The 72,089-nt window shown below is 32.6% G+C and overlaps 1 protein-coding gene, 1 long non-coding RNA gene and 1 pseudogene across 2 annotated transcripts in view; 1 reads left to right on the forward strand and 2 right to left on the reverse strand.

The window, feature by feature from the left end:
* LOC139502768 (keratin-associated protein 19-2-like) overlaps nucleotides 1-2,359 on the forward strand; it is a 6,951-nt gene extending 4,592 nt beyond the window's left edge. Inside the window, exon 4 of the mRNA XM_071292349.1 lies at nucleotides 1-2,359. This exon is cut by the window's left edge and continues 25 nt beyond it. The gene's annotated coding sequence lies outside the window, so the exon portion shown is untranslated.
* Nucleotides 2,360-12,804: 10,445 nt separating this feature from the next.
* Nucleotides 12,805-15,088, reverse strand: LOC139502907 (uncharacterized). The gene is made up of 3 exons (XR_011658971.1): nucleotides 14,731-15,088; nucleotides 13,872-13,918; nucleotides 12,805-13,077 (listed from the first exon to the last, which is right to left on the reverse strand). It is a non-coding gene; the product is annotated as an uncharacterized lncRNA (long non-coding RNA).
* Nucleotides 15,089-34,359: 19,271 nt separating this feature from the next.
* On the reverse strand, nucleotides 34,360-45,995 carry LOC139502941 (uncharacterized; annotated as a pseudogene).
* Nucleotides 45,996-72,089: the final 26,094 nt, after the last annotated feature.

A 72,089-nucleotide genomic window follows, 5' to 3' on the forward strand; every position in this document is an offset into this window, starting at 1 on the left:
AGTACACAAGACGGGATATATACATAAAAAAAATTAATATGATTTCATTTTATTATTTGAATTAACTCACTGCTCACTGATTTCTTGATGTATCTTTGTTGAATCGAGTCCTCCAAGTCGACACACAGTTTTTATGTTAAGGGTGTTTAAAAGAGCAGACATTTTTACACTACATGTACATTGTAGTTCCTGTCATTTCCATTTAGCTTTTGATTTTGCTATTTGATTAGGGACTTTCCGCCTTGAGTTTCATCGGAGTTGAGTATTATTTTTTTATTTTACTTTTTCCATAAGTAGATAAGTATTGATATAGAGTGTGTGGTTTTTATTCAATAGATATAAGGGTATTACTGTAATGAATAGTTATTTCCGATGTCACAATGGAGTTTAGTCGAAAACTCCCGCGGCTGAGAAATACCGTTAAATAGGCCCAAGACCACAATTAATGACTCCACTTTTCGATATAGTTCCCTTTAATTAAAGTGTATTTCTTCTTAAATTTTTTTCTTTCCTTTTCTCAAACATTTCTTAGCTTTTATAAGGGGGAAATGAAAGAAGAGAGGTGAAATAAATTTTTAGATGTTTAATTTTAACTGATTTTGATATGGAAAGAGTGATTAGGTCAGGTGCAAAAAGGTGATATTTACAGTTTTCGGAACATCTCTTGACTTGTCCATAGGGGTATGGATGTGTATTGGCTAAATTTGTAAGTTGTATACATATTTTTGGACTTGTACTGTACATTACACACACAAAAGATCTGCCAAAAAGAATAGGTCAATTTTTTTTAATGAGACAAAACATTATAAAGAACTAATAGAGGAATTAATTGTGGTCTCGGGCCAATATCGGTGACATATTCACATATAATTACATTAGGTGTATGTTTCATTATAATACGTTATTCTGATTAGCTAACTGCACATCACGTGTTATTCCTTAAGCAGTTGTATCACACAATAAAACTTATCATTCATGATGACACGAGGTCCCATAATAAAGTGCACAGGTAAATTAAATAAAAACTTGATGTAAATCGTGTTTTCGTGATCCTAGCTAAAAAATGTAATTATAAGTATTGAATGCTTCTTTTTGTAACTACTTCTGTCAACGCTTTTACACCCCAATAAAGTTACAAAAAGAAGCATTCAATTCTTAAATAAAGTTGTAAAATTTAAAAGATACCAAGAGGAGATCGAAATCCTTAAGTTGAAGATAGTCAGATAAAAAGCAAAAAGGAAAAGAACAAAACAGACAAATAACTTCTCAGAAAACTAATAATAAAGAAAAAGGAACCACTTAAAAATCCCTATAATTTCAGTGCTCTGGAAAAGTGAGATGCTTTTGTTCCAGTACTGATTATTTAAACATGTAACTAGGCTGTTGTTTGATAATAAAACAATTTAATTAAATGTAAAGAAAAATATAACGTCTTGTTACAAAAATTCAGATATGGTACCTTCAATAGAAAAACTCTAATACAAAGATGCCTTACAGGTCTTAGTTTGTTTTCTGTCCAATCTTGGCTGAGTCACTCCTTTTTGTTCCTATATAAAAAAAAAAAATAGAAGAAGAGAAACGAAAAACACGTATGAACCACACCAACAAACGACAACCACTGAACATTAGGTTACCGACTAAGGACATGTGCAAACATTTTAAAAGTAACCAACCACTACCCTTACCTGAAACAGTAGGATAACATCACAACATAGAAAAACAGGTAATAAAATACCAATTGAAATGGTTTAAATAGCTTAAGGCCGTTAGTTTTCTCGCTTGAATTGCTTTGCATTGTCTTATCAAGGCCTTTTATAGCTGACTATGCGGTATGGGCCTTGCTCATTGTTGAAGGCCGTACGGTTACCTATAGTTGTTTTAATGTCTGTGCCATTTTGGTCTCTTGTGGACAGTTGTGTCATTGGCAATCATACCACATCTTCTTTTTTATAGCTCAATCAAAAGAATATTAATACAAACATGTGAATATACACTGCACAAATACATTTGATCTATGACACAATGTAAATACAAAATCAATGAAATAAGGGTTGCATATAAAGTAATCGAAATTGCAAGTTTTGTTTGGCTAATGCAAGGTGTGTTTTCAAATAAAAGTGAAATGAAAATATCAGTCATCAGTAGTGAGGTCTCTCATTGGAAGGAATAATGTTCATGTGATTTAGTCTTGATAACTGTTCAAACTGGAAAAAAATGTCATTTAACCATGAAGAGAGACTATTTTTCCGAACATTGTTATTTCCATTTAAATGTATCAACAGTGTACACGAACTTTAAAAACTGAGAGCTGTTGAATGGTTAATTGATATCATGTACTCAAAAATAAAGAGTTTCAAAGTCTTGTTTTGAACATTTATATTAAAATTTTTCAATCCGTGATGATTGTTTCTATTGAAAAAAAAACTTTATTGAGATTGAGACTTCGATAAAACCAGATAAAATATGCAGTCAAAATTAACTTGTATTGTATGGTCATGAAACATTTGCCATTGTACATTAGACAAACAAATACACACCAACCATGCACAAATAGCCATGTCCATGCACTGTTTACATAAGCGATATCGTAAAACAGCAAACCCTTTTATCTGTACATATATATAGTTATTTTCATTAGCAAAGAAATGTACTTGTTTTATTATTACTTTTTACCAGCACGATTTCTGTTGTTATTATGAACTCGAATAGTAAAAAAAGTTTCCTTACAGAGAACACACCAAACTTTATAGAGTTCTCTATTTCAGTGGTTTACCAGTTTTCCCAATGTCTGAAGAGTTCAAGAAATTAACTTGAAATATTGTTTTCCTCAATCAAGTTCACACATTGGTGCATAAAGAAAATTGATTCTGTACATTGCACCAGGTATCACACATACACTCGTGTAGGCAGTAAAGCATAATTGGAGCCTAAATTTTCTTATGTCTCTACTTTAGGAGAAATTCACAGTTGCGGATCTTCATGTTAGTACTTCGACAAAACTTTACAAAATATATTTATTTTTTACGACAAAATGTTTACTACAGTTAGATATTTTGATGCGCGTGTTTTAGTCACTGAGTCTCCCAAGTACTCCACGAAACCTCTTTCTTATTTATTAACATCAATTTTATCAGCAATCAAAGACGGGCTTTAAAGTTATTGTGAAACTGCCTATTCTACAGGTGGCGTGAATCAGAAGGGGATATCTAAAATTTCCAGAGATCTTTTAGAGTACATTCAATCTAACTCTCTTCCATCTTGTAATAGTATTACAACATTTGACTTTTCTACACTTTATACAAGTATTTTACATTTTAAACTAAAAGACAAATTGGAAGAGTTGGTATTGCTTTGTTTCATAAAAAAGAATGGCCAACAAAGATTCAAGTATCTTGTCTTGGGAAGGGATAAATCCAACTCTGATTCAAACAAAAAATTGACATTATCAAGATTTTTTGATTGACAACATATTTTTAACGTTCGGAGAACGTGTTTTTCAACAGGCTATCGGCATTCCAATGGGAACTAATTGTGCCCCTCTTCTTGCCGACTTGTTTCTTTATTATTATGAGGCTGACTTCATACAGGAACTTCTTAGGAAGAAAGATAAGAAGTTAGCAATATCCTTTAACTCTACTTTCCGCTATATAGATGATGTTCTTTCACTAAATATTTCAAAATTTGGTGACTATGTCGAATGCATCTATTCAATTGGACTAGAGATAAAGGACACAACAGATAGAGTTAAGTCGGCCTCATATCTTGACTTACATTTATAAATTGACATTGAGGGTCGATTGAAAACAAAACTTTATGACAAAAGAGATGATTTCAGCTTTCCATTTCTAAGTAGCAACATTCCACAGCACCTGCATACGGTATATATATCTCCCAATTGATGCGATATTCCTGTGCTTGCATTTCTATCATGATTTTCTTAATAGAGGGTTGTTGCTCACAAGGAAGCTATTAAATCAAGAGTTCCAATTGGTGAAGTTGAAATTATCTCTTCGTAAATTTAACGGACGCCATCACGAGTTGGTTGACCGTTATGGAATTACCGTTTCACAAATGATATCGGATATGTTCCTTACGTCGTAACTACAATCCCCTTCCCTTTCATGAATGTGTCCTACCGAATTAGACTATTTACCGGATTTGTAATAACATAAGGTAGCAATAAACAGTTAGGAAAAATACTAAAATTTGCCCTTATGAATATTACCATCCCCTTTTCATTGCTTTCTTGCAATATCAAGCTTACTGTTTGTGTCATATATGGGCATATGTATGTAATCAGAATCTTCCATAGATTTTATATCCCGTATATAAAATGGTAAAAAATAATTTCTTTTTGGTGTATCCATGGCAACAATCTGCATTTATTTGTTATAAAATATTGCAAAAAGGGGGGGGGGGGGGGGGAAAGATGTCACATATTTCCCCAAAATTTGGCTAAAAGTAGAATTTCAATCGCTTGAAGTAATACCTTTTCTGAAACTGTGTAAATATATCATTCAGAAAATCGGAGAAAATCCAATGAAAATCATATGTCTTTCATCTCATTTTTTTGTAAAATTGCGTCAAAAACTTCGTGTAGAAAAAGAGTGTTTGTAAACAGAACATTAATTTCTGGACCGATGGCCGGTCTAGCTATGAAAATACGGATTGTCAAACAGAAAACAGCCCATAAAACATGTAAAAAATAATCTTGATGCACTTATAAACCATCTTTGAAGGCTAAATTAGCACTCATCTGTCTAAAAATGAATTTTATTACACAATAACTTTCCTATTTGAAAAATCCACAGTGGCCAAAATGCGAAACTAAACTCCTAACTGTGTATTGCTACCTAAGCAACACGACGGGTGCCACATGTGGAGCAGGATCTGCTTACCCTTCCGGAGCACCTGAGACCACCTCTAGGCTTTGGTGGGGTTCGTGTTGTTTATTCTTTAGTTTTCTATGTTGTGTCATGTTTACTATTGTTTGTCTGTTTGTCTGTTTGTCCTTTTTCATTTTTAGCCATGGCGGTGTCAGTTTATTTTCGAATTATGAGTTTGACTGTCCCTCTGGTATCTTTCGTCCCTCTTTTATCAACTTACATTTCTGATGATTTTTAAGTTTAATCAATAGTTTAATTGAAATATTCATATAGTTCATATTAGCTATTTAATATTTAAGGTAGATTAATGGTATACCGCCATCTTGGATTGTACAATCACAGTACAAAATCGGTCTAGTTATTTGCCTTAATCTGCAAATTTGGAGACAGATATGCAATTCAATGGTTACTATTTATAGAAAACTTGTTAATTAATTGTATTATACAAAATATTTTAACAAATATCATTTTTTTTTTGGTTTTAAAATAATTTTTTTCAAATGAGCCATTTAAGGGGAGATAACTCGTTTAGTTCAAAATTAATAGTTGGCTAATAGGGAATTTTCTTATTTTTACTTGTAGGAAGAAAACAAGTTCGATGACACCATGTTTTCTTTTTATTTTCTTAAAACATATTATAAAAAACCTTTCATAGAATTTTTTTATGCACACTAATGTGTTTTTTCATGAACAAACTAACCAAATTTTGGCAATTTTCAACGAATCTTAGCTTGAAAAATAGCACGCTGACCCATACTTTTTATTAAATTTTTGAAAAGAAAATATTAAAATCTTCATTTTGGCAAATTATAAAAAAAATCTGTCTCAAAAAATATATACTTGTGGTCTACCTTAAAATGATATGATTATAAATCTCTTGTATACTTTTTTTTAAGTTGAAATAATTTTATTTAACAAGAATGTCTTTAATATTTCTAATATGTGTTATGTTTTTTTAACTTTTCCATTGCCAAACTATCTTTTTTATAATTTTCTTAAATTTTTTTAAATTCATAATAATTCTAACCCTAAAATTTACAATTTTCTTATTGAAAAATGATAACATTGCAAGTTCTCTAATTATTTTTAACAGTTTAATACATCTATTGAAATATGTTTGTTGGCATTCATGGAATAGGTAACACATAAAATGTTGGCATTCGAGGAAGACACCAACTTAGACAACTTGTTTTTCAGGTGAGGGCAAGATCTTAAGTAAACATAATAAGTATAATACGTGTTTTGTTAACAGTAAGGTTTTGTTAATCAGCAATTCGATTAAATTTTACGATTTACTTGATTTGTTCATTATTTTTTTTATCTGATATTGCTTAGACCTACATCTGAAAGTGCAACCTCAATCGTGCAAGGCTTTGTATACTTTAAACGAAATGACAACTGAAGAATTGTGAAATGCAAATCAACATGAATGAATTTAATGTATACTTGATGGTACGAGTAACAGGCGTAGTCAATTCAAATTGAACACTCTACAATATTTTCTAAGAGATAAAGGGAAAATGAAAGAATCATCGGTTACAGAAATTTTCAATTCGACGACATCAAGAATGTTTATTATTTCAATCTGTAGTTATAACAACCACCACTGTCGATACGGTGTATTGGATTATTATTAAGAGTCAAACTTCACAGAAAAGCATTATAATGCCATAAGACAAAGTTCAATTCATGTATTATATAACGTATATTTGTATGGTACTATAGATAAGGCCTTCAATCATGAACTTAAACTACCGGCTAACCAGTTAATCGGTCGAACGATTATCCGAGTAACCAGTAAAGGCAAAACTGTACGATTTGACAACACTCATATATAAATTGATTAATGGATGCGGTTGACAAAGTCATGTTTGTGATTAATTCCAAATCATCATCTGTTAGAAGTTCCAATTTTCTTTTCTTTTCTAGCTTTATCGGTTTTGTTGTGAGTATTGAGACGAAATCCATCTAACTTTTGTTTGCACAACAAAACCGACTCACTAAATTCTACGAATTTCAAAGTTACTTGTTCTAAATCACATGTTTAGTGAATACTTTCAATGACATGTCTGTAAAGCGATTAACATTCTGCAGTTGATGAACGAAGGTAATGTCATATAACGTCTCGTCCATTGTTTTTAAAAGTTCATTGGAAGGTACCAAAACCTAGTTGATAAATACTCCATATAAACGTTTCAAATAAAACATGATGCATACATTATCGGTACTGACGTCATTTGTCCTCTTAATTGTGTGTTATATTGTTGTTTTATTTGTCTTTGTTTAGTCCAGTTTTGGAAATATTCTTTTGGCGTGGCTTGGCACTTATTCAACACGCTTTTGTGTTATTGTGATTAGATCATTTTTTGTATTCTTGTCTTTCATATTTGCTTATGTGTTTTGTCTATATGACAATTTTGTTTTTTGTCTCACCTTAACGGGGTCACAAAGTGAGACATAGGTATGCTATTTCCGGCGTCGGCGTCGGCTTCAAAAATGTATTGGTTAGTGATTAGTGTAGTTTATGGTGAACCACTAGTGGTAGGTCACTGATATATAGTATGTATCGAACATCTTAGTTCCATGGATATGATTTGGCCTTGCTCCCTCAGTCTTGATATATTGACTTTAAAACTGTTGCTTGATTTACATGTATTAGTTTGTAATTAGGTCAGTTCATGGGAAGGTTATTAGGTCAGATCATGGGAAACCACTTGTGGTAGACCAATGTCAATTAGTATTCCATTTTATAAGCATCGACATATCTCATTTCTATGGAAGTTATTTGGCCCCGCCCCTCCCCTCAGTCATGATATATTGACTTTGAAACTTTACCTCAGTTACAAGAAGTAGGTCAATGTTAATTGGTATGCAGTTGTATAAGCATTCTCACATCTCTTTTTATAAAAAAAAGTATTTGGCCATGATCTTGCAGTCATGGTCTTTTGACGTTGAAACTTAGTTAGGTCGATGCCTCTGCTGGTGGATATTACAAGCCCAGTAGCCAGTACTTCGACATGAAATACTGATTGTTTGCTGTTATTCAATTTTGCTGTTACAAAATGAATTATTGTAAATTAAGGAATGCATCTCCCTCGTGAAAAGCTCTGATTTCTTCCATGGTTTTGGTTTTACTTTTTGTACCTTTTTATGTTAGAGATCTTCAGTTTTTTAGTAAGCTTTTGGTTTTCTTATATATTGCCTCGAGCATCACTGAAGAGACATTTCTTGTCGAAATGCGCATCTGGTGCAGAAAAATTGGTACTGTTTATGTTTTTACATGTATCAGTTTGTGAATAGATCAGTGAAAGATGAACCGGTCATGTTTAATCTATGATATATATTATGCCAATTTATTGTCATTTGCAAGTATCGTTGCCACGGAGATTATGTTAATGTCCTCAACCTCTCATCATGATTCATTGACTTTGAAACTTTTACATAGTTTACAAGTTAATAAAACTGAGAATGGAAATGGGGAATGTGTCAAAGAGACAACAACCCGACCATAGAGCAGACAACAGCCGAAAGCAACCAATGGATCTTCATTGCAACGAGAAACTCACGCACCCGGAGGAGTCCTTCAGCTGGACCCTAAACAAATATGTAACTAGTTAAGTGATGATGGACGTCATACTAAACTCTTAATTATACACAAGAAACTAGAATTAAAAATCATACAAGACTAACAATGGCCAGAGGCTCCTGACTTGGGACAGGCGCAAAAATGTGGCGGGGTTCAACATGTTTTTTTTTTTTTTATCTCAACCATCCTCCTATACCTCTACCCAATGTAGAAAAACAAACGCACGACGATACGCATAGTAAAACTCAGTTGAAGAGAAGTCCGAGTCCGATGTCAGAATAGGTTACAAAAGAAACTAAACAAAATGACAATATTACATAAATTAACAATGGACAATAGCAGTTACTGACATTTGTTTGTTTTAAGATTTGTTTAAATGGAACATCTTATGAAAAGTCGAACATATTTGGTAAACAATTATAATATCATTGGCACTTTTTATTCAATGGATATTGATTGGCTATGTACCTTTAGTCATGGTTCATTGACTATGACTATTTGCATAATTTACGTATTCCTATTTCAATTTCAACACTTACATTATCAAAATAATAGAAAAGCGAGAAATATCTCTGTGTTAACAGTTTATCCTTCTTGACATATTTGTTTGTTTTGTCATGTTTATAGTGATAAGGATTATAAAGCAATGTTTTTATCGTTTGTTTATGTCTCCTTGTAATGATGACTGTAAGTTTCAAAATCGCACATTTTCCCGTAAAATGCTTATGTTCTTACATACTCGTCTAATGACGTCATTTATACCAATTGGCGTGTCAGGTAGCTCATTCAGGAAAAAAATGACGTTTAAATATGATCGGAACACCACATACAAATCATGACGTTGCTGATCAGCAGACGTACAATATCTGCGTCACTGATGAGTCTTTTGTAGACGAAACGCGCGTCTGGCGTAAGTGTAAAATTTTAGTCCTGATGTCTATGATGAGTTTATTCATATGTTACCCCAGGTGTGTACTCTAAGCGTTTAAAGAACGCCATATTAGAATTATTGTCATAATCTTGAGAATCAGTTTCAATAAAGCTTGTTGACCCTCTTGCTGTCGGAAGGACACATTATGTCCGTGTTCTTATTTTTTGCAAGCTTCTCCTCAGTGCTGTATCTTTTTCAAATGAAAGATCAAACATGGTTATATGTTTCATCAATAGGTCCCAAAATGAACGGTCATTATAGCATGACGTCATATCGAATGACGTCATTGTTGGACATCTAACGTCACAGACGCCGAGCTGTCATATTTTCTGACACACGAAATGCAACCTTGAAAAACAACTAACAGCAATAAGATTAATTTATAATATAATAGTATTGACATTTCCAAAGCTAACAGAAACTTTCCATACGTTTGTCTGTAATATCATGACTGTTTATAAAGAAAAAAATGTAAATAAAAGTAATGAACACATATTTTCATTATGAAAGACATTTAGATTTCACTGATAAAGTTAAAATTTTACTCATCATCATCATCATCATCATCATAGTACATGTAGTAGTCTTCTTCTTACATGAAAATAAATCAGAATATAAAACACCCAATAATTCATTTTTTGTTTAGATCAAACTTAGTTTAACTTTGTACCCTTTAGACCATAATGCTGACCAATTTAAAATCCGGGCCAAAAATCAAAAATCTTGATACGCGGTTAAATCCATCTTAAAAAAGAAGGCGTCTTTTTAATTCAAATCAAAAAGATCCTTGAACCTCAATGTAATAACGGGACCGCAATTGATTTTTTTATATAACACGGTAAGATTAAGAATATCGAATTAACGCATAGTTATAAAAAACAAAGTTTTAAAAAACGGACCAAAAAACAAAAATCTAAATAAACGAGTAGATTATATTAAAGAACCTCAAGCATCCAAGACTTTAGATTGAATCCCATTGACAAAATCAGCAATTTATTCAAAGAATTAGAAAAGTTAACATTTTGGGCTCTCTTCTGAATTTTCAAAATGTATTGTACTATTACATTACAGACGGAAACCCAGTTGAAATAGAACAAAAGAATCGAAGCTCGTTGTTAGAGAAGGCGATAAATGCTTACTGTAAAATGTTTACTATAGTGACAAAAAAAAAGTTAATAGAAACAAATAAAATGACAATTTTCTTCTCAATTACGAAGTGTTTTATTTTAAAAACACCATTTGCATAAGTTTTCAATTTATCTAGTGCATAGTTAAGCAGAACAATTAGATATCAAGTCGACGACATGGGTATCTTTCAAGTTGGATGTAAAAAATGCATATCCGTCGATTTAATTTTTTTTACCACGGACGGGAAACATATCAATCTATTAGTTCAGTAATTTTCGTGTCTGCCCTTCGATTATGTGACTCACGAAAAAATTCCAACGGTAACAACTGTATTAAAAAGAGAAAATCGAGTGCACATTTTAATATTAGGGCGTGTTTGAGTTGAATATTTTGTCTTGATATCGCACAAAGCAAGAACATTTCATACATCGTCTCGCTTCAGATTATATAATTTATAAAGAAAAAAATGTAAATAAAAGTAATGAACACATATTTTCATTATGAAAGACATTTAGATTTCACTGATAAAGTTAAAATTTTACTCATCATCATCATCATCATCATCATAGTACATGTAGTAGTCTTCTTCTTACATGAAAATAAATCAGAATATAAAACACCCAATAATTCATTTTTTGTTTAGATCAAACTTAGTTTAACTTTGTACCCTTTAGACCATAATGCTGACCAATTTAAAATCCGGGCCAAAAATCAAAAATCTTGATACGCGGTTAAATCCATCTTAAAAAAGAAGGCGTCTTTTTAATTCAAATCAAAAAGATCCTTGAACCTCAATGTAATAACGGGACCGCAATTGATTTTTTTATATAACACGGTAAGATTAAGAATATCGAATTAACGCATAGTTATAAAAAACAAAGTTTTAAAAAACGGACCAAAAAACAAAAATCTAAATAAACGAGTAGATTATATTAAAGAACCTCAAGCATCCAAGACTTTAGATTGAATCCCATTGACAAAATCAGCAATTTATTCAAAGAATTAGAAAAGTTAACATTTTGGGCTCTCTTCTGAATTTTCAAAATGTATTGTACTATTACATTACAGACGGAAACCCAGTTGAAATAGAACAAAAGAATCGAAGCTCGTTGTTAGAGAAGGCGATAAATGCTTACTGTAAAATGTTTACTATAGTGACAAAAAAAAAGTTAATAGAAACAAATAAAATGACAATTTTCTTCTCAATTACGAAGTGTTTTATTTTAAAAACACCATTTGCATAAGTTTTCAATTTATCTAGTGCATAGTTAAGCAGAACAATTAGATATCAAGTCGACGACATGGGTATCTTTCAAGTTGGATGTAAAAAATGCATATCTTCGAAAAATTATAATTTATTGTGTATGATAACTAGGGTTACTAGTCTTCAACCACTTAAAAAATCTAGTCTGCCTTTCCACGAAATATTTAATTAGAATTTTTTTAAATGTTTATGAATTTTTGAAAATTCCACCTGACAACTGATCAGACAATAGTTTTAAGTTGAATCAATGCAGACAAGATCACTAACTGATGTTCATTAGCTAGTTGATACAACCGACATATAAGGATCGTAATGGTGCAATGTGGATAAATTTATCGGTTTCCAAGAGCAAAATTGGCAGCGCGTCATCCCTACAATGGCTTCCATTTCTACGATTGTGAAAATGAACTGGCGTAATGGGGAGATAATTTTGATGAAGTAGAATCCTGATTGATTATTTAACTAAGTTTCCTCTGTCCTGAGTGTTCTTGTGTTTATTTTGTACTGTATTCCGGTAATTTAATGTTGCCATTTTGGCTGTATTTTGTATTTTTACGACTGTATTGTCTGAAAACCAAATGTCTTTAGACGCTGATGACGCTGACGAAGACATCCCCACACCAATAAACGACCTCGAAATTTGTAGAAGTATTAAAAAACAAAATCACAACCAAAAGCCCTTGAAACACAACGTAGAAAGTAATTACGAAGAGACAAATAAAGTAACAAATAAAAGACGTGATGGGTTGATAGGTGAAGCGTCGATTTTTATGTATGCAAATCCACATTAAGTCTAAATGTCACAATCTGGAATAGAACACAATCGGTAAAATTATACATGGTGCAGTTCAGATTTTGTGTGCTGCTCCTGCTCCACACGTGGCACCAGTCGTCTTGCTGATTGCAAGTACACATTTGATGAAAAGTGGCTTCAGTGATATCGAATTGAAGGAACGGTTTTAAAAAATTTCAACTATAAATGTAAAAAATAAATTAAAATGGTATTTTATTAAGATAATTCTCGTATGCATACCTAAGTCTTTACATAAATCATTCCTGTCAGCATTAACTAGTGCTTCTTTCATGCGCTGTATCATGTAATATTCACTTTTAACCTCAAACCGTGTCTGCCATTCTATCAAACCCTTAAAAGATTTTCGATTGTCATATTTATCATCATGTTTAATTATGTGGTCGTTAATTCCAAGATTGAATAACACAAGATGGTAGTCTCTTCGAATCTTGCTTGCTAACTTCCTTAGATACGGTTTGGTTAGTACAACTGTAATATAAACTTGAGAATTAATGCATCAAAACATCATACATAAGTTCTATACACATTAGTTTTTCTCACACAATTCACATGCAATATTTTAACAAATTACGATGAAAGATTAATGCTGACTATCGCAAAATAAAATATAAATTGATTCACTCAAATTAGTTTACTTCTGAAATAAGAGACATGTAGTTCAATTATCTAGATACATTTGTAAGATAGTACTTATTAATTAATCATTTACATCAACAGTGTCTGAGTAGATAGTTGATGAACCAGGGGTATATCAAAGAACGTCTCGTCCTTTTTCTAACAGAAGTTCATCGAAAGGTACTACGACCTTGGTGATAAATAGTATGTATCAACTGCACAAATAAAACACGATCGTGTGAAGTTAAGATTATGGATACTGACGTTGTTTAACATCTTAATAGCGTGCTATTCTTTTGTTTGTCTTTATAAATATTAATTTTACTGTTTAGTCTGTAAACGGCGATATCCTTAGTAAAGATAGAAACTCAGAATTGTCGAACTATTAAAAAGATGAAAATACTCAGGAATGAGCATGTGTTCACCATACCACCACAAATCGTGGTGAGGTTAATGAGAGTAAGCAGTGTATGCACCATTAGTATCAGTAATTTTTATCGTGACAATCAAAACTGATGATTAGTCTTGATATGTTGTTTTTAAATAATAAACGAGTACTGGCGAGCGAGACTGTAGAAATATAAAAATAAGGTCGAAATACATAAATAGACAGAGGAGTTAATACAAGAAACAGTTCTTTTACTTACTATATTTTTCTGCAGGCTGTTCCCTTTTATCTGATTTGCTTGTCATTCTGAAAATTTAAATGATCAATTCTTTATTTTGATTCTTTTTTAATACACTTTTTCAAATAGGTTTTTTCGTCTGTTGACGCAATTCCACAAAGTAAGAGCTGTTCAACGATTCAATGTTGAATAAGGCTTGAATTGCCAAGTTTGTTATAATTTTTGCTTGATAATTTCAGTTTTGGCAGTGACCGACAGAAGGTAGGTGAGAATTTAACCAAAAGTAAGATTTGACTTTCATTTGATTAGATGATAAATATGTTATGCCTCGGACAGCAATTATTGTTTTAAATTACACAAGTTAAATTCTAGTGCGTAACTTGCATAGGCATTTGAAAAATAATTCCTTATACTTACCTAGCTTGTCCTATTATATAATACGTCTATGAGAAAAAACAAACAAAAATTAAAATACGAAAAGACGTTTATTAAAACCAAATAGAACACATTACACTTAAGTCAATCTAATATTTAACTTTGATAAAACTAGGTATAATAATGTGTTGTTATGTTGTATAATGTGCACCGACATAATAATAACTTGTGACAGGGCATGTGATTATCATACAGTAATAAAGTCCATTATACCACGGAGTAGAGGGTATGACATTGCTAAAAATCTAAAATACCATTGTTTTGTCACGATTATTGATAGTAAGCCTTTTTATTGATAGGTTCCAATGTATTTGTTGCATTCGTTTTTCTCTGCATATATTTTCCCCGCTAAACTACGTCATACTTACTTTCGCTTTTGAACAGTTATTGAATGTTTGATGACACATTAAGCGGTATGATCTTTCTAAGTTACAGCATAAATTACCTTATTTAGATGTTATAACTGCATCCATTGTAATCCTTTTTTATTCTTTTATTATGTTTTAATTATCCAAAGGTCTGCTTGTCAACTAGAAGGTCATTTGTTTTTCTGTCAGATTTGTGTTTACATATTCTATATTTAGAGTGTATCGATTGAATTGGCCTTGCAAACGTTTTCAGAAAATAAAGTCTGTTTCAAATTTGAGCCTTGAGTGAATAGTTTATTTTGCCATTTTAACTGTAATTAATAAAATACTTGCTTTTATCTATCTGAATAAATGTTGATTTTAGTTTTAGAAAATCTAGACTGTTTTACCCTGACATTTATAAGTGATTTTTTCATAATACATTTGTAACTGCCAACCATTCGCAGGTGGCAGTTAGGTCCGCTGCTGTATGCCCTGAGGTAATCGGTGCCCTGAGGTAATCGTGGTAATGCATCATTGATTAAATACGCACGAAAATATAGTTCTTATATAGATAGATCTTAATACCAAATTTTAATGTGACCAAATACCAAAGATGTCAACAAACTTCCCAAATGATTTTATTATTTGTTTTCACCGATCATTCATTTCGTATGTACGTGTAGGGTGGGGATGGCTGGTAAAATTATAAACTTTTTTTTTTTTTTTTTTATAAAAGTTCAATTAATGATCTGAAGTATTCATTCATGACAGGGTTACCTGAGGTAACCCCAATTATAACAACAAATACAACCATTAAACTCAAGTCAACTGAGGTAACTTTATATATACATCACATAAACACTACAAATCTATGAAGTCCTACATTCTATTATAAAATTAAGAAATTGTGTAATTAAAATATAAATGTATACACTAGCAAAGTATGTACTAAAAATTCTTTCATAACAAGGTAACCTGCGGTAACCCAAACAATAACAGCAAATACAACCTATTTAACTCAAGTTAATTCAGATCACCTTTACATATACATCACATAAACAATATAATTTCAATGAATTCCTACATAACAAAAGAAGAAAGTGGTTTATTACAGCATAAATGCATATACTAGCAAAGTATCTACTAAGTAGTTTGTTATGACAGGGTTACCTCAGGTAACCCATAAAATAGCAACAAGTATTATCCATTGATATCAAGTTAACTAAAGTCGCTTTTCCGATATATCACATAAACAATACACATCTATGAGGCGTACATGTAAAATAAAGAAATTGTTTGATTACAGCATAAATGTTTTCGCTAGCAAACCATCTAATAAGATTCTTTATAACATGGGTACCTGAGGTAACCCCAGATATAATAACAATTATAACCCACTTAACTTAACTGAAGTAAACTGAGATCACCTTTACATGTAAATCAAATAAACAATACAACTTTCATGAAGTCCTACATTTGAAATAAAGAAGTTTGTTTATTACAATAAATGTAAACACTACCAAAGTATTACGAAGTATTCATTCACGACAGGGTTACATGAGGTAACCCCAATAATTACAATAAATACAACCCATTCAACTCAAGTAAACTCAGGTTACATTTATATAGACCTCGCATACATAATACAAATCTATGAAGTCCTACATTTTAGATTAAGAAATTGTGTCATTACAGCATAAATGCATATACCAACAAATTATCTACGAAGTATTCTTTCATAACAGAGATACCTCATGTTATTTCAAAAATAACAACAAATATAATCCATTCAAATTAAGTTAACTAAAGTCGCCTTTCCTGAATATCATATAAACAATACTTATCTATGAAGTCCAAAATGATAAAGTAAATGGTTTATTAGAAGTTAAATGTATACTCTGGAAAACTATCTACGACGTATTTTTACGTGACAGGGTTACCTCAGATAACCAAAACAATCACAACAAAGATAACCCATCTAACTCAAGTTCACTCAGGTTACCTTTAAATATATACATCACATAAACAATACAAATCTATGAAGTCCTACATTTCAAATTAAAAAATTGTGGAATAACAATATGAATGTATACACTAGCAAAGTATCAACTAAGAATTCTTTCATAGCTGGGTTACCTGAGGTAACCAAAACAATAACAGCAAATACAACCTATTTAACACAAGTTAATTCAGATCACCTTTACATATACATCACATAAACAATATAACTTCAAAGAATTCCTACATTAAAAATTAAGAGGTTGGTTTATTACACCATAAATGCATATACTAGCAAAGTATCTACTAAATATTCTGTCATGCACGGTTACCTCAGGTAACTCATAAAATAGAAACAAGTATTATTCATTCATATCAAGTTAACTTAAGTCGCCTTTCCAATATATCACATAAACAATACCCATCTATGAAGTCCTTCATTTAAAATAAAGAAATTGTTTGATTACAACATAAATGTTTACACTAGCAAACTATCTAAAAAGCATTCTTTATAACATGGGTACCTGAGGTAACCCCAGACATAATTACAAGTATAACCCACATAACTGAAGTTAACTGAGGTCACCTTCACATGTGCATCACATAAACAATACAACTTTCATGAAGTCCTACATTTAAATTAAAGAAGTTTGTTTATAACAATTAATGTAAACACTAGCAAAGTGTCTACGAAGGATTCATTCATTACAGGGTTACCTCAGGTAACCATAACAATAATAGCAAAGATAACCCATCTAACTCAAGTTAACTGAGGTCACCTTTATATATATACATCACATAAACAATACAACTTTCATGAAGTCCTACATTTGTAATAAAGAAGTTTGTTTATTACAATTAATGTAAACAATAGCAAAGTATCTACAAAGAATTCATTCATTACAGGGTTACCTCAGGTAACCATAACAATAATAGCAAAGATAACCCATCTAACTCAAGTTAACTGAGGTCAACTTTATATATATACATCACATAAACAATACAACTTTCATGAAGTCCTACATTTGTAATAAAGAAGTTTGTTTATTACAATTAATGTAAAGAATAGCAAAGTATCTACAAAGAATTCATTCATTACAGGGTTACCTCAGGTAACCATAACAATAACAACAAATACAACCCATATAACTCAAGTAAACTCAGGTATCACCTTTAAATATATATGCATCACATAAACCATACAAATCTATGAAGTCCTACATTTTTGAATTAAGAAATTTTGTAATTAAAATATAAATGTATACACTAACAAAGTATATACTAAGAATTCTTTCATAGCAGGGTTACCTGAGGTAACCAATACAAAAACAACAAAAACAACCTATTTAACTCAAGTCAATTCAGATCACCTTTACATAGACATCACATAAACAATATAACTTTAATGAATTCCTACATTAAAAATGAAGAAGTTGATTTATTACACCATAAATGGATATACTAGCAAAGTATCTACTAAATATTCTGTCATGACAGGTTACCTCAGGTAACCCATGAAATAGAAACAAGTATTATCCATTCATATCAAGTTAACTTAAGTCGCCTTTCAGAAATATCACATAAACAATACACATCTATGCAGTCCTACATTTAAAATAAAGAAATTGTCCGATTACAACATAAATATTTACACTAGCAAACTATCTCAAAAGCATTCTTCATAACATGGGTACCTCAGGTAATCCCAGACATAATTACAAATATAACCCACTTAACTGAAGTAAACTGAGGTCACCTTTACATGTGCATCACATAAACAATACAACTTTCATGAAGTCCTACATTTAAAATAAAGAAGTTTGTTTATTACAATTAATGTATACACTAGCAAAGTTTCTACGAAGGATTCATTCATTACAGGGTTACCTCAGGTAACCATAACAATAACAACAAAGATAACCCATCTAACTCAGGTTCACTGAGGTCACCTTTTAATATATATACATCACATACACAATACAAATCTATGAAGTCCTACATTTCAAATTAAACAATTGTGGAGTTACAATACAAAGGTATACACTAGCAAAGTATCTACTAAGAATTCTTTCATAGCAGGGTTACCTCAGGTAACCAATACAATAACAACAATACAACCTATTTAACTCAAGTTAATTCAAATCACCTTTACATATACATCACATAAACAATATAACTTTAATGAATTCCTACATTTAAAAAGAAGAAGTTGGTTTTTTTACACCATAAATGGATATACTAGCAAAGTATCTACTAAATATTCGGTCATGACAGGGTTACCTCAGGTAACCCATGAAATAGAAACATATTATTCATTCATATCAAGTTAACTTAAGTCGCCTTTCAGAAATATCACATAAACAATACACATCTATGAAGTCCTACATTTAAAATAAAGAAATTGTCCGATTACAACATAAATGTTTACACTAGCAAACTATCTCAAAAGCATTCTTCATAACATGGGTACCTGAGGTAACCCCAGACATAATTGCAAATATAACCCACCTAACTGAAGTTAACTGAGGTCACCTTTACATGTGCATCACATAAACAATATAACTTTCATGAAGTCCTACATTTAAAATAAAGAAGTTTGTTTATTACAATTAATGTAAACACTAGCAAAGTGTCTACGAAGGATCCATTCATTACAGGGTTACCTTAGGTAACCATAACAATAACAACAAAGATAACCCATCTAACTCAAGTTAACTGAGGTCACCTTTAAATATATATGCATCACATAAACAATACAAATCTATGAAGTCCTACATTTCAAATTAAAAAATTGTGGAATTACAATACAAATGTATACACTAGCAAAGTATCTACTAAGAATTCTTTCATAGCAGGGTTACCTGAGGTAACCAATACAATAACAACAAAAACAACCTATTTAACTCAAGTAAAATCATGTCACCTTTACATATACATCACATAAACAATATAACTTTAATGAATTCCTACATTGAAAGTTGGTTTATTAGACCATAAATACATATACTAATAAAGTATCTACTAAGTATTCTGTCATGACAGGGTTACCTCAGGTAACCCATAAGATAGTAACAAGTATTATCCATTCATATCAAGTTAACTTAAGTCGCCTTTCCTAAATATCATATAAACAATACACATCTATGAAGTTCAAATTTATAAAAAAAGTAAATCGTTTATTACAACTTAAATGTATATTCTGGAAAACTATCTCAAAAGTATTCTTACATGACAGGATAACCTCGGGTAACCATAACAATAACTTCAAATAAAAAATACAAATCTATGAAGTTCTACATTTTTAAATTAAGAAATTGTGTGATTAAAATACAAATGTATACACTAGCATAGTATCTACTAATATTTTTTTCATAACAGGGTTACCTAAGGTAACCCAAGCAATTACAGCAATTACAACCAATTTAACTCAAGTTAATTCAGATCACCTTTACATTTACATCACATAAACAATATAACTTCAATGAATTCCTACATTGAAAATGAAGAAGTTGATTTATTAGACCATAAATACATATACTAATAAAGTATCTACTAAGTATTCTGTCATGACAGGGTTACCTCAGGTAACCCATAAAATAGCTACAAGTATAATCCATTTAAATCGAGTTAAGACAGATCGCATTTTCTAAATATCGCGTAAGCAATTTACATCTGTGAAGTCCTACATGTAAAATAAAGAAATTGTTTCATTACAACATAAATGTTTACACTAACAAACTATCTAATAAGCATTCTTTCATAACAGGGGTACCTGAGGTAACCCCAAATATAATTGCAAATATAACCCACTTAACTGAAGTTATTTGAGATCACCTTTACATATATATCCCATAAACAATATAACTTCAATGACGTCCTACATTCAAAATGAATAAGTTGGTTTATTACAATTAATGTAAAGACTAGCAAAGTATCTACGAAGTATTCATTCATGACAGGGTTACCTCAGGTCAACCCATTTAACTCAGGTGAACTCGTTTAACATTTACATATAATCGCATAAACAATACAAATCTATGAAGTCCTACATTTTAAATTAAGAAATTGTGTAATTACAGCATAAATGCATATACCAGCAAAGTATCTACGAAGTATTCTTTCATAACAGGATTACCTCAGGTAACCCAAAAAATTACAACAAATATAATCGATTCAAATCAAATTAACATAATGTTGCAGTCTTGTTATTGACTGCTCCATAGGCTTACATGCAAAACAGCTGATCTTAGAAAAAAAAATCATGTTCATATCATGGATGTACCAAAGCGAAATGGTGATTTAATTGAAAAAAGGGGGTCTTGCCACGAAGAATAAAACGTTACGCAATCCTGAAGTCAACTCATTTTTTTCTACTTTCTGTTTGCTATTTTTACTAGACCTCACCACTTCAAGTAAACATGATATCCTTCCACTTTCCTGGAATGATATCCCCAAAAGATGCAAGATTTTTTTAAAAGTCTATATTTATGTTTCCATTCACCATAAACCTATAAACAAACAGAAAAAAATGAGTTCAGAAAAAAATTCAGTCTACTAAATTATCTGTAAATCTCATTCTTGTCTATCTTTATGAATAACCTGACCATGCACAGTTGTACAGTGGTTCACTGAGGTAACCTGACCATGCACACGAGTACAATGTTTCCCTGAGGTAACCTGACCATGCACAGTTGTACAGTGGTTCCCTAAGGTAACCATGCACATTAGTACAATGGTTCCCTGAGGAAACCTACCATGCACAGTAGTACAATGGTTCCTGAAGTAATCTGACCAGGCACAGTAGTGCAATTGTTTCCTGAGGTAACCTGACCATGCACAGAAGTACAATGGTTCCCTGAGGAAACTTGACCATGCACAGAAGTACAATGGTTCCCTGAAGTAATCTGACTATGTACAGTAGTACAATGGTTCCCTGGGGAAACCTGACCATGCACAGTAGTACAATGGTTCCCTGAGGTAACATGACAATGCACAGTATCACAATGGTTCCCTGAGGTAACCTGACCATGCACAGTAGTACAGTGGTTCCCTGAGGTAACATGACCATGTACAGTAGTGCAATGGTTCCCTGATGAAACCTGACAATGCACAGTAGTACAATGGTTCCCTGAGGTAACCTGACCATGCACAGTAGTACAATGGTTCCCTGAGATAAACTTACCATGCACAGTAGTACATTGGTTCCCTGAGGTAACCTGGCAATGCACAGAAGTACAATGGTTCCCTGCAGTAACCTGACCATGTACAGAAGTACAATGATTCCATTTGGAAACCTGACCATGCACAGTAGTACAATGGTCACCTGAGGTAACATGACAATGCACAGTAGTACAATGGTTCCCTGAGGTAACCTGACCATGCACAGAAGTACTGTGGTTCCCTGAGGTAACATGACCATGTACAGTAGTACAATGGTTCCCTGAGGAAACCTGACAATGTACAGTAGTACAATTTATTCCTGAGGTAACCTGACCATGCATAGTTGAACAGTGGTTCCCTGAGTAACCTGACAATGCAAAGTTGAACAGTGGTTCCCTGAGTAACCTGACAATGCATAGTATTACAATGGTTTCCTGAGGTAACCTAACCATGCACAGTAGTACAATGGTTCCCTGAGGTTACATGACAATGCACAGTAGTACAATAGTTCCCTGAGGTGAAATGACCATGCACAGTAGAACAATGGTTTCCTGAGGAAACCTGACAATGCAGAGTAGTACAATGATTCCCTGAGGTACCTTACCATGCACAGTAGTAGAATGGTTCCCTGAGGTAACCTGACCATGCACAGTAGTAGAGTGGTTCCCTGAGGAGACATGACAATGCACAGAAGTACAATGGTTCCCTGAGGTAACCTGGCAATGCACAGTAGTACAATGGTTCCCTGAAGTAACCTGACCATGTCAATAGTACAATGGTTCCCTGGGGAAACCTGACCATGCACAGTAGTACAAAGGTTCCCTGATGTAACATGACAATGCACAGTAGTACAATGGTTCCCTGAGGTAACCTGATCATACACAGTAGTCCTGTGGTTCCCTGAGGTAACCTGACCATGCACAGTAGTGCAATGGTTCCCTTGGTAACATGACCATGCACAGTAGTACAATGGATCCCTGAGGTAACCAGACCATGCACAGTAGAACAATGGTTCCTTGAAGTAACCCGATCATGCACAGTAGTACCATGGTTCCCTGAGGTAACCTTACCATGCACAGTAGTACAATGGTTCCCTGAGGTAACCTGGTCATGTATAGTAATTTACTTATGACCTGAGGTAACCTTGTCATGTACAGTAATTTACAGATGACCTGAGGTAACCTGGTCATGTACAGTAATTTACAGATGACCTGAGGTAGCCTGTCCGTGAAAAAAAAAGAACATAGATGTAATCTGTACTGACTAAGCTGACGAAGGGAGTTATGAACATTCAATTGTGGTAACCTGAGGTTTGTAGAAAATTAGCGTTTTGCAAAGTTTATCTGTGGTAACATGCAGCTGGTACAATGACCATGAAGTTGTGACCTTAGGTAACCTCACCATATTCCAACATACAGAGGTATTCTGAGGTTACATATTTATATACAGTAGTTAAGAAATGACATTAGTTAACATGTGCACTTGGCCATGTATAGAAATGCAGAAGTGCCCTGAGGAAAACTAAAAAAATAGTGTTTTGTAAAGTTTATACAAAGTGTGGTAATACGAGTATGTGCAGTAATACAGAGTAACCTCACCATGTACATCAATACAGAGGTAATATTAGGTAACTCACAATGTTCAATCATACAGAGGTGACCTGAGGTAACCTCACCATGTGAGCAATCATAGATATGATCTGAGATACAGGAAATACACAGTAATTTAGAGATGACCTAAGGTTATCAGAACATGTACAAAAGTCCACTGGAGAAGTGAGGTTTTTCCTTGAAAATATCCAACATCTCTCAAATAAGATTGATTAAGACAATTAACATTTTAAAAAAGCAGTTATATACTATATAACCCGTGCTTGTAACTACGTTACTTTCAAAGTAATGTCAAATGAAAAAAAAATAGATTACTGTTCGTACTGCAATGTTTCTCTTTTTTAATACTGGTGAATAAAATCCTTACAGTGTGTACTGGCTGGTCATCATCGCGTATGATACGATTTTGATACTCATACACAGCTAATGAATATTATGCATGAATATAGATAAGATCAGCACGTGTAGCCATAGACTGAGAGTTGTAGATTTGTAGTGTAAATATATAGATGCCGTTTATAGAATACAAAATTAGATCAGAAACATAGTTATTAAAATTGAGAAAGGAAATGGTGAATATGTCAAAGCGACAACCACCCGACCATAGAGCAGACAACAGCCGAAGGCAACCAAAGGGTCTCCAATGTAGCGAGAATTCCCGCAGTTGTGGGTGTCCTGCAGCTGGCCCCTAAAAATATGCATAATAGTTCAGTGATAATGAACTACTAAACTCCGAATTATACACAAGAAACTAAAATTTAAAATCATACAAGCCTAACAAAGGCCAGAGGCTCCTGACTTGGGACATGCGCAAAATTGCGGCGGGGTTAAACATGTTTATAAGATCTCAACCCTCCCCCTTTACATCTAGCCAGTGTAGAAAAGTAAAAGCATAACAATACGCACATTATAATTCAGTTCAAGAGAAGTCCGAGTCCGATGTCAAAAGATGTAACAAAAGAAAATAAATAAAATGACAAAATTACATAAATAACAACAGACTACTAGCAGTTAACTTACATGCCAGCTCCAGACCTCAATTAAACTGATTGAAAGATTATGTGTTCATCATATGAATATCAGGCACAATCCCTCCCGTTAGGGGTTTAGTATCATACTATCATAAAATATATGAGAAGAACATAACCCGTGTCATGCCAACAACTGTTTTTTAGAAATAGATGTGTTTAGTTCCGATTCGAAGATTCTATCAGTGAATCAATATTAAAGCCAAAATATGCAATCTTTAATGACCTGACAACAGTTTCGTAACTATATCCCTTTTTAATAAGTCTATTTAAAGGTTTTGTTAGTTTCTGAGGAGAATACTGACATTTTTGTTCTTTATATAGAATACGTCCATAAAAAATTGGATGTGAAATACCTGAACGTATAAGATGTCTGCATGTTGAGTTATATTTACGAATTATTTCCTTATACCGATGATAAAATTTAGTAAATGTTTTGACCAGTTTGTGATATCGAAAACCCTGGTGTAATAAGTTTTTAGTAATACATAAATTTCTCTCGCTTAAATCTAATACGTTGTTACATACACGAGAGAATCGTACAAGTTGAGATATAAAAACACCATAAGATGATGACAAGGGAACGTCACCATCTACAAATGGATAATTCTAATGCAATTATTTTGTAACAATTGTTTTGATTGGATTACAGCAAGCGTAAAATTCTCTATCTCCTTGTCTGTAACTAAGGGAGCCGACATTTTGAATTTCGGAATGTATTGACATGTTATTTCTACAATAATAAACAAAAAACTCACTTGTTGCGCCTAAAAATCTTCTTTTTATCAAATGTTATTACATTCTGAAGCGACACAGAAGCCAGAAAAAGCCCGGTGTTTATGTTTGACGGCGGAAGCATACCTATGACGTCACGTAGTGTAGGGACCAAAGAAGATAACATCTTTTCGCGGAGTTTTCTTTAATGAAGATTTTACACTGAAACTATGATTGAAATTTAATTATGAACTTGTTTTGCATTAGAATAGAGATAACTGTATTGTATTTGAAGCTTTTCGGACGTCCATCGGTAGTTTTACTGTCGCAAATACCCGTTTACCTGTCTCCGCTCCGCGTCGCCAGGTAAACTAAATTTGCGACAGTAAAACTACCGATGGACGTCATTAAAGCTTCAAATACAATACAGTTATCTCTTAATTAACAATAGGAAATGAAAAAAACATCTCTCTTATCAACAATTTTTGTATAAATCTTCCCGTTTATGATATAGATATCAAGATCGAGGAAAGGGCAGTGGTCATTGTTATCATTAGCTTTAATAAAGTAAGTTCTACAGGATAAATTTCTTTAGTATACATACGGAAGTCGTTATTATGGAGAGCCAATACATCATCCAAATATGTAAAAGTATTGTTAAATTTTTGTATCAAATATTGTTTTGATGGGTCTTAGCTAATTTAAGTCATAAATTGTAACTCATAACAATACAAAAACAGGTCCGCAATAATTGGTTCACAGTTAGTCCCCATTGGAATTCCAATAACTTGACGATATACGGAATCTCTAAAGCGAACAAAAATGTTATTAAATAAAAATTCAAGCGCATAAATAGTATCAAAGCATGTCCAATTGACATAGTTCTTTTGTTTATTGCTACTAAAAAATGATCGCAAAGAGTTTGAACATATGTACTCGCATTCTGACTTTTTAAATGCCCAGTTAATTAGGGATGTGAATTCTTTCTTAATAAGAATATGAGGCAAAGTGGTATATAGGGTAGAAAAATCAAAACTTTGAACAGATTTAAAATCACCAATATATGCATGCAATTTATCAAGTACTTCCAACGAGTTTTTGACACTCCAAAAGTAATTAATTCCACTATTTTCAAAGGCCTTATTTGAACAAATTATTATCAGGTTTTTTATTGTACCAAGTGTACTAGTAAGTAAAACAGACAATTTAGTAGTTGAACAATGGACAGTGGCGGGTGCAGGGGTGTTCTGGGTATAGGAACCCTTTTTTTGGAGATCAATGCATTTGAATGGAAACATATAGTTGGAACCCCCTCCTTGTGTCCTGGATTGGGAACCCCCCTTTTGGAAATGGATGGATCCGCCACTGCCCCTCATGCAGTCGGACAAGATGGACTAATTTTCAATAACCTATCTATTAAATGTTATCATTTTCTACTTATGTTACTTTAAAAGAAGTAACCAAAATCAATATATGCGTAATCTGTCCATATGTTAGTGTTATATATTATTAACTATTTTAAAGCCAATCGAGTAAAATACGGATCTATAAATGTATGCTTTGCTTAAATGATAAAGATTTATGATTATTTATACTTTGATATAATTGATGGAATACTTTTCACATATCGATTGTTTGTAAAACTTTTATAAGAAAAAAAAACCGTATGTGCCTGCCCCAAGTCAGGAGCCTGTAGTTTAGTGGTTGTCGTTTGTTTACTAGTATGTGCTACATATTTGTTTTTGTTCATTTGTTTTATATAATTAAGGCCGTTAGTTTTCTCGTTTGAATTGGATTTCATTGTTATTTCTGAACCTTTTATAGGTGACAATGCGATATGGACTTTGCTCATTGTTGAAGGCCGTACGGTGACCTACAGTTGTTAATTTCTGTGTCCTTTTGTGGACATGTTGTCTCATTGGGATTTATACCACAGCTTCTTTTTTATATGTATCATTATTGAACGCATACATATCGTTATCTAGGTTCTTCTATTTTAATTGTATATATATATATATATCTACTACCCCTTTCGAATAAACAAAGAATGGTACACAAAGAAGCTTTAAATAAAATACATTTCAAATAAAGATAAGAAAAAACCAACGAAAGTGGTAATTATTTAACAATTTTGCATTAGTGTTAATGCTAATCTTACAGTGCAAGATGCATGTAGTACACTTAAATTCAAATAATGCCGTGACAGTTTATAGCGATATTTTTTGTAACAGCTCAGTGGTGGGTCCAGGGGTGTTCTGGGGATAGGAACCCTTTTTTTTGGAGATCAATGCATTTGAATGGGAACATATAGTTGGAACCCCCTCCTTGTGTCCTGGATTGGGGACTCCCCCATTTTTTTTTAAAATGAATGGATCCGCCATTGCCCCTCATGCAGTCGAACAAGATGGACTGATTTTAATAAAATTGAGAATGGAAACCTATCTATTAAATGTTATCATTTTCTACTTATGTTACTTTAAAAGAAGTAACCAAAATCAATATATGCGTAATCTGTCCATATGTAAGTGTCATATATTACCAAACACAATGATAGTCAAAGTTTCAACAGGACATTCACGAAACTTAGGCAGCAATCATTTCATTTTCAGGGGGGGGGGGGGGGGGGCTATGGTTGTTTTTTTTAAAGTTTGTTTCTAATTGTTCTGCCACTATATGTTATGCTAAAATTGAAATGAAAGAAAAGAAATGTTTTCGACCTGTCTCCAAAAAATATTGTCTTTCGCCGAAGGACCCCCCCCCCCCCCCCGAAAATCAAATGTTTGCTGCCTTAGGCATGTGTGGATAACTTTTATTCTTTAATAGTTAGTTTAAATATTAATTGTATATACATTTATTTACATAAATCTCTATGAATCCAGTTTTTGACAACTGTTATTATAAAAGTTTAAATCGCCATTCAAAAAGTGTTTTCTATTTAATTATTTTAAGTCATTTACGTTTCACTAAATAAATATCTGTTCACGTTGCAATGATCACAAATAAACCAAATATTTGGATTTTTTTCGTGAATTATTTGTCGTAACTTATTGTAAAAAATTGTATGTGTTCCTGTTTTCTCCTATTTTTCGCACATATACTGTCAGTCGAAATAGAAAGTACAATGATGTATTTTTAGTTTATTCTATTTTTAGATCATGTTATTACTACGCATATGGGCACTATTGCCACGATTACCTGAGGGCACCGATTACCTCAGGGCATACAGCAGCGGACCTAACTGCCATCTGCCAACCATTCATAGCAATAGTTGACTCCTCCATTAGTGACAGTGGTAGATATAAAAAAAAAAACAGTAAAATAATAGAAGGACAAAACAAATACATTTAAAAGAAATTATATAAAAACAAACAAAAAAGCTTAAAATAGAGATTAGGCAGATGTTTTTCTTTTTTGAATCCCTCACAGCTCAGCCTCACAATTTCAGACTGAAAGTGAACTTTAGGACAACACATTTTATGAGCACTAACAGATATTGCAACCCAAGATGTGTTTATCATGTTAAACATTTTTAAAGTTAGTATACACCAATAGTAATATAAACTTAAGATTAAATTGCATTTCACTCCATAAAATCATTGAGCACTTAAGAGTTATAACATTCTATTGATTTTACTCCTTAAAATTATAAAGTACTAAGAGATTTTAAAACTCACGGTGTATTTTTTTTAAATGCGCATTGGGAGTTATTGAAACTCAAATAGATATAGGTAGATGTGGTGTGAGTGCCAATTAGACAACTCTCCATCCAAATAACAATTTATAAAAGTAAACCATTATAGGTCAATGTAGCCTTCAACACGGAGCCTTGACTCACACCGAACAACAAGCTATAAAGGGCCCCAAAATTACTAGTGTTAAACCATTCAAACGGGAAAACCAACGGTCTTATCTATATAAAAAACGAGAAACGAGAAACACGTATAAATTACATAAATAAACGACAACTACTGTACATCAGATTCCTTACTTAGGACAGGTGCAAACATTTGCAGCGGGATTAAAGGTTTTAATGGTACCAAACCTTTTCCCTTTTTCTGAAACAATAGCATAACATCACAACATAAAAAACCATTTTTTTGTACATTAAGGGTCACTGCAATTAATAGTATTAATGTAGGCTGGTTATTTCATGTCTAGTCCATCCATTTCTTGCTTTGAAACTATTAGTTCACCTAGTACTAAGTTAAACATAATCAATTTGGGGTTGGATACAAATGTTTGTACTAATAGTATTAATGCGAGAACTATTCAAGCCAAATTGAAAGTAGTAATGCAAATTTTACCCGACCAATGACCAGATCAGACTTATACCATGACAAACCAATCACTGCCTAGAGTGTCTTCTGAGTTACAATGATCTGCAAGGATCTACATATATCGTAAATCATAAACCAAACGAGGTAATGGAACGAATAATACAACAACCTGAAAGTGAGACAGAAGTTAATACGAGGCAAACAATAACTACTGAGTCTGATTCACCAGCACATAGTCTGCTTTCATAATAAAAAAATCGTGTTAATGTGAAACATAATCATACTGATGGAGTCAACAAAATTCCACAAACTACCTTGACACAAGATTTCGCGAGAAGGCCTTTTTTATGCAAAATCGTGCAGAAACATTTGCAAATTATGATACGATAATTCAAAACTTCAATATCATTTATGGTGCAGTACTTAAACGCAATAACTGAAGTCCACGGCAGCAAACAGAAGAAATAAATATACAACGGGGAATATTAATGACTGTGATTTGAGTTCTTTTGACATTTTTGACGCTAGTTTCTTTCAATAAGAATAGTTTTGAAATGACTCAGGTCCAATTTGATAAAAAAAAATCTGGTCATACAAATGTTAAAAAAATATTCTGAATAAAGAGTTTCCCCATACATTATAGTGTTAAATATTGAAAAAGAAGTAGTTGATCACCAGCTCGAAAAAAACCGGAATAAACACGTACGCGCGAAAAAAAATCTGTCTCAGATAAATAAAAAAAAATAACCCTCCCCCTTTGTTTTAAGTTAAGTGGTTGCTACTTTATGAAAGCCATTTTTATAATTTGCAGTAGTTTGAATATACTACTAGAGATGTCTCGATTACGCATTAGAAAACATTAGCTGCAGCAGCGTGCTTACAGCCGAAAAAAGGCTTGCGATATAAGGGATCACTACATTTTTATCTTTTCTGTTTGCTTCAAATGGTATTTCTTCTCCAAGGAGTATTTGGTAAAGGAATAGGGTAACTTTTTTTTTATTTTAAGTGTTATTTAATGGATATGAGATACAAGACAAATATGTCATTTACCTCACACTTTTTTAGTCATGCTTTTATGCGTGAATCGTTGTTTGAGCAAAGACCAGTGGCGAATATTTCTGTGAACGTCAAGTCGATTCGGGAAGATTTTTTCAAATGAATTAGGCAGCAACTATTTATTTCATTTTTTTTTGGAGGGGGAAAGGGCGTAGGCTTAAGATTTGTTTAGGACAAATTTTGGTGACAAGTCGAAATCAATTTTAGCATTATATATAGTGGCATCTGAGGGTGAAACAAAAAAAAACATTTCTGCGCCAAAAACTGGATTTCTTTTTTCTTTCCAAAACAAAATTCATGGCCCACCTCCCCACCCCCTGCCTTTATGTTTTATACTCAACTATAATAGGCCCCCTCGAAAATCAATTGGTTGCTGCCTTATGGGTTCGGCAATGATGCTGATTTGAGTCTTGATCAGGGGTTAATAAAGAACGTTAATTTTTTTTAAACAAACAAAACCTGTAAAATTTAGACATCAATTTCTGTAAAGAACTTTAATAATAATTATCAAAAATATCAATTTTACTCAAAAATAGTTTCTTCTTTAAATATATACACGGTAAAACTAATGTCCTAAATGCCTAGTTTTGTGTACACTTACCCTACACAAGGCCTACATTGAATATCGACTGTTTAGATAAAACATGATTTAAACTACATGTAAACATTGAGTTTTATCAATGGGAACGCATTTGTGTTTAGTTTACGTGTGAGTTACACTAACACAACACAGAATTTAGGTCAATGTGAACACGGCCTTATATTGTTGTTTTATTTGTCTTTGTTTAGTCTAATTTCCAAAATATCCTTTTGACATGGCTTTGCACTTAAACATCCCACTATTGTGTTATAGTGTTATGATCATTTTTTTGTTTTCGTGTCTTTCTTATTTGTCTATGTGCTGTTTCGCCTTGATGGGTCAAACAGTGAGACCGGTATGCTATTTCCGGCGGAGGCGGCGACTTCAACAATTTGTTAGTTTATGATGAACAATTAGTGGTAGGTCAATGCTACTTGGTATGTAGTTTTATATGCATTGCCATATCTCATTTCATGGAGAATAATTGGCAGTTATGATATATTGACTTTGTAACTGTTGATTTGTTTTAATGTATTTAATGTGTGATAAGGTCAATAAATAAAGAACCATTAGTGGTACAACAATGTCAATTAGTATTCAATTTTATAAGCATTGACGTATATCATTTCCATGGAAGTAATTTGGCTCCGTCCCTCAGTCATGTTGTATAGACTTTGAAACTTTTCCTCAGTTACATTAGTAACATGCATTTATTTGTGATAAGTTCAGTTTAAGAGGAACCACAAGAAGAAGGTCAATGTTAATTGGTATACAGTTACAGTATAGGCGTAAGCACATCTCTTTTTATAAAAACAATATTTGGCCACGATCTTGCAGTCATGGTCTTTTGACGTTGAAACTTTTGTTAAGTTAGGTCGATGCCTCTGCTGGTTGACCGTTAATATCCAAGGATATTACAAGCCCAGTAGCCAGCACTTTGACATGAAATACTGATTGTTTGCAGTTATTCAAATTTGCTGTTACAAAATGGTATGAATTATTGTAAATCAAGGAATGCATCTCCCTCGTGAAAATCTCTGATTTCTTCCATGGCTTTGGTTTTACTTTTTATTTCTTTTAATGTTAGAGCTCTTCATCTTTTTAGTAAGCTTTTGGTTTTCTAATACTAGTATATTGCCTCGAGCATCACTGAAGAGACATTTCTTGTCGAAATTCGCATCTGGTGCAGAAAAGTTGGTTCTGTTTATGGTTTTACTATATCAGTTTGTGAATAGATCAGTTAAAGATGAACCGGTCATGTTCAATGAATGATATATATTATGCTAATTTATTGGCATTTGCATGTCTCGTTGCCACGGATATTATGTTAATGGCCGCAACCCCTCATCATGATTCATTGACTTTAAAACTTTTACATAGTTTACTAGTTAATAAAACTGAGAATGGAAATGGGGAATGTGTCGAAGAGACAACAACCCGACTTTAAAGCAGACAACAGCCAAAAGCCACCAATGAATCATTAATGCAGCGAGAAACTCCCGCACCCGGAGACGTCCTTCAGCTGGCCCCTAAACAAATATGTATACTAGTTCAGTGATGATGGACTTCATACTAAACTCTTAATTATACACAAGGAACTAGAATTAAAAATCATACAAGACTAACAAAGGCCAGAGGCTCCTGACTTGGGACCGGCGCAAAAATGTGGCGGGGTTAGACATGTTTTTTTTTAGATCCCAACCCTCCCCCTATACCTATACTCAATGTAGAAAAACAAACGCACAACAATACGCATAGTAAAGCTCAGTTTAAGAGACGTCCGAGTCCGATGTCAGAATAGGTTACAAAAGAAACTAAACAAAATGACAATATTACATAAATTAAAGGACTTCTAACAGTTACTGACATGTGTTTTTAGGTTTGTTTAAAGAGAACGTCTTATGAACAGTCGAAGATATTTGGTAAACAGGTATAATATCCTTGACACTTTTTATCCAGTGGATATTGTTTGGCTGTGTACCTTTATTCATGGTTCATTAACTATGACTATTTGCTTAAACCATTGTGGTGACGTCAACCTATTCATTTACCGTGGATTCTTTTTCTAGAATCAACGCTTCCTAAATCCGTCGCTGAAATGGACTCACCAAATTATATTCAATTGCGTTCTTTGTGTGTCTAATTTCAGTAAGTTTGAATTGGCCAATTTACTGATTTCTGTTCACTAATGGAATTATTTTAAAAACTTACCTTTAACTTTTGTAATTTTTTTATGCCTGCACTGGGAATCGAACCCGTCCATGCATTCTCTTAAGTGTCACTAACATCAAGATATCGACGAAACCTCGCGGCTACCAATTGGTTACGATTTAATTGTCTAACTTATAGATATAAATGAGTATTTGATATACATCGGCACAACGGACACACATGGATTGTACCTTTATATATACAATAATAGGCAATTGTGGTGTATGAGTTGGTAGCCGCGAGGTTTCATAGTTATGCTTAATGAGTTAGACCTTGGCGGTTTAGGTGCGAATCCTGGTAAATCACAATGGTGCCTCTATTTTCTAGTTTTCCTGTTTTGTTTCTTGTTTTTTAAGTTATTGTGGATATTTTGTTTAATAAAAGCGAGTTTCTTCGTTTATATTCGGATCATTGTTAGCCATTCCACATGTTTGAAATGAAAATGTTTACATTCTAGGTGTTCATTTTTTTTTATAAATCAATATAGTATGATTTCATCTGTTTATTCGCAAATTCCTATGCTAGAAAATCGTGATATATAGAAATAGGAAGATGTGGTGTGAGTGCCAATGAGACAACTCTCCATCCAAGTAACAATTTAAAAAGTAAACCATTATAGGTTAAAGTACGGCCTTCAACACGGAGCTTTGGCTCACACCGAACAACAAGCTATAAAGGGCCCCAAAATTACTAGTGTAAAACCATTCAAACGGGAAAACCAACGGTCTAATCTATATAAACAAAACGAGAAACACGTATATATTACATAAACAAACGACAACTACTGTACATCAGATTCCTGACTTAGGACAGGTGCAATCATTTGCATCGGGATTAAACGTTTTAATGGATCCAAACCTTCTCCCTTTTTCTGAAACATTAGCATAACATCACAACATAGAAAAACACACGATAAAATATCAATTTGCAGACTTAACTCAATCAAAAAACGTATGATTACACAATGAACGAATAAATTTGATCTGCGATATCTGAATACAAATGCACAGTTAATTAAATATTAGAGACAAACATTCATGACCAACAATTTAAGCTAACAAACAAATTCAAACAAAGCCATGGCAGGACATCACTGAGAAATATTTATTCAATCAAAATTCACTTAAGAAAAAAACTGGTTTTAAAAAAATAATTATAATCTTGAAGTTTATACAAATGGAGTAAGAATAAGTGAAAAATTAAAGATATCACAAATGATTAAAGCTGGTGTACAGACAAGATCCATATAAATACAAAATAACAAAAAAGCATTATAAACAGTATCAACAGGTCGAATTAACAAGAAAATACGATTTGAGAGTACTCGCAGTTACTGACAGCTAGTTAAAAGCCAAAACCAATTAATAATAAAAAAATCATGCATCAGAGACTAAAATCAACTAAAACACATCACAGGGATTTAGTATTTTAACGTCGTTAATAGTCAAAGAAGACATGACTTGTGCAATGCCAAAAATAAATGTATCGACAGGTAGTAGGATAGTGAAGAGAGACTTCTATAGAAATAAAAATTAACGTGTCTGTGTCTCTATACATCTCGCCTCAAAAGATAATGAAATTTAGTTATGTTTTAATTTGCTAATGACAAAATCAATATTAGTGCCAATGTGAACTATATTCAGAGATCTAATTACAATATTGGTACGATAACCCTTACTTATAAGTTTGTTTAAAGGTTCGATGAGTTTACAAGGATCACATAGTGATTTCCTCGCTTGAAGTATAATATTACCATAAAATTTAGGATGTGAAATACCATTTTTGATAAGCTTTCTACAGGTATAGCCAAATTTACTAATCAAATCTTTGTATCTATGAAAGAATTTAGTAAAAGTTTTAAGTAATTTATGGTATCGAAATCCCTGACACAACAATTTACCTGTGATGACTTGATTACGTTCGTTAAAATCTATGACATCAGAACACACACGGGCAAACCGAACGAGTTGCGATACATAAACACCGTATGATGGAGCCAAAGGCACATCGCCGTCTAAAAAAGGAAAATTAACAATAGGTAATGAAAAATCGTCTCTTTTGTCATAAATTTTAGTGTGAAGTTTCCCGTTTGAAATTGAAATGTCTAAATCTAAAAAAGGACAACTGCTGCTGTTTATGTTAGATTAAGTTAAAGTAAGTTCGTTTGGGTAAATTTCTGAAGTATATTTAGAGAACTCTGGATTATTCAACGAAAATATATCATCCAGATAACGGTAGGTATTTTTGAAAGTATCAACCAAATACATGTATAACAATGATGGGTCTTTACTGAGTTTGGTCATAAACTGAGATTCATAGCAATATAGAAATAAATCTGCTATTAAAGGGGCACAGTTGGTGCCCATAGGAAAACCTACTACCTGACGATACACTTTATCGCAGAAACGTACATAAATGTTATCTAGCATAAAGTTTAAAGATTCAATCATATCCTCACATTTCCAGTAAGTGTATCTAGCATACTTTCCTTTTTCGTTACAGAAAAAGGCCTTAAACGAGTTACAGCAAATAAAATTACAATGAGATTTTTCGAAAGACCATTTTATCAAATACAAAAACTTTTTCTTTATAAGATTGTGTGGAAGTGTAGTGTACAGAGTAGAAAAATCATAACTGTCAACAGAATTGTAAGGACCATTGAAAGCATGTATTTTATCTAAAACCTCTAAAGAATAAAATTAGACTTCTTGTTAGAAATTTCAGACACATGCTTTAAATATATTATATATATATATGTTTTTTGTCAAGTTGTTGTCCCCGTATTTGACATATTCCCAATTTTCATTCTCATTCTTATTAGTAATAAGATAGAATATGTCTCATTTTGTCAAAAAATGTTCAGATGCCTGATAATTGAAAAGGCAGACGTGGTGTGTTCAACATGTATTTGTATTGATTTTACCAACTAATTGTAATATATAATTTATTGTAAGGCATCGCCTGCGGGCTCATGGTTTCTTTTTCAAGAATCAACGCTTATCCATTGTATTTATATAACATAATTTACATGTTAAAGTATTCCTATTTCAATTTCAACACTTACATGATCAAAATAATAGAAAAGCGAGAAATATCTCTGTGTTAACAGTTTATTCTTCTTGACATATTTGTTTGTTTTATAATGTTTATAGTGATTAGGATTATAATGCAATGGTTTATCGTTTGTTTATGTCGCCTTGTTATGATGACTGCCAGTTTCACAATCGCACATTTTCCCGTAAAATGCTTATGTTCTTACATACTCGTCCAATGACGTCATTTACACCAATTGGCGCCAGGTAGCTCATTCAAGAATAAAATTGACGTTGGAGTATGATCGGAACACCACATACAAATCATGGCGTTTCTGATCAGCTGAGGTACACTATCTTCATATGTTACCCAAGGTATGTACTTTAAGCGTTTAAAGAACGCAATATTATAATTATTGTCGTAATCTTGAGAATCAGTTTCAATAAAGCTTGTTTATAAATAACATTTTATAGCTGACGAGTTGACTCATTTACAATCATACCACATCTTCGTTTTTATATATAATAGTATTGAAATTGTCCAAGCTAGCAAAAACTTTTCATACGTTTGTTTGAATATCATGACTGTTTATGAAGAATTTTTTTTTTAAAAGTAATGCACAAATATTTTCATCTTTTTCAAATTTGTTCAAATTTCGTTGATAAAGACAAAATCTTACATATTATCATCATCTTCATAGTTCATATAGTAGTCTTCTTCTTCTTGTATTTGTTCTTGTTCTTGTTGTCGTCGTTCTTCTTCCTCTGCATCGTCTTCTTCCTGCTGTCGTCGTTGTTCTTCTTCATTGTCTTCTTGTTGTCTTCGTCGTTCTTCTTCGTCTTGTAGTTGTTGTTGTAATTGTCTTTCTTCTTCTTCTATCTGCTGTTGTCGGTCTTCTTCTTCGTCGTCGTCTTGTTGTTGTTGTCGTCGTCGTTCTTTTTCTTCGTCGTCGTCTTGTTGTTGTTGTCGTCGTCGTTCTTCTTCTTCGTCGTCTTCTTGTTGTCGTAGTTTTTCGTCTTCTTCTTCTTGTCATCGTTGTTCTTCTTCTTCATCGTCGTCTTCTTGTTGTTGTCGTTGTTCTTCTTCTTCTTCTTCTTTTTGTCGACGTTCTTCTTCATCGTGTTCCTCTTGTTCATGTCGTCGTTCTTCGTCTTCTTCTTGCTGTCGACGTTCTTCTTCTTCTTCGTATTCATCTTGTTCTTGTTGTCTAAGTTCTTCTTCTTCGTCGAATTCCTCCTGTTCTTGTTGTCGTCGTTCTTCGTCTTCTTCGTCTTCTTCTTGTTGTCGACGTTGGTGTTCTTCTTCTTCGTGTTGTTGTCGCCTTAGTTCTTGATACTGATGTTGTTGTTCTTTTAAATTTGAAGGGAGAAAATTTGTTAGACATTGTCTATTTGAATATTTTGTACATTTTTTAAATTAATGTATTAATCAGTATGTATACTTTGATGATTTTGACCAATATCCCAATTAAATCGTATTGGCTATAGATTGAAATGCTTTTTTCGTATCAAAAGTCACTGCAAAAAAAAGGTTTAAAAACCCGTTTTTTGAACATCTAATACAATCTTGGCTATTTTCTCTTTTTGATCAAACTAAGTTTAAATTTGCACCCTTTGGACCATAATGCTGACCAATTCAAAATCCGGGCCAAAAATCAAAAATCTAAATAAATGGTTAAATCCAGCTTAAAAATTCAAATCAAACGTGGTTTCATTTTTGACCCTTTGGATTTTAATGTAGACCCATTTGAAACGGGACCTGCAACAAACAAAATCTATTACACATGGTAAGCGGCATTTAGCTTTTGCGCCGATTTGCATTTCATTTGCGCCGATTTTTTTACAGGTGAATTACAGGTGAATGTTATTTGTCATTCATCCTTATTGACCTCTCCCGTTAGCCAGTTGTACAAATGATATGAATTATCAACCATAACATGTAGATGAGGTGGAAGAAAGATGTCGAGCAGGATAGGTCAATTTTTAACGCACTATGTTCACATACTTTCAAATCAAGAAGTAACAATCTAAGATAAAAGCAATATATTTATACTAAAATGGCAAATTAAAAATCTATTTACAACATTTCCATCTATAAAAACTGTAACATTAAAATCACACATCTGTTAACGTTCTTGCCGAGTGTTGATAGGCAACACAGCTAATCTATTCCTTTAATGTTATTTCGTCTCTTCTATATTTGTCGTAATTGTCAATAACGAAGTACCTTTTTTTCTTTCTCTGGCTTTTCTTAACTTAAACTTAAGTGAACAACGTTTGTAACCAAATTTTACCAATATCTGTACCTTCAGAGAATAGTACATGTACAAGTATTTACTTACCTGTGTTAAACTTTCAATGCAATTAGGAGCTTATATAAAATCGACTATTTTAAAAATCGGCGCAAATGTCATACGCCCATGGTAAGATTAAGTATATCAAACCCATACATATAAATTCATTTTATTTTAAAAATACAAAGTTTTAAGAAACGGACCAAAAATAAACTAGAGGCTCTAAAGAGCCTGTGTCGCTCACCTTGGTATATGTGAATTAAACAAAGGAAGCAGACAGTTCATGACAAAATTGTGTTTAGGTGATTGTGATGTGTTTGTTCATCTTACTTTCGAACATTCTTGCTGCTTGCTTACAATTATCTCCATCTATAATGAACTTGTCCGTGTAGTTTCAATAGAAAATGAAAGTAAAAATTTACAAATTTTATGAAAATTGTTAAAAATTGATTATAAAGGACAATAACTTCTTAGGGGGTCAATTGACCATTTTGGTCATTTTGACTTATTTTTTAGTCTTAAATTGCTGTACATTATTGCTGTTTACAGTTTATCTCTATCTATAATAATATTCAAGATAATAACCCAAAACAGCAAACTTTCCTTAAAATTACCAATTTTGGGGAAGCAAACTAACAACGAGTTGTCTATCTGATTCATCTAAAAATTTCAGGGCAGATAGATCTTGACCAGATACACAATTGTTCCCCCTTTGTCAGATTTGCTCTAAATGCTTTGGTTTTTGAGTTATAAGCTAAATACTGCATTTTACCCCTATGTTCTATTTTTACCCGTAGAGGCCATCTTGGTTGGTTTGCCCGGTCACAAAACACAATTTTAAACTAGATAGCCTAATAATGATTCTGGCTATGTTTGGTAAAATTCGGCCCAGTAGTTTCAGAGGAGAAGTTTTTGTAAAAGTTAACTAAGATTTACGAAAAATGGTTAAACATTGACTATAAAGGGCAATAACTCCTAAAGGGGTCAAATGACCATTTTGGTCCTGTTGACTTATTTGTAAATCTTACTTTGCTGAACATTTTTGCTTTTACAGTTTATCTCTATCCATAATAATATTCAAGATAATATCCAAAAAACAGCAAAATTTCCTTAAAATTACCAATTCAGGAGCAGCAACCCAACAACGGGTTGTCCCATTCATCTTAAAATTTCAGGGCAGATAGATCTTGACCAGATAAGTATAGATTATAACATGCCTTTTTCCATATTGGCCCTGGTATCATCCCGAGACTCCCATATCGGCATCGAGGCTTTAGCCGAGGGCCGATATGGGTCGAGGGATGATACCCAGGCCAATATGGAAAAGACATGTTATAATCTTTTTATCACATATTTAAGTTCTGCAGAGAAGAGAAAAAAGGTCAAGTATAACAATTTAATGATACATAAAAGGTAAAATCTTAAATAATTTATTACAAACGTGTCGTTCAGGATGCAATGACGTCACGTCATTAGGTACAGGGCACAATATGGATATCTCTTTTTTGCCCCGGGCAATTTTGAGGTTATTGCATATGCAAAACCTAAGGTATTCATAACAAATATGTGATAAACAATTTTATTTACCCACTGTCAGATTTTCTCTAAATACTTTGGTTTTTGAGTAATAACCATAAACTGCATTTAACCTCCATGTTCTATTTTTAGCCGTGGGGGCCATCTTGGTTGGTTGGCCGGGTCTCAAAACACAATTTTTATACTAGATCCATCAATGATGATTGTGGACAAGTTTGGATTAATTTGGCCCGGTAGTTTCAGAGAAGAATATTTTTGTAAAAGGTCATGGAGATTTACGAAAAAAGGTTAAAAAAAGACTGTAAAGGGCAATAACTCCTAAAGGGTCAACTGACCATTTTGGTCATGTTGACTTATTTGTAAATCTTACTTTGCTGAACATTATTGCTGTTTACAGTTTATCTCAATCTTTAATAATATTCAAGATAATAACCAAAAACAGTAAAATTTCCTTAAAATTACCAATTTAGGGGCAGCAACCCAACAATAGGTTGTCTGATTCATCTACAAATTTCAGGGCAGATAGAATTTGACCTGATAAACAAATTTACCCCCATGTCAGATTTGCTCTAAATGCTTTGGTTTTTGAGTTATAAGCCAAAAACAGCATTTTACCCCTATGTTATACTTTTAGCCATGGCGGCCATCTTGGTTGATTGGACGGGTCAAAAAACATCATTTTTAAACTAGATACATCAATAATGATTGTGGCCAAGTTTAGTTTAATTTAACCCAGTAGTTTCAGAGGAGAAGATTTTTGTAAAAGTTAACGACGACGGACGCAGGACGACGACGACGACGACGACGACGACGGACGACGGACGCCGGACGCCGGACGCCGGACGCCGGACGCCAAGTGATGAGAAAAGCTCACTTGGCATTTTCGACCAGGTGAGCTAAAAATCGAAATAAACGAGAACATTATATTAAAGAACCTCAAGAACACAAGAATTATAATTGAATTCTATTGACATTGGTTGATAATCAGCAATGTTTTCAAAGAATTCAACTGAATGGTCAAAATCTTTGGTTCTATTTCATTATGTATCTAAGTGTTCTCTGTCCTGAGTGTTTATGTGTTAATCTGTACTGTATTCTGGTAACGTAATGTTTTCATTTTGGCGGTATTCTGAACATTAGCATATAAGCGTATAAGCGAAAACCAGATTTAACCAACCATTGTTTCTTGAAACGTCCTGTATAAAGTCAGGATACAGAAATTGTTATGTTAAATAGTCTGTTTCTGTTTATTTTAGTGTTTGTTTTGTAGCAGTTGAGTGTTTAAGCTGTTCCGTTGTTTTTCTTCTATAGATGGTGTGTTCCCCTCGGTTTTGGTTTGTAACCTTGATTTGATGCAATTAAAACGATTTACGACTATTATGTCTGAAAACCCAATGTCTTTAGACGCTGACGACGCTGATGACGCTGGCGTAGATCACCAAACCAGTATACTACCTCGAAATTTGTGCAGTGGTATCAAAACGACAAAATGACAACCAAAAGTCCTTGGAGTACAACATAGAAATCAATGACTGATAAGCAATTACGAAGTGACAAATCAATGTTACAAACAAAAGACGTGACAAGTTGAAAGGTGAAGCGTAGATTTTAATGCATAAAAAGTAAAATCTCAAAAATACTAAACTCCGAGGAAAATTCAAGGCGGAAAGTCCTTAATCAAATGGCAAAATCAAAAGCCTAAACACATCAAACGAATGAATTACAACTGTCATATTCCTGACTTGGTACAGGGATTTGAAATGGTGGATTGAACCAGGTTTAATAGCTAAATTAACCATCTGTCACTTGTATAACATTCGCATCAAATTCCATTATATTGACAACGATGCGGGAATAAAACAAACAGACATATGCATGTACATGTATCACTTGCAATGCGAATCCACACTAAGACAAAATGTCACAATCGGGAAAAGAACAAAATGGGTAAAATTATACATGTTATAGTTTAAATCAATTTACTTGTATGTTAAGATCTCAGACTGCAAAAAACATTTCGGTAAATAGTTCTGATACCCAAACTTAGCACACAAAGGGTTAGCTGATTCTCCTCCAGACGTGTCACCAAACGTGTTGCTGATTGCAAAGTACAAATTTGATGTAAAGTGGCTTCGATGATGTCGAATTCAAGGAACGGATTTAAAATTTTCAACTATAGATTTAAAGATTTTTTGTGAATGTTTTGTGATTTTTTTTCATATGATGGAGACATAATCCTTCACTCAGTTTTATTTAGGTCTAGAGCTGGCATGTCAGTTAACTGCTAGTAGTCTGTTGTTATTTATGTTTTATTGTTATTTTGCTTATTTTCTATTGTTACATCTTCTGACATCGGAATCGGACTTCTCTTCAACTGAATTTTAATGTGCGTATTGTTATGCGTTTACTTTTCTACATTGACTAGCGGTATATGGGGAGGGTTGAGATCTCATAAACATGTTTAACCTAGCCGCAATTTTGAGCCTGTCCTAAGTCAGGAGCCTCTGGTCTTTTTTAGTCTTGTGTGATTTATAATTTTAGTTTCTTGACGTGTATAATTCGGAGTTTAGTATGACGTCCATTATCACTGAACTATTAAACACATGTTTAAGGGGCCAGCTAAAGAACGCCTCCGGGTGTGGGATCTTCTCGCTACATTAAAGACCTATTGGTGGCCTTCGGTTGTTATCGCTTTGACACATTCCCCATTTCCTTTCTCAATTTTATTATATAAGGATAATTCTCATATGCATACCTAAGTCTTTACATAAATCATTCCTGTCAGCATTGACTAGTGCTTCTTTCAAGCGCTGTACCATGTAATATTCACTTTTAACCTCAAACCAACTCTGCCATTTTATCAAACCCTTAAACACCTTTCGATTCACATATTTATCATCATGTTCAAGCATGTGGTCTTCAACTCCTAGATTGAATAAAACAAGGTGGTATTCTCTTCGAATCTTGCTGGCTAACTTCTTTAGATACGACTTGGTTAATACAACTGTAATATAAACTTAAGAATTAATGCATCACAAGATCATAAACATGCTCCATAAAAGCTAGTAAGTTCTCACTCAATTCACATGCAATATCTGAATAGATTACGGCAAAAGATTAATCCTTTATGCATAAACTTTACACTCACTATCATGAATTCGATAAAAGTGCATGCTTACATTGTAAGTTTAAGGATTCAACTCTGGATAATTGACAGGTTTGGTTGGATATTGAGTCATTATATACAAACGGAAAACATGAAAACGCGAGGTTAAGTAGTATGCATCGACTGGATAAGAACAGCTATCGTTTTTTTTTCTTCTGTATGGACAAGACAGTATTAAAGAATGAATAATATGCTTAACAATCTTTTAAATCAGCTTTCGATTTTGACATGTCTTTTAACGCGTTCTGTGACATGTGGGATGAAGATTAACTATTCAAATCAAATCGCTAACCTCACATCCTAGTCGCAGAATAAAATAAAATGCAATGAGTAACAAGAAAATACACTATTATTGATTCATTCAAATTAGTTCAGTTCTGAAATAGAAGAAATTAAAATTAATATACTTGCAACATTATTGTATACAAATCAGTTATATTGGTGAAATAGAACTTATTAATTAATCATTTTGATAAATTAATACATGAAAATTTGGCATCATGAACCAAATACAGCTATCGAGATATTTCGGATCCTGCAATAAGAGAAACTTATTATTTTGTATTACCCTTCCGAGGCACCTGACAGTGTAGTCAATAATTATGTTGTGTCATGGGTACTATTATTTGTCTGTGTGTCGTTTTCTTTTTAAGCCATGACGTTGTCAGTTTCTTTTCAATTTACGAGTTTGATTGTCCCTCTGTTATCTTGCAATCGTTTTTAAAAGGCTCTGTATTTAGTATGAAAAAAAGTAAAAAGGTCAGTTGCATATTTCAGTTGGGAAGAACATGATTGTGTATGTATTTTGTGTTAGACAAAATCTGGTTTTGCACTTTATCACCTACTAAATCAATTTAATTATGCACTCAACGTAAACAAAAAGATATACTTTAAACGGCGATATATACACATGGAAAAAAGTATTGCAACACCTTGATTTTTTAAAACTTGAAAAATCAACCTCTTTTTTTGGAGGAAATATAGTAAAATATTTGTATAATATTATTGAAACATAGTTTATGATAACATTGGCATTTAAGCGAACAAAAAATGTTTTAAAAAAAATATATTACCACAATTTTTGTGGTAATATATTTTTTTTTCTAAACATTTTTTGTTCGCTTAAATGCCAATGTTATCATAAACTATGTTTCAATAATATTATACAAATATTTTGATAATAAAATGAAGTGTTTTTTGTACAAAAAAATGCATTTTACAACTATTACTGTAGTCGAACATTACAATGTCAGTCATTTTAAAATTAATCTTCCGATGACCGTTCACATCATGAGTGATCGTTATACTCCAAAGAATTGGTACTTTGTGTGCAGCCTCCATTCAAACGGATAACCGCATCATAACGTCTTCTGATTCCTGCCATAAATTGACTAATTAGTTTCTAAGGTAGCAGCAACCATTTCTGATGAAAAGCATTGTTTATTTCATGATGTGTTTGAACTGTGGTGTCCTTTCGCGCACTTTACGCCCAATAGTGTCCCATATATGCTCGATATGGTTCAAACCCGGGCTACGATCAAGCCAAGGAAGATTAACCGAATTCTATAGGAACAATGGATCTTCCTACACGATGCGTATTTTCAACTTTGGCGAGCTCTGCACTACATTGGATACGGAAAACTGTGTGTCTGCTCGTAAGCAAAGGTATCCGAAATGGTCTTATCGCACGATAACCAGTAGCGATGAGTCGATCTCGAACAGTTCTTGTTAAAATGCTCCTGTATACCCACCACTTTCTTTTTAGGATTGTATTGTATGCAATGGGTTTCCTTCTGACCAACCTTCATTATGCCTAATTTTCCCTAACAAATGGTATATGGGGTCTTCTTTATCTCGGAACGTCTTTAACAACGTTTATTGCCTGATTTTTATTCTCAAAACGACTTATAGTGGAATGATGATGACCAACAATACATGCAGTTGTTTCAGCGACATCCCTGCTTTGCTCATGCTGATAATATGCCATCTTGCTGCAGTTAAGAGTTGTAGAGAACCCATTACAAGGTGTCAATAACATAATTTCAAAAACTTGGTTATTTAAAGTGTTGAAAACAATGAGGATTAAAACACCTGTTTTGCTGTTTACGGGTACAGTAGCTGCATGTGCAGATAAAAACTTATCGAGTCGATATTTATTGATTAAACTCAGGTGATACTTAAATAATGTTTAACTAATTCTATTTTACCAAATTATATTTTAATTGAATTTGAATTTGGTGTTGCAATACTTTTTTCCAGGTGTATAGTCAGTAAACATAGTAACACAGACTTGTCAAACTGCTATAAAACATAAGGAGTGAGCTTGTGGTCACCATGTTTTAGATGCAACCAAAGCCGTTGTGAAGTCAAGAAGGGTAAGCAGTTTATGTATATGAGTATCAGTTATTTTGCTTGTGACAATCAAAACTGATGATTTGTCTTGACATGTTGTATATAATTATTTTTCTTTTTTTATACAACTCCTCTGACTATATGATGATTTCGGCCGTATTTGTACATTTCTACATTCTCGCTCGCCTGCACTCGTCTAAGAATTATAAAAGCAGGCTAAGTTATTTACTCACTGTATTTATCTGTAGGCATTTTTCTTTTATCTGATTTGCTTCTGAAAATTCAAATGATAAATTCTTTTTTTTGGTTCTTCTCTAATACTCTTTTTTCATATAGTTTTTGTTGTCTGTGGAAGCAATACAATACAGTAATAATGGAAGATATTAGCAAGCAAAATCAAGGGAATTGTGCAAATGATAATACAAGCATGAAAACTACCACAAATCATCATTATTGTATACTTTTTACAAAATAACTGCTGGCCATTAAACAAAAATATTTCAAGATGGCCACGGCCATTTTCTAAAATGGCTGTTTTCCTCAGTTTGAACAAACTGATTTTTCTTTAAAACTTTTCTTTGAACTACTTTTAGTAAAAGCCAATTATCAGGTTTGGCGGCTACCCCCCTTACACAACATATTTATTAGGAATGAATATCCAGTATTTGCGCGTGGGCGAAAATGTTACGAAATTCTTTCAAAAACATTTGAATTATTTACTATTTATGTGGAGTATTTGGATTTCTAATGATATTACGAATTGGTTTACTTACATTTTTCAAGGGCATGATACACATGTGTTTAACACTTTTGCACATCTGCAAACTATTTATAGACATCAAGAGCGATTCGTATGCATTACCAGACAATTCTCATGTATTCGATGGATAAGGCGAAAATGTGGTGAATCCTGGAGAAATATCAATTGCAACTGCAGATCAGCCACTTTTGGAAATGCCTAAGCAAATTCACTGGGAAGGGTCTGTTTATTACGGAAAAGATAAGTTTATCGTCATGTTTGGTGGATTGCACATTAAAATGACTTGTTATAAAACTCAGGGTGATATATTGCGTGATAGGGGATGGAAATGGTGTCCTACTAAAGACAATATTGCAACACCAAGAACGGCAGATTCTTTTTATGTATGTTCAAATGTACCTAGGATTAGACAGGCGCATCAGACAACTGCATGTATTTTGCTTCAACTGTTGATTTCAGATTATGAAAGCTAAACTCAGAATGTATAGTTATGTCATGACTCTGTGACGTTCTATGATTTAAAAGACTGGTGTATAGAGTCATCTCGACCACAGTTTCATTCCTGGCGTTCAATTATAAATTAAGAACTTCTTCTGATTTTGGTATTTCATGAGTGAGATTTCGTACTTTACAAACAGTCCATAAAGAGCATGATAGCGTATTGTTTTAGGTCTTGGTCGTGTAAATTATGATCGATCGTTACAGACCCATCTCCAAGATATGACTTCCCTTCCCGAACATCACCCACAGGCGCTAATGGAATTTGAAAATGATAATTTCACTGTACGTAAGACCAGCAAATTTCTTCCTTATAACACAATTGATCAGGCACAAAAACAGAATAATGTATCGTGAAGGGCGATGTTGGCGCCATAGGATTAACGGAAGATCCAATTTAGGCAAATGAATGTTAGCTGGACCAGGAGTCAGTATACTAGAAGATGAATTTAAAAGATTTTGTGGTTTGTGTAATAAAGAACAGATGATCGACCTAATGAAGACTCTACAAACACAAAACGTTGCCTTTAAACAGCTTTAAAGACTTTGTAAAGTGATGAACGAGTTTGAAAATTCATTTCTAGAAGAGTAGTCAGATTTTTAAAAAAATACCACATTTAGAATTTGTTGAACAGGTAAGATATGTAAATAATTCCAAGATATTGGTCCAAACCAATAGAGGATCTTTTGAAGCAAATGCAAAACGAAGGAAAACCTGCTTTTTATAACCAAATGAAAAATAACAACTTTTTATTTTGGCCGCAAAATGAAACTGGAAAGTTACGTCTTTGTCAAAAACAAAGCTAGAGAACCTTAAAAGTGATTGCGATATCTTTTCTAGACTTTTCATTTCTTGTTACAGTAGACAGTTTTACTTGAAATATTTCTATATCCATAAAAACCATACTTCTCCCCTGTCTTTATCTTAGGATTTTTCTTGAAATAGTGGTATTAAATCGCTGCAAATGGGTTTACTTAAAACATTCTACGATTTTCTGATCCAAATTTGGACGCATTTATCGTCGGTAGGGCAGCAATGGTTAATTCCAGGTCACAAAGTTGGGCAAAAATATTTGATGAATATGAAAATAATGTCATACTGCCTTACAAAAAATCATGCATCGATAAGTATTTAAGAGTAGGCATTGTATTTGATGTTTACTAAATGAATAGTTTAAAGGCTGTGGCAAAACAAAGGCAAGGTTTTTGTGCCAGATGGAAAGGTGTTGGCAGAATACCAAGAGTTTAGAGTAGTTTTCACTGTGAAGATGGCAACAAAACGAAATTGTGCAAGTTTCTTGCTGACAAAATTGCTTCTTAAGAGACTAATAAAAAATTTGTATGTTACTCACATTTCAATTTCAATAAGGATACTTCCTATCGACCCCTTATAATCATGAATTAGAAGATACACGAATGTTTCCTTGTTCGGCATGATTATGAAAAGTGTTGTAAAATGTAATATTAGGTAGCACTGACACAGATGTAATAGTATTAGGAATTACAGCAATCGCAAAACTAATTAGAAAACATTGTGGATAAGTTATGGAAGGAATAAAGACTTTTGATGGCTTCCTGTACGTGACATATCAAAAGCGTTTGATCCTTGTGTAGCTGCTCTTCCTTTCTTTTATGCATTCAGTAGATGTGACACTTTGTCGAATCGTCCTGTGAAAGGGAAGAGGTCAGCTTGGCTAACTATGGAATGTTTTTCAGATGTAAAGGACTTTTTTTTTGGCTGAAGTATGAAGCGCGGCACGATGTGAATTGTTTGTCAGGAAGCAGCGGCATTGTGATGCAATTCCGACTACAAGAGGTTCTTTTCCATAGCACATCAAAAGAGAAGTAAATCAAGGAGGAGTTGTTTGGGCTCAGCCTGATTCATGTATTCGACAGGTACATATACCAAGTCATGAACACTGGGGTTGGATGAAATAAAGAATCGATGACAGCTGGAAACCGAAAAGGACGTCTATAACTGCCGTTGCATCCTTGTGTCAGGAACTTTTGAAATGCGGAGGCAAACATCCAGCTGTGTTGGTAACTATAAATTCTATCGTTCTGGCCTTCCTTGTACGAGTTGTTGTATAGGCAACTGTCACATAATTATGAGATAAGCAATCAGTTTTTCTAACCAAACTTGGCATTTAAACTTAACAAAGAGTGCTAGCAATTGTTAAGTGGATATAAATTATAAAAATGTTTTCTACGTATTTGCATCCATGTTGGAACCGGAAATTACATTTTTCCTCATTTATGTGTTGTTTTGTCGTACTTAGGAACTGTTTTTAACGTTTAATCATAACTTACATTAGATTATACCTATAACACATCTTTCATGGATTTACATCATTTGTAAAGTTGTTTGAAAGTATAAGAATTGAAATTTTTGACTTTTTTGCCGACATTTTGAAACCAGAAGTCACTTTTAGTTTTATTATTGTATTGTCTAGTCGTAATTTAGGAACTGTCATTTACTTTTTATCAAATCTAAAATTGTATTTTAGATAAAACACACCTTCCAAAGGATTTACGAATTATTGCCATGTTATAATGACGCCATTTCCAAAATGTGTGGTGACCATCTTGAAAAAATTGATTAATTTTTTCTGGCCAGCTGCAGATTTTTTTATACGTATCATCTAAACCAAATTCATACCTAATTTCATGCTGGTATCACTATTTGCACAATTATGTCCATAATATCTCCCACGATAATAGCTGTTTAACAATTTCTTGTAGAATAAAGCTTGAGTTGCCGAGTTTGTTTTAATGTTTGCTAAATCATTTCATCTTGGACATTTACCGACAATTTGTAGACGAACATTTAACCAATAAAAAGATTTGTTTGGATGATAAATATCTTATGACGTAGACAGCGATTATGTTCTTCCAGTTTTGAATTACACATTATCCAATTTTATGTGTGTAAATTGCATGGGCTTTTAAACAGTTTTTGAAGTGTTAAGTTCATTTGTTGGTACGACAAATTCATGAATTATTGTCATTTTAAATCTAAGTATACTGGTTATTGCATTATACACTGTCTGCTAATTGTCTTCTAAGAAAATCTTACTGTTCATTCAATAAAAAAGCCGAACTGAAATTTTCGGTATTTTTTGTTTGGTACTATGGATATTAAACTTATTTGAATGTTTCTTCTGGACGAGTTATATTCGGCTTTGATTGTTCCTGGTGAAGTGAAAGTTAATTCAGAAAAAAGTTTCGGACGCAATTAATGTTTAAATTTCAATATCTTATATATATGACTTAAAAAGCTCGTCTTTTATTGAGGAACGATGTTGACCTCGAAATTGTTATTGTTTAGTTTTAAGATATGACGTATAACTTCTTTTCGTTGGCCGCATATAAAAACGATCGATACATGTGCCACGATTATTGATATAAAGTCTTTTATTAGGAGATTTGGATCATTTTTGTCATTCGTTTTTAAGGTATATATTTTCCCGTAAACTACTGCATAATGGCTTTCGCTTTTGTACAGTTATTTTTATGGGGAAGGACCTTTTAAAGTTAAACATAAAATTACCTTATGCTAAATAAAGATGTTAAAACTGCATCCGTTTTAATCCATATTTATTCTTTTATTATGTTTGAATTATCCAAAACTCTTCTTGCCAACTAGAAGGTCATTTGTGTTTACTGACATATTTGTATATACCGATTCTATATTTAGGGTATATCGATTGATGTGGTCTTGCAAACGTTTTCATAAAATAAAGTCTGTTTCAATTACATTTAAATATGAGCCTTGAGTGAATTGTTGATTTTGACAATTTAACTGTTATATTAAAATAGCTGCTGTTAATTTATCTAATTAAATATTAATTCTAGTTTTACAAAATATACACTTTCAGAAAAGTTAAATACTGCGGATTCATTTATTTTCGTGGATACCAAATTCATTGGATTGAGGCCTGCCAGTAATTTCGTTGATATTTGATCTCTTGGTTTTGCAAAAGTCTGCATATATACATTTCGAAAATTTGCAATTCGTTAGTCATTTAGATTCGTGGTGCACCTGTACCCACGATATCTACTAAAAATGTTATCCAATGAATAATAATGATTCCACAGAACAATGACATTGAGAATGATTTGTTCATAATATCTGCCAACCATTCATAGTATCGGTTGGCTCCTCAATTTTGTTTATATATTTTTTTTAAATAGATAGAAAAACGAATAAATTAAACTAAAGTAGAACACAAACAAACAAAACAGCTAAAAAATATAGATTTTCTTTGTTTTAAATTCCGAACAGTTTTAGACTGAAAGTGAATATTTACACTTTTTATGAGCACTAACAGTTATTTCAACTCAAGATGTGTTATTTATGAACATTTATAAAGTTATTATACACAAACAGTAATCTAAACTCACGGTGTATTTTATTTCAAAAAAATAATTGCGCATTGGGAGTTATTAAAATTCAGTGTCCATTGTTTTCTCTTAAACATTACGGGAAACTGAAATTAACAGTCTTAATGTAGCCTGGTTACATTGAAAATATGAGTTAGAGAAACAGATAAATTACACTTCCAATGTTCCAAAATTTGGAGAAAACGGAACCTCAAGAGTTCTCACATCATGTAGTGCTTATAATTAGGACTTCAAAGAGAAAACGAATGAGTCATACAAAACGTTCTAAATTGTGAACCATGAGTTTATGATATTCATCCAGATTTATACACTTCAAGTATTTATACTTTTAATAGTTCCATGGAAAATCCATCCATTTCTTGCTTTTAAACTGTAAGTTCACCTAGTACTAAGTTAAACATATTCAATTTGGGGTTGGATTCAAATGTTAGTACTAATAGTATTAATGTAAGAACCTATTCAAGCCAAATAATAGTAATACAAATTTTACCCGACGAATGACCAGTTCAGACTTATACCATGACAAACCAACCACTGCCTAGAGTGTCTTCTGAGTTATTCCAGGCATAGATTACCTTAGCCGTATTTGGCACAACTTTTAGGAATTTTGGATCCTCAATGCTCTTCAAATTTGTACTTGTTTGGCTTTATAAATATTTTTGATATGAGCGTCACTGATGAGTCTTATGTAGACGAAACGCGCGTCTGGCGTACTAATTTATAATCCTGGTACATTTGATAACTATTTACAGTAATCTGCAAAGATCTACATATATCGTAAATCATAAACCAAACGAGGTAATGGAATTTAAACGAATAATACAACAGCCTGAAAGTGAGAAAGAAGTTCATACGAGGCAAACAATAACTAATGAGTCTCAATTACCAGCGCATAGTCTGCAGTCATAATAAAAAACTCGTGGTAATTGTGAAACATAATCATACTGATGGAGTGAACAAAATTCCAGAAACTACCCTGACACAAGATTTGACGAGAAGGCCTTTTTGATGCAGAAACATTTGCAAATTATGATAAGTAATTCAAAACTTCAATATTATTTATGGTGCAGTACATAAATATTGATTGATAAGTTACTATAAAAGGTATACTGTAGATATGTCAGTAGGTATATATCAGTAGGTAGACCTGGGCATGTATTTGTCTGTTTTATTAATGCATTAAGCATTCATTAGATACACAATTTTAGTTAATGTGTGTTCAATTTGAAGCCTAGAATATATTTACGAATATTGTTGAAAAAATGGTAATTAAAGTGAATTTTACGAATTATGTCATTACGTAAATATATACCGATAAAAACAATTACATATTTTAATTGCATGTACTCGAAGCACCTTTCTGGATTTTAATTCAGAACCCGGATATTAGATAGCCAATTTTGTATAAGAACCGGAACTAAGCTATAAGACAACAAAACAAAATCCTAAAAGTAATAGCTAAATCCCACTAACATCATCTTTACCTTGCTCAATAATAATAAGGTTGTATTACATATATATTTTTACTGCAAAGTATCAAATATGAAAGATAAAGCATGAAGGGTCAACGTGACATATTTGCATCTTATAGCTTCAACTTATCATGTATATCACATAAATATTTTCTCATTAGTTTCTTTTATTTTAGATCATGATGCTACCCTGATTATCACAGAACACAAGACTGGATATATACATAATAAAATCAAAATTTTAGAATATCATTTTGTTATTTCAATTTACTCGCCATGCTTACCTATTTATTGAGGTAGCTTTGTTGAATCATCGAGTATTCAACGTCGAAACACTTTTTTTCATGTTAAGGTTTTTCATCTAAAGAGCAGACATTTTTATACTACATGCAGATACTCCCATTTCCGTAAGTATAGTAGTACTGCCGAAGAGTAAACGTTTTCTCCAATAGATATAAAAGTATCACTACAATAAATAGTTATTTCCAGCGTCACAATCGAGTTTAGTATAAAATTACTACCGTTATATATTCGGTGGCATATTCACATATAAAGTTGAAAAATTAAAACGATACCAAGAGGAGATCGAAATCCATAAGCTGAAGAAGCTCAGATAAATTATTGCCAAAAAGTAAAAGAACCAGTCCGGTTTGCTGTTCAATTATAACATGGAATTCGAACGCTTGTGTTTAGAAGGTAGAAAAGTGAAATGAATTTTGTATAAGACTCGCTTGTATTATAGTTCTATACTTAAATAAACATCTTAATGTTAGTTGTGTTCAGTGTAAGTTCCTCAAAGCTCAGAAACAGATTCAAGAATATTAAAAATGTTCACCTTTTACAACAATACTTTACATATTTACTCATTATAATTTGAGTATGTCACATGTATAGTGTTACAGCTCTTCTCACAATGACCCATCAGTACTTTGATCAAGTACTAAACTTCTTCTTGTTGTTGACGTTCTTTGTCTTCTTCTTGTTGTCGTTGACGTTCTTCGTCTTCTTCTTCTTGACGTTCAACAAGAAGAAGACGAAGAACGTCAACGACAACTTCTCATTTAAAAAGTGTATGACTGTATGTGTTTTATGTTGTTGGTAGGGACCTTAACCTTTTATCTTGACCTAGTTTTATAGATCTTATTTTGCTGAACACATTTGTAATTCAAACTTTCTTTCTATCTCAAACCTCTTTTGAGTTATAAGCAATATATCATCATTTCGGACACGAACAACAGTTTTTGGTGCCCTAGGTCCGTAATAGTTGGTCCAATAATTTTTGGACTCCATAACAAATGTAGATCTTGCCAAGACACATATTTTCCGTTGCATTTTATCAGCTATCTTTTACAGTTATTGAATAAATCTGATAACAAGCTAAGGTTAAAATCTAGGTCATGACCTTGACCTTTGACTTTAGGTTAGTTTTCATGGTCACGTGAATTTATGATCATTGGTGAAGATCCTAGTTGGCTAAAACTTTTGGTTTTGTGAGTTTTAGTGGCCAACCGACATTGGTAAATTTTAAAAAGGCATAACCTTATTAATGAATTGTTGATTTTTTCGATCCAATGTAGCAAGCTACCAAGGTCAGCGCCTGAAAGAATTCCACCCTTCGTTTTTTCTACCTATTATGGATATGGATATCTTCAGAGAACATTGAAGGTCTTTCCACCTCGATAATAAGAATCGATTTAAAAACAGTGATTGAAAAATGTTACACCTGGTTCATGTAAGTTATTACTTCCAACTGATATAAAAAAATATTATTGGTTCTTTTTGACTGGAGTAGTCTGAAATAGGCATCTTCCCGTAAAAATATTTCCGGTTGAACTGGTACATTAAAAAATATCTACAACCAAATGCAGAAGACCGAATTGTTATACATTTGTATAATGAAAAAATAAGAATTTTTGGCAAAGGTCAAAATCTAGAATGTCTATTTGACCTTGACCTTGACCTCAATTTCAAGATCATAGGTCAGTGATCTCAAATCAAAAGAGCCTAGGTCAATCACCTGTATGGTTGTGGAGAAATACCTATTTCAAATACAAAAGTGGAGAAAACTCCTATAAGGGTTGACTAAAACACTTCGACTTAAATTGATTGAACGTGCGCCTTATCGTAAACAGTTATTTGGAAACACATCAAATGATTAACTGTTACGGTTTCTTTTAAATAAAGATAACAAGAAAAAAATAAAAATTAGGCATTACCTTGACCTTTGACTTTGACCTCAATTTCTGTTGAATTGACCAAGGACTCAATATCAAAAGACTGCAGTCCTATACGACTTACAATGTGTTAATGTATCCAACCGATCACTCCAGTAAAAAAACATTCTTAAGAGTAGACGAACACGTTGGTAAAATCAGTTTATTAAAATCTTTTACGGTTTTAGAAGCATAGCGATAACAAGAAAAGGGAACGCGGGGAGATAACTTCTATAAGAGTAAGTGTTCGGTCACACAGGGTAAGTTTTGAAACCCCATAACTATACAACATCATTGGCAAAAAATTAATATGATATGTTGTAAAACAAAAAAGCATTTCAGACAGCAGAAGAAAAACAAAAGGTCTTTCCACGAAAAGTGGAAAGAACTAATAATCAGAACAAAAGCTATACTAGGTCTTTCCATGGAAATAATAATAATCAGAAGAAACACAGTAAGGTCTTTCCTTACAGCGAAAGGAAAGACCTTAATGAAGACTGATAAATAAGTTCATGTACTGTATCCATGTCAATAAAACCCAAGTGTTTCGATTGTTTTATAAAATTTTATTAATAGTAAACTTACGGATATACCATCTTAGCACAGGGTAACTGAATACTGTTGATAACCATATGGTAAAACATCAACCATAACTGATCATAGAAGATGGTACAATAAAAATTATAATAATGAAAAATTTTATAAAGTTCTTTCAAAAATGAATATAACTCTAAAGCACTGTACATTCAGCATAGTAATTTAAACAAATCAAAGACAAAACATGAAACATGCACTGTGTCAGATTCAAATACTTAAACAAAAATAACACAATAACATGAGTAATGCCTACCAAAAAATAAAACGTCAATACGAAAAAAACATGTTAAAATAAACATAAAAAATTAGGCTAAGAACATGCAAAACAAGCAAAAACCAATAAAAAAGAATACAAAAAGTTGCATTACAAGTTTATACAAAGCAAGAAAATACCACAAATAAAAAGAAAAGAAAAAAAGCAATGCGTTGAAAATTAGTTTTTAGCTGAGATTTAAAACATCCTAGGAACTTGCATTGTTTTAAACTGTTCATGAGATTGTGCCAACGCATTGCTGCTGCCGAAAAACAAATTGTCTGAACAAATATGCAACCACAGTAACATCAGTAACGATTCATACAAAAAATTCGAGTTCACATCCAAAATGTCATTTTCAATTAAAACATATGTAAGAGGGTCTACTGTATTAGTACCGGAACCTAGTGCAATAGCTCAAATTTGACCAATGTTAGAATATATACTGATATATCCACTATAATAAGATCAGTTTAGGAATGTTATCATCTTATCATCCCTGGGAGGCTATGTTCACATGATGACGTAGAAGAATTATCCTGAATCTGCAAAAATAGTATATTTGTATTAAACAATGTATGTACCTCACATTTAGTACTTCAGGTGTTGGTTCACTTATAGCATTACAGCTTTACATGTATGTAAATTTACTTACTCATTTTTCACAATAGTTGCTGCTACAATTCAATACAACTTAAAAATTCACCAAATTGTAGTTTCACTTAGTCATATTTGAAATGTTGCATCAAGCAAGATAAAAGTAATACTGTGTATAGCTGCGGAACCGTAGCTCTTAAGTCCTTATGCTATTTTTTGACTTTTTTCGGACCATGCGGAACCGTAGCTCTTAGGTCCTTATGCTATTTTTTTACTTTTTGCGGACCATGCGGAACCATCTATGGTCCGCAAAAAGTCCAAAAATAACATAAGGACATAAGAGCTACGGTTCCGCATGGTCCGCAAAAAGTAAAAAAATAACATAAGGACCTAAGAGCTACGTTCCGCAGCTATACTTTGATAGCACAACACATGAACTTTAGATACAAAATATCCATGAAATGAAAGACTTACTGAGAAAGGTAATTATTATGATTTTGTTGTTTAATCACAGAGTCGTGTAAGTTTTGAAAAACAATCAATAAAAATCTGAAAAAAACAGAAACCAATATTAATTAAAAGACGGTATGATTTCTTACAACCAGATTGAGTTACTTTGATATAGAAATAAAGATATGTTGCATATCTATCAATGAGACAGTCATCCATAAAAAAAAAAAAAAAAAAAAAAAATATGAAAAATTACAGGCGAACACTTCAGTTTGCGATTGCTTTCATTGACTGCGATAATTTTTTAAATGGTATAATTTGTTATAATTTTGTTATTTTGCTATATATTAGTAAGCAATTTCAGATTGAAAAGCTTTGATGTATATTATATTAATCGATCTACTATCTTAGAAGGACAAGTGACTGTAAGGAACTTCATTAGTAGTTGTATATCATATTTTGAATATTTCATTATTTTTATTCTATTTGTTTGTGAATTAGAGAAATGCCATGTTTCAATTTAAATAATTCAAAACTTTTTTTAAGACAAGATAGATATATGAAGATGTGGAATGGATTACTCTCCATCCAAGTAAATTTAGAATTTGACATATTGTGTTGACACATTTTTATCTTTTAAGTCTGTATTTTTACCTCGAGATGTCACCTAGTACCTTTTTGGTTCTTTTGTTATACACTTCACATCCCCGTTTATTTATTATGTTAATAGATACTTGCGTAAGCATACAAATTATTGAAGAATAAGTGTGATTGTTTTTGGTTGTTCGTTTTCATTTTTTAAGATAAACATTAGAAAGAAATATATAAACCAAACAAAAAGCCCAACTCGGTTTTGGTTTCTGAGAGCCACTGGGCAATGCAAACTGAAATTAGCATTTGCAGTTGGTATAAAACAGTGTCATTGTTAATATAATTGAATTTTATGCGACGACTGTCATACAAGTGAGAAGTTTAGCTAGCTATCAAGCCAGGTTTAATCCACCATTTTTTACACACCACAAATGTCTGTACTATGTGAGAAATACGACAAATATTGTCCAATCGTTTAATGTGTTTCAGCTTTTGATTTTACCATTTGATTAGGGACTTTCCTTTTTTTATTTTCCCCGGAGTTCAGTATATTTATGATTTTACTCTTTTTCACATGCTTACATATGTCTCTTTTTGATTAACATGTACCCGAATGTAAAAACACAAAAATACTAAACTCCGAGGAAAAGTCAAAAAGGAAAATCAAAAATCAAAAGTCCAAACACATCAAACGAATGGATAACAACTGTCATATTCCTGACTTGGTACAGGCATTTTCTAATGTAGAAAATGGTGGATTGAACCTGGTTGTATAGCTAGCTAAACCTCTCACTTTTATGACAGTCGCATCAAATTCCATTACATTGTCAACGACTGACCGTTTCCACGGACATAGCTGAACAATTTTACCACTACTTATAGAATGAGAATGACGAATGTCATCCAATCAAAATATTTTGAAAAAAAATATATCGACCAAATTATAAGCAGTTTTTTATGATTTACCTGTGGTGGCAACCGCAATAGAACTATTTAGTCTACTGATTCTGAGCATATCAGGCAAATAATAGAATATTATGTTTTTAATTGTAATAGTGATATGTTGAATCAATTGAAATAAATCTGAACCAATTACATCCACAATAAATAAAGACAACAGTAGTATACCGCTGTTCAAAACTCATAAATCCATGGACAAAAAACAAAAATCGGGGTAACAAACTACAACCGAGGAAACGCATTAAATATAAGAGGAGAACAACGGCACAACACTAAAATGTAACACACACAGAAACGGACCAAGCATCAGACAAAATCCCACGATAATAACAAATATAACATCGAAACCAAATACATGAATTTGGGATCGACAAGTACCGTGACACATCTTATCGCAATGTGAATGTACACTCAAAAATAACATGAATAAGAGAAAACAAACGACGCATCGTTAAAAAGCTAACACAAACAGAAACGAACAACAATATAACAATGGCCATACTCCTGACTTGGTACAAGATTACAATAAAACTGATTGGATACCACTAAATGGTAAATATGAAATGTATAATTTATGATGATGACCTGCCAAAATTATGAACTGTATAGTTCATATGAATTTATCACAAGGCCTACAACACCGAGTTTGTGAATCGAAACTCCACTTTGACTAGGTGCCTTTGACTCCGATCTTAACTGCCTTGGATTGCAATTTGTCATGCCGAAGGCAATATGATGATATTTAAATTATATAGATTATTTACCTTGCGTTTTAATAGAGACATGTTTCTATCTTTCAAATGTGCTGGGTTAACAGAAAAAACAATGAAATCAAAGGAAAATTCAAAACAGAAAGTCCCTAATGAAATATCAAAAATCAAAAGCTCATACACATCAAACGAATGATCAACGGTAAAAAGTAAAAACACAAAAATATCGAACTCCGAGGAAAATTCAAAAAGGAAAGTCCCAAATCAAATGGCAAACTCAATAGTTCAAACACATGAAACGAATGAATAACAACTGTCATATTCCTGACTTGGTACAGGTATTTTCTTATGTAGAAAATGGTGGATTAAACCGGGTTTTATAGCTAGCTAAACCTCTAGCTAGGAAACAGACAGAAATGATAAATATAATGGTTTACTTTTTAAATTGTTACTTGAATGGAGAGTTGTCTCATTGGCACTCACACCACATCTTCCTCTATCTAGAAATGATAAAACATGCATATTATTCTGACTTTCAGATTATTGACTTTACTTTGACGAGAAGGCAAGCAGCAAAAACTTGCTTAGATATCCTTTGTTATGGAGACTTTGATTCCAACATAGGACCAGTGTTTTGTTTAAACAACTGTTTAAATCATTTTAACTGCTCACCAGAACAGAAAGCGCGGAAAACTTTATCATTCTAGGCAACCAATTCATCAAAGTTTTGTACATTGAAAGTGTTTTCTGAGGCTGGTCTAGAGGCAATGGCATTCAATTCACGGCTACCTCTTAAACCAATACCAACAGCATAAATATTAATTCCTTCTGAACGAGCTAGCTCCGCCTCAGGAATGGTTCTTGCGGAATTCACATTCGACTCACCATCCATAAAAAGAAGTACTACATTAGGCACACCATCACGATCCCCATTGGCAGCGGTGGACATTTGTAAACGCATGGTTTTCAAAGCTCCAAAAGTATGTGAACTTCCATACCTATAAGTTATGGCGCCAATAGCTTCTATTATGTCTTGTGAAGAGCTGTAGGTATGCAGATGGAATTCAATTTTGCCAACAAAAGAAAATGAAACGATTCCAACTTGTATATTTTCAGAACCTAAATCAGCTTTCTTTAAAAAATCTTTACAGATTTTTTTCATTTTCTGGAAGTTAACAGGACCCACACTTGTTGAAGAGTCCCAAATAATAACAATATCATCTTTGGCTTGACCACATCCTGTGAAAATAAAAAAAAGGATTCTGAATGTATGCATATATGTAATATCAAAACTGGCAGAAACGTGGAATAAGTTTAAACTTCTATGAAACAAGCAAATGAGCTCACTTGTATTAATTTCATTACAAATTTGGGAAAATGTGTTTAGGAGCGCTCTCTACAATTATTGACTGAGCCTGAATCTTAAGGTATTCCTTTTAAAATTTGACAATTCGACTTGTGGTGATTATCTTCGAAAGATATAGCTTTTAGATTGATAGGTAATAATCATTTATATTTGTATGCATAAAACGGTAAATAGTTATCAAAGGTACCAGGATTATAATTATAATTAAAAGGTGGTTCTGAGTGACTTTAGACAGTAGTGTTGAATTACACCATTAATGAAAAACTGCAATAAAGAGCTGCGCAATAAGCTCATAATCTGCCCTTCCCTTACTGGCCAGTTTTCGATATTTTTTTTCAACTTATAAAATTCCATTTACTTAGAAATTATTAAAAAGAAAAGCAAAAGGAAGCTTATTATAAGATAGAAACAAGTCACCAAAGTTTCATGATAACTGCTAAAAGCATTTTTGAGTTATTGTCCAAAATACTTTAAAAATCCCCCTTTTTTATGAATAAATACGAACAGACAACGGTATACCATACTACGTCTTATAAAAGAGCGTATAAAAATAATTTAAAATTATACAGGTTATTATAATTTTTTATAATTGTAATAAATAAATAGTTTCAATTTTAGACCTCAAGCTTTACTGTTTTGCTGTTACTGTACTAATTTATCATTTTGAAATAATTCCTGCTAAAACAAAATCAAATAAAGAGTAGACAGCAACCTATACCTTTAGTTAATTAAAGACAAAAAACGTTCTCCGTAATGCTATATAAGTATTGTAACTTATCAGTAAATAAACAAACGCATACACTCTTGCTTAATGTTTATTATTGCTAAAAGTTTTTTTACATATTAAATTGTATATAGAATAATATTTTGTGTATGACAGTATTGACATGTTTATCCTCAATAAATTTCTATTTCCTGTAACAGTAACTTTTTTGAATTTTAAAACTGTCACATAATAAACACTTGACTTTCGTTTAGATTCCATGATTGATTTTTTTTTATTTTCGCCAGACTCGCGTTTCGTCTACAAAAGACTCATAAGTGACGCTCTAATCAACAAAATTTAAAAAGGTCAAATAAATACGAAGTCGAAAAGCATTGAGGACCAAAAATTCCTAAAAGTTTTACCAAATACAGGTAAGGTAATCAATTTCTGAAGTATAAAAACCTTAATATATCAAAAATTCATCTATCATTGCTTTTTTGGATCACTAACAAAATGATCATGTTTTGATATATTCTACATCTTCACCATAATTCATTATTAATAATCATAACATAAAAAATGCAACAAGAAGTTCCACTGGAAGAAAGAAAACCATCGTGTTAATCGCAAATTCATGTCATAGAATGAAGGAACTTAATCTAATACATCATCTGTCATTCCTTCGTGTGACAATGTGTGATATTCACAACCTTTTTGTAGCGTTGTCCAGTCGTGTGACAATGCATTGGTATTTGACTCCCCAGTGTTCTCCCCAGGATTTTTTGAAGGCGCAAAATTCAAGGGCGCGTAACTCTTTTTTTTAGGATGAACTTGTGTGATCTGAAGCAATCAGTTATAAATCATGACATGCTATATGAATAATAATGTTTTGTGTTATGTGTTTAATAATGCAGAGTATAAAGTACAAGAATGTATATGAAATAAAATGATTTTAAACACAAAAGTTTTTCATATTCAGTCAATTTAAAAAGAAGTCAAAATATAAATATTCATCTCTATACTCTCTGCTCCTTTTAGGGATTATATTGTTTCAAGATAGTGTTATTTTGTTGGACAGTCTGTTCCTCAATTTTGTCTTTATCCTCTTTTATTAGGGTTGAAAACCTCCTCTTACAACTAATGTACAATAACTTTTGCCTATACCCCCTTTAACATTTATAAGCTATGAAAAACTCAGGCAGCCATGTCATTGAAACCAGAGACAGGTGCTTTCTGTTATCACTTGCTAAATCTTTAGCTCTGTTGGTAGGAGAAGCAATGACATCTGCTTATACTGTCAGTGTAGAGAAAGTTATATTCCCCCTTTTATTAGAAGTCATTTGGTTGAGAGAAAAAAAATCTACTTCCATCATCTGCCTTTAGCTTAGAAGTCAACCCTTTGTTATTAGCAGAGAACATGTTCTTTCAGAATTAATAAAAATTAATTACGGTTAAGATACTTGAGTGCTGTTTTATGTGTTGTCCTCGGTGTACGTGTTCGTTTTTATTATGTGATTATTCTCCACTTCGGTGTTGACATGAACATCAATAATATACTAATTTTTATAAATTTACTGTTTGCAAAAGAACGAATTATTCTAAATACTAACTGGATGCATAGATAACCTTAGACATAATTGGCACAACTTTTGGGTCATCAATTCTCTTTAACTTTGTACTTGTTTGGCGTTCTTCACTATTTTGATCTGAGCGTCACATGTGAGTCTTGTGTAGACGAGGCGCACGTGTGGTGTATTAGAATATAAGCCTAGTACCTTTGATAACTATTAGCATATCGAAATTTCCTATTGTAATGGGTTTTTTTCTGCGTATTTCTCTGTCCGGACTGTTCTTGCATTTATTTGTACTGTAGTCCTGTCATGTAATGTTGTCATTTTAGTGTTATATTTTACATTGCCATAAAAGAGCGAGGTTTGCCTAGCCTCAAAACCAGGTTCAACTCACCATTTTTTTCTTAAAATGTCCTGTAACAAGTCAGGAAAATGTCAGATTTTTATCTTATAGTTCGTTTATCTGTGTGTTGCATTTTGGTGTTTCTGTGGTTTCGTTGTTTTCCTCTTATATAGGTTGATGTGTTTCCCAGGTTTTAGTTTGTATCCCGGATGTGTGGTTTTCTCAATCGATTAATGACTTTCGAACAGCGGTATACTACTGTTGCCTTGGTTATTCAACACAATATAACATATATTGACAGCTTATTTTGACACCTTATTTTTGTGGCATAACCTCTTGGCCAAAAGTTTGCTGTTTTCTGTTTCGTATTAAATTTATATTAAGATCCATTTTGTAACATCTTGTGATCAATTTTATTTGGCAATCGCCAATGGCAGTCAGCAGGGTTAAAGAACATCAGTTGTTCGACCTCACTGGTATTAAAGAGATAATAGTAACTGCAATTACGATTATCCCAATATGGCGACGGTAGATATAGGTAATATCTTTACACTCATTTTTCTTAAATGTAGCATGCTTTTGTCAATAGTTACTCAGCTGCAAGGTTTATCTATACCATTACATCATATTTGAATCGTAAAGGTGCACTGGATTTGTCTAAGCGCTTTGAAAATTGCCGTCGAAAAATTCGGGATGATAATCGTAACTCGGAAAAAAAGATAATCGTAATTATGGTATTTAAAAATGGAAAGATAATCGTAACTGGAAAGTGTTTTATTGATATTGGCACTAAACACATATATCTGATAGCATATAATGAAGTTATGTCGATGAATTATTTACGAAACGTTCCAACATCTTATGACATTTCTTTTTATGCATATATTATTAACAGTTCTTAGGAAAACAGCTACATATGTGTATTAATTTATGTTTTTTGATTGAGTTAAGTCTGCCAATTGATATTTTAACGTGTGTTTTTCTATGTTGTGATGCTATGCTATTGTTTTTTACACTAGTAATATTTTGGGGCCCTTTAAAGCTTGTTTTTCGGTGTGAGGCAAGGCTCCGTGTTGAAGGACGTACATTGACCTATAATGGTTTACCTTTTTATAAATTGTTATTTGGCTGGAGAGTTGCATGTCTCATTGGCACTCACACCACATCTTCCTATATCTACATACTAGTATATCATAAAATTTAGTTTTTTAATAAATAATGCCGTTAGTTTTCTCGTCTAAAGTGTTTTACATTGTCAATTCGGAGCCTTTTATAGCTGTATATGCGGTATAGGCTTTGCTCATTGTTGAAGGCCGTACGGTGACCTATTTTTGTTAATATCTGAGTCATGTTGGTCTCTTGTGGAAAGTTGTCTCGTTGTTAATCATACCATATTTTTTGGGCATTTTAGCTACTTCATGACTGTCACTGAAATTTCGATATCTCAGAAAATAACTATAAACAACACAAATTTAATTTTGAATTATAACAATAGGACATCCTTTAAACAGTTAATGCTATATAAGAATAGAGAAAGGTTGGGATTTTTTGTGTATTATGAAATTAAGTAACGTGGAGTTCTTTGACAAACATGGATTTGTGTTCTCTTATAGTTTGGCCAAAAGCCCGAAAATGAAGAAATGAAGTTGATGTGGCTTTAAATTGTCTTACAAGGAATACTTATTCAAAGAATGACTGCAAAGTGGAGAATAAAATAATGCATATTCCGCAATATTAGAAACAAACTAATTCAAAAATTCATAAATACTCGGTATATGAAACGTATGATGCATACATATGCATGGAAGATATTGTAGAGACAAATATTGAAGGTACTTAACAAGGAACAGTTTTGTATTTGCATACTTGCCATATAATAAGTTATTTTCTATTAAATGAAAACAAAAATTAGCCTAACCTAATTGTCATGTATTTTTCTGAAGCACAAAATATTTGTTGTAAAATCTATAAAAATCTTTGTAATTAAACAAGTTCCGACTGTGATCATGTACATGTTATGCCTTCTGATGTAATTTATCAATATACATATTTGTGTGTGTTTTTTTTAGTCCGTCAAGTGCTTGCTTCGTATTAAGACTATAGGTAAGGCTAAAAAAAAAAAAGAAAAAAAAAAGCAACTATAAACAAAAGTAACAATAAACAAAAGTAACAATAAACAATAGTAACAATAAACTGTAACTATTTAAGATCCTTTACCATCCACACTGTTTAAAGAAACGTCCTAAAATACATGGGTATTTGATCAAAACATTTGAATTAAATTTTCGAAATCATATATTATATCAGTATAAAATAGAAAAAAGGGAATCAAAGGGGAAAAAAATGGACGGCTATATTTATTGAATTATAAGGAAAAGGGAAATATGAACACTCATATCTACCGATAAAAGTATCAACTGTTAAATCCGATAATGCAGTTATAAAGTTATTGACGGAAACTTTTGTTCATTTCGCGCAGAATTTTAATATAAACGTGATATTGGAGGCAAAACATATATATGACACATGAAAATGTGGTATACGTGACTTTCATTTTGAGCAATGAATTGAAAGGATTGCACATTTTGGATATGGGATATAACTAATCCATCCTCCACCCTCCCCCCTAAAAAAAACCAAAAAAAACCGGACTGAAACGCGCACACAACATTGAAACTTTGAAAAAAATCAAAATATCTACTTACCACAATAGCTGTCTCGACAGCTGCTTCATTTCCGTATCTTTAACAGGTACATGTATATATCAAAAGGATCACCAGCTAATAGAAATTTATTATAGGATATGCATGTCACTTAATGATCGCTGTATAGCATCTCTTATATTATGTGATACCTCGAAATCTTTTGATAGGGTATGGCATAGTGGCCTCTTAATAAAACTAAAAGCGTATGGTATTGATGGAAATCTGTATAAATGGTTTGAAAGTTATATGTCAAATAGAAAACAAAGCGTTTTTGTTTCAAATGCCTATTCGCCTTTTGATAATACTAATGCAGGAGTTCCACAAGGCTCTGTATTAGGTCCCCTACTATTTCTTATTTATGTAAATGACATAGCTGATAATTTAACAAGTCTAACTCGATTGTTTGCTGATGATACATCTCTTTCTTATTCCAGCAATAACCCTTACACTATAGAGGATGTCCTAAACAGCGATTTAGAACAAATTTCAGTATGGTCTAAAGATTGGCTTATTAACTTTAACCATAATAAGACAAAGGCTATGATATTCTGCTGCCATACTTCCCCAGATGATATTGAAATAGAATTTCAAAACCAATTAGTAGAATTTGTCTCCTGTCATAAACACTTAGGGATTACTTTTGATTCCAATGGTAAATTCCATACATAAATGTTCTTAAAAAATTAAAATATGTATTGAATGGAAATTATCTTGCTCGTATATATTTTACTTTTATAAGACCCGTTATGGAATATGCATGTGAGTTATGGGACGGTTGTACTCAACAAGAAGCCGACAATTTAGAACATATTCAGTTAGAAGTTAGTAACTGGGTTGCCCGTGTTTGCTAGTCGGGAAGCTATATATTTTGAAACTGGCTGGCAATTGCTTGTGGACAGAAGAAAATCCAGAAAGCTCAATATGTTCTATTCTTTACATAATGGGACTGCCCCTGATTCTCTCTATGATTTAATGCCCCCGCTTGTTGGTCAAGTATCTAACTACGATTTGCGAAACAGTAATAATTATGTAGTACCCGGTTATAGACTAGACATAACTGGAAAATCCTTTTTCCCATCCACTACTTTTGAATGGAATAGCCTTCCCCCCGACATACGTACGTCCAAAACATAAATATTTTTAAACGAAAGATGAAGTTCAAATTGATACAGCCACCTTCCTATTCTAGTTGTGGGGATAGAAAACTTAATATCATTCATACACGTTTGAGAAATATGTGCAGTTCTTAAAATTCAGATTTACATCGTGTTAATATTAAACCCAGTCCCGTATGCAGCTGTGGCCACCCTGTTGAGGATAGTATACACTATTTGTTAGAGTGCGCTCTTCACAACGAAGCCAGAGAAATACTGTTTTCAAAATTAGAAAGTTATGCTATATCCATTGAGCTTCTATTAGCTGGTGACGGTGACCTTTCTTTTCAGCAAAACAAGGACATTTTTGAGTCCGTACAATCTTATATCAGAATAACACAAAGATTTAAAGCAATCAATTAACATTCTAAATTTCTACTTTACAACCTTTCACTTCAGTCTAGTTGTTTCATTATTATTCCTTATTATATTGTATTTTTTTTTCTTTTTTCTTTTTATTTCTAATTTTTGTTTGAAGTATGTATTACATGCATTACTACTATGTTGTGGGTTTTTTTCGCCATTATCTAATGTACTTTGTGTTTATATTTATATTGGGAGAGGACGTCTCTAAATTTTTTATAACTTGTGTCCAATCCCTTTTGCTACTTTTGCAAATAAAATATGTTTAAACTAAAAGATTATGCATATTGTTGTCAGTTATAAATAGATATACAAGTTGAAATGATAGGACTTTTTTTTACTGGGAACTCACTTTAGTCCCATGACTGTATATATATATGTATATAGGTAAATTTGTCCTAGATATTAACCTGTAAGTTTCTTCATTTATTTTTATATGCGTTTATGTCATCGTTAAACTTGACATTTGCATTTTTAACACACAAAATACCATTGAAATGCTGAAAGACACATTTATAAATGTTTCAGTTACTATTATCCGATAAAGAAAATTACGATTATCAAAGAAGAAAAATATCATAGAGTTACGATTATCATAACGAATTTTTCAACGGCAATTTTCAAAACGCTCAGACGATTCCAGTGCACCTTTACGATTCAAATATGATGTAATGGTATAGATAAACCTTGCAGCTGAGTAACTATTGACAAAAGCATGCTTCATTTAAGAAAAATGAGTGTAAAGATTTTACCTATATCTACCGTCGCCATATTGGGATAATCGTAATTGCAGTTACTATTATCTCTTTAATACCAGTGGACCTGTTAGTCAAATGCGTTTTGTTAAAGTATACTTTTTCACTTTTCTGGTCTTTTGGAAAATGTTGTTTGTGCTGTATTTAGACCCTTCTACAACGAAATTTGTTTTACATGCACACGTATAAAAATTGCGGTTTTTATCCAACGCAATCATAGGTTTGAACGTAGTTTTCAATTTAGACTTGTTTATATTTTTTCGTTTGGGCTTGTATCATATTTTCCCTCCGGTTTATCTGATCCGTTCATCCTATATTGACTCTTAAAATTCCAGAGTCTATCTAAAAATGAGGGTAAATTATATTGCCTTCCAAATACCGTTTCGATGCCTAACATCAATGTGATCTATTTTATTTCTACAACGATTTTTTTTAAACATGCACACGTATAAAAATTGCGGTTTTTATCCAATGCAATCATAGGTTTGAACGTAGTTTTCAATTTAGACTTTATATATATATATATATATAGGGAAGAACAAAAAATTTGCAAAAGCAAATTTACAGATCTAACATTGTTGGGTTGATGTTTAGACGAGTTGTATATATATATATGCGAAGGCAAATTTACAGATCTAACATTGTTGGGTTGATGTTTAGACGAGTTGTATATATATATATTTTCTGTGACTGTATCTTACATTAATTTGTAAGATCCTTTACTATAGATAATTTAGCTGATCTGTAACAATAACATCTTCATGCCTTATATATCATGTACTGTAGTACGCCGCTAGATTAAAACTGACGTGGAAAGGTAACATATGGCCACCGAAAGCTCTTTTATTTGAGAGCCCAGGTGGTCGTGTGGTCTAGCGGGACGGCTGCAGTGCAGGCGATTTGGTGTCACGATATCACAGTAGCATGGGTTCGAATCCCGGCGAGGGAAGAACCAAAAATTTGCGAAAGCAAATTTACAGATCTAACATTGTTAGGTTGATGTTTAGATGAGTTGTATATATATATATATATATATATATATAAGAAAAAGTTAAGTAAAGTCCGTATGCTGGTAACATATAAGAAAATTATTAAAAGATAACAACGGTTTTAATGCATCACTTTTTTACTAGTACTTTCACTGCTTCCACAGATCTTCAGGTAATGTGACTTGTATATAAATAAAACAATTGATTGACGATAACAATAGTATAACGTTAACAAATACACGGGAGACTTATAATGTCATTTTAACACTTTAAAATGTTACGTTAAAATTAGAATATCATTTATCATTTAATCCCGGGTTGAGAATGTTTATGAATAATTATTCCTTCTTCCTCCGGAGAAAATCATTTTGACGATTGACCATATACAATGGAAATATTTTAAATCGTCCATTAGAACAACAATGGAAATGGTCGTTTGCCCTGATGAGTGTTAAATCTTCATGGTTGGTTTGCTGTCTATGTAAAGTCATTCTAGTCCGCAGTTCATTTTTTTTCTCTCCAACATAGAATTCCTCACAATTTGAACATATGAGAGAATAGATGACGTTTGAACTTTTACAAGACATATTTTGCTTAACAGTAAAATGCTTTCCATTTTTGAAATAAATTGAACTTTCTTCTATTAAATTTGGACAAGTCAAACATCGTTTATCGGTACATTTTTTTACAATTGGCACAGTTTCATTAAAGTCAAATTTTGAAGATGTTAAATATCGTTTCAGACTTTTCGACTGTCTTTTGCTGTTGATAATCTTCTTTTTCTGTAAGACTTTGTCCATTCTTTCACTTTTGTGTAAATTTGTTTCAATTTGTTGCATGAAACTAAATATGTCATAATCTTGCGGATTATAAGTTGTGACAAACGGAATAATTTTGTTTAAATTGTTCGATTATTCCTCGGTAGTTTCGGATCGCCGTGATTCTGTAACAATTGGTCCTTTTGTCAGTGCCTTTTGAATTCCGTAATTTATTACTTGTTCCGGGTAGTGTTGCTTCTTTAAATACGTTTTTAATTCTTCCAGTCTTTTATTGCGTAATATGTCTGTATTTGTAATAGTGATTATTCTTGACGCTAGATTAAAAGGTATATTTAATTTTACATGTTTTGGATGGTTTGAGTAAAAATTTAAATACATATGTGTATCAGTGTCTTTAGAGAAGATTTCTGTGACAATTTCATTGTCTTCCGTTATAATAACCAAAATATCCAAAAACGGCATTTCCCTGACATTTCTGTTAATAGTGAAACGAATATATGGATTTAAAGAATTTAAATCAGAATGAAAATCTGAGACAGATATATCCGAATTCCAAATTATAAAACAATCGTCAAGAAATCGTTTCCAGTTTTGACGTATGTAAATATCAAATTCATTTCCGTACTTGTGACTCATTTTATCGTATAATAATTGTTCCAAATATCCAAGTACCAAAGTGGCATATGAAAGCGCCATTTTAGTACCCATAGCTGTTCCTTTTTTCTGATGATAGTATTTTTCGTTAAAGTAAAAAATATTTCTTTCTAGTATAAGTTTCAAAGATGCAAGGATAAATTCTTTTGTTAATCTGTTTTCAATGACGTTTTCCGTATTTTCTAACCAATATTTTACGGCTGTAATTCCTAAGTCATGAGGGATATTTGTGTATAGGCTGACAATATCAAAAGTAATGAGTTCTGAATTCGGGTTTACAGTTTTTGGTAGATGATTTAAAAATTCCAAATCGTCTCGAATAAAACTTGGAACTTCACGACATAAAGGTTTAAGCACAATGTCTATAAAATGGCTTAAATTCTGTGTAACACTGTTGAGTCCGCCCACAATTGGTCGAAATTTTAAATCATTTAGTCTTAAAAGTTCGATGTATTCACTGTTTTGTTCTGATATCGCGTTTGAAATTTCCTCACTTTTGTGAATTTTTGGTAAACCATAGAAATAGCTTTCTGAAAATTTAGAATTTGAAATGTAATCTATCTCTTCTTCAAACAATTCCGTTTTATGTTTCTTTAGTAATTTTTTAATCATTCTACTTGTTTGTCGGTCCAAATTTTTATCTGTCACCTCATAAGACATTTCATCTTGTAACATATTCAAAATATTATCTCTGTTATACTCACGGTCCATGATTACAACTGCATTACCTTTATCCGCTTCGTTTATTATTATTGATTTATCTGATTTTAAATTTTGTAAAGCTGTTTTCTCCTCTCGGGTTAAATTGTCCTTGACATTTATATTGCTTGTAAGTGATTTTGTTTTTAATGGTTAAATAGTTTCTTCTAAATCTTTATCTTTTGTTGGTTTTGGAATCCAGTCTGATTTATTTCTTACCAGTGGTATATTTTCTTTTCCTTCGTTTCCTTCATTATCCTTACAAAAAATATAATTTATCCTCAATCTTCTGCCAAATTCATCAATGTCGGCTCCAAGTTGTGTGTTATCCTCATTAGGTGTTGATGTAAATTTTAAACCTCTTTTTAAAAGATTTACTTCCCTTAATTGTAATTTTCTATGCGACAAGTTTATGATTCTAGGGTGAATTTTTTCCGTGTTTGTTAGGCTATTTCCATCCGGAATGTCTCCTCGTAATTCGTGTTGACTGATGATTGAATTTGGTTCCGTATACTGCGGTCTGTTGTCCTCCCCCTTTGTCGTTCATCCTGCGTTGTCCTAAAAAATGGTTCTGTACGTTTTGTCCTATGTATGTAGTACCATTATCATTTACAAAATTTTGTTGTCTTCTATCTGGTGCAGGATTCCTTCGTAATCTCAAATTATAGTTATTCTGATTCGCATTTGTTGTTTGTTTCGAATAATGATTTTGATTTTGATGATACTTTGGTTTATTTCGGGGCTGGATATTTGTGTGCGGAGTATGTGATACTACTGCTTGGTTTGTTAGGTTATCATCGGTATTGTGTGAAGTTCCGGGATAATTTCTTTGTACTTTCCTTTCTTTACGT

The sequence above is a fragment of the Mytilus edulis genome, chromosome 14 (genome assembly GCF_963676685.1).
Source record: "Mytilus edulis chromosome 14, xbMytEdul2.2, whole genome shotgun sequence".
In the NCBI taxonomy this organism is placed as follows: Eukaryota; Metazoa; Mollusca; class Bivalvia; order Mytilida; family Mytilidae; genus Mytilus; species Mytilus edulis.